This window comes from Populus trichocarpa, chromosome 5 (assembly GCF_000002775.5).
Source record: "Populus trichocarpa isolate Nisqually-1 chromosome 5, P.trichocarpa_v4.1, whole genome shotgun sequence".
Lineage (NCBI taxonomy): Eukaryota > Viridiplantae > Streptophyta > Magnoliopsida > Malpighiales > Salicaceae > Populus > Populus trichocarpa.
Genome location: NC_037289.2, coordinates 9,937,190 through 10,009,278, shown reverse-complemented (window position 1 = coordinate 10,009,278; position 72,089 = coordinate 9,937,190). Strand labels below are relative to the sequence as shown.

The following is a 72,089-nucleotide window of genomic DNA, read 5'->3' as shown; positions in this document are numbered from 1 at the left end:
TTTCACCATTAAACAATTAGCAGCATCAGGAAAACCAGAGAGCTTCAGTGGAGAGTTCCTTGTACCATCCTACCGAGGTTCATCTTTCTTGGACCCAAAGGGAAGAGGTGGCTCAACCGGTTATGACAATGCAGTTGCATTGCCTGCTGGAGGCAGAGGAGATGAGGAGGAACTACTCAAGGAAAACATCAAGAACACCGCATCATCAACAGGTAAAATCACCCTAAGTGTGACCAAGAGCAAGCCTGAGACTGGAGAGATCATAGGAGTGTTTGAGAGTCTTCAGCCATCTGATACTGATCTGGGAGCAAAGACTCCTAAGGACGTCAAGATCCAGGGGATCTGGTATGCTCAGCTTGATTAATAGAGCTCCTGTATACAATCTGTGTATTTATTCTTCGTTGAGATTTTGCTAAGTGTTTCAAGATGCTGCTAAACTTTTCTGTGACCCCAATGAGTTGCACTAAACTATTTTATTTTGTGCTGTAATTATCAAGCCTCTTTGTAATCATCTTTGGAAATTAAGGTCCATGGTTAGATAATTGGGTTAGATAATTGCAGGTTGTGGGACGGTAGGAGCTGAGGTCTCAACAGCTGCACTCTAGACAGAATCATATGCCTGTAGTATGCAAAATTTTAAGCCCACTGGGACCATAAAAATGGAGGAAAAATCACATTAAAAACCAAACAAAAACTAACAAGAGTTGAATCAAGAGGGGGCTAATTCCAAATCATTAGATTGCTTGCACCAAGATCACAAAAGAGCAGTTGTGCACAGGAAGAGATTAAAGAGAACTTACATAATTCATTAAGAAAAACTACAATGGTGTTCAAAGATTTTAGCAGGACCACTAAGTAAGTGATTCCCTGTGAATCTAACATTGGCCGAGGAGGAAGCTATAATGGGGAAGGATTGTATTTGCTACTTGTGACTAACAAGAAGCATTTGTGGCCAATGAAACTTTCCTTCCATGACATGCATGCTTGAGTGACCCATTCAATCCTAAAAGTGTATTTGTTTTGAACTCAATAACATCTACTATAAATAAGAATGAATCTTCATATTATATAAAAACACGCAATCAAGAATGATTTTCTCAATACAATTTCATATTTCTGTTAGTGTATGGTATATCATATATCACCACCCTGTATCTCTAATGGTTTGCTTTTCTTCAACATGAGTCATGCGTAGGGGTGAGTAAAAAAACCAAAAAAATGATTAAACCGAGAAAACCGGGAAAACAATAACCGAAAAAACCGAACCGTGAAAAAAAACCAATTAAAATTTTGAAAAAACCGACCGGTTCGGTTTCGGTTTTATAAGACTGAAACCGAAAAAACCGAACCGAACCCAAACAGAAAAAAAACCGAACCGAACCAAGCCAAACTGAAAAATCGAACCAAACCGAAAAAACCGAGCCAGACCGGTTTGAACCAGTTTTTTTCCTAAAAAACCGAACCGAACTTAAACCAGTCGATTTGAACCGGTTTCGGTATTTGTTTTTTAAAAAATTTCGGTTTGGTTACTTTGTTTTGATAAAAACCAAACCGAACCGAAAATTATCACCCCTAGTCATGCAGATTGGGGTTTGATTTCTTTTATAAAAAAAAAACTTTGCAATAAGGTAATTCTAAAAAAATATATAAACTTTGCCGATAAGAAAATCATAAAAGGATGTGACGCAAACAAAAACAACATAAAACGACAACAAATATAAAAATATAAAATCTTTAAAAGAATGGATCACACAAAAATCATAATTCATAATTTTATTGATAAATATTTCTTTTCATATAGCTTGCATTTCTAAGAGGGTTACAATCCTTATATAAACCCAAAAACCAACATAAACAAACTATAAAACCTATAAATAAATGAAAATAATAAAAATCTTAAACAAACTAAGAAAAATAAAATTATTAACCATATTATTTGATTTCCTAGACTAAATAGAAAAAATATTTTTTCTTAAAAATCTCTTGCATCAATCTTTCCATGTTAAAAAAAAATTTATCCTCAAATTTAAATTATTTTTACTTTAATCTTGTGAATGTCCAACTAATTATCTCTAATTTCTTTTCTTTCTTCGCTTTGGATATACAACAATTTTAGACATTAACTCTAGTCCCTTCACTTTAAAATTTGTATAAAACAAATGGTGAGGTTAAAGAAAACATCCAGATGTTGATTTTATCATTTTTCTCTAATGGAATCATGTTCTAGCAGGCCAAAATAAAGGTTATTGACAACAACAATAGGAGAGAAGGCTATGATTTGATAGGCTTAACAGTGTATTTAGTGAAAGAAACCCAATTAATTTGGGTAGATTTTGGAGGAAGGAATATAAAATGTGTAACTTGGTCAGGAATTTATAATGCAGCATCTGTTACTGCATGAGGAATTTTAGATAGATTAGGGTCTTTATAGACTGCGAGACCTAGTTTTTTCTTAGCACTTTTAGTAGAGTTGCTTAACAAGTGTTCTGATTCATGAACAACTGATACTGTGAATAATTGGCTCCATTATTAAGTTTCTTAGGGAATGCATGTACTGATTACATACTGGGAGAGATGAAGTTTTACTCGCTTATCTATAACTACAAAGTGCATTATCCAGAAAATAAAGTTTTCTCGAATCTCAAAATAAAAATATGTACTGAGGGATAGCGGAACTACCAGGAGGAACTTTCATGGTGATGACTATATTATAGGAAATAATAATAATAATAATAAAAACCTTTCTTAATTCCCAGCACTAGAAAACAACCATATTTTCTTTTTATAAGAAATATAATTTCATTAATATCAATGATGATACATCATCATTATTATTTTTATAAGATTTAAATAAAGATAAAATTAAATATAATCGGACTTGATAACAAAAATATTAACTACTGAAACTTCGAGTAGAATCTCTCTTCTCCAATTTAGAGATTTTCTAGTAAATTTTCAGGAAGTCCATAGTCAAACTTTTTTCTGGGTCTCAATTCCTTGAAATAAAGGAAAGGGTTTTGTTTTTCTTTAAGAAAAGTTAATGTTTTAGCTGTTAGAATTGGTAACCGCTACAGCTTCCTATATTGGAAAGCTATGACAAGTCTAGACTTTGTCTCCTAGTAAAATAGGAAGGAAAAAAAAAGAGGATTACTCCTATGGAGAATGATGGAGCAATATATGCCTAGAATACGTTTTAGGGTTTATAGCTAGCCTACTCCTCCAATTTGCTTTCGCAAAAGAAGGAAGAAATTGAGAAAAGAGGCAGTAAGCATAGCGACCATTAATTATGGGGGAGCATGCAACTTATCCTCAATGGCTACTGCACTTGATAGAAACAGAATTTTACGAGCTGTGTGAAAATCATAGCGATCCAAATAGAGCAAAACACTGCAACTTCTTCTGTGTGGATTGCACTAAATCACCACCGTTCTGTGACCACTGCAACAGCAACAATGTGCATAAAGGGCACCAAGTCATCCAAGTAAGTTATATATTTATAGTTCCTGCTTCGTAATTATATATAATAATTAGGAGAACGTATTTAATCATTGTTTGTTGGAATATTTTTCAGGTTTACAGATCTTCATACAGTCCAGGAATCAAAATACCTGTGATAAGAACACTGTTCGATATATCCGAGATTCAGCCATATTCCATAAATAGGAATTCTATTATTTATATTCAACAAAGAACTTCAAAAGAGAATAGTAATGGATCGGTAATAAATCAAAGTCAAAGACCTCTGAGCAATCACAACTACAGTGAAACAAATCATAAGAGAAAACGTAGGTGTGAATCATGTCAATGGGAGCTGACGACATTAGAAGATTCATCTCATAACTACAAGTTTTGCTCGGTGGAATGCAAAGTTGTAAGTTCTGATTAATGCTTCTGATTATTATTATTATAGCTTTTGTTTCTGTATTAATTTTCTTCAATTTTATGTTCATGCTGGGCGTCTTTTTCTTGTTGGATATTTGCAAACATGTATAGAATATAATAAAACAATTCTTTCAAATCATGGATTAATTAACAACTTATTATACAAGTTCAATTTTGGTTGCAGAAAGGATCAAAGCCTTCAAGACAAATAGAAGATGATATTGAGGTCTTTGGTTCCATCAATGGGTGTGACGAGCAGTATTGTTATGCTGGTAGAAAAAGAAGAAAAAGTATTCCCAGAAGGTCTCCTTTATCTTAGATTTTAAGCAAGAAAGTAATTGTGAAGGAGCTTCCCTGGTAATGTCAATGGCTAACTTCACAAGTGTAAGATCAACAGATCTAGTTGAAATTATTTAGATTAGCCTTTCTCAGATGCCTATGTAAACACTACAGCACATGTAAGATGTTTTTGCCGGTTGGTGTGTGTTTGCTATTGGCTTTGCCAACTAAGTTTGCCTCATAATCCTATCAATTCTATTAAGAGCATATTGTAACTGTAAAATGCCAGTTCAATCATTTAAGATGCTTGAAACATGAATTATTTTCTAGGATATGTTGTGGGATTCAGCCCGTTTTGTGTTTTGTTTTTAGTAGTAATTATTTTTTAAAATATTTTTTATTTAAAATTGCATGAGAGTAATGTTATTTAGGAAAAAAAAAAAAACAAGTTATTTTTGACAACAATGTCATGATTTTGAAGAGATGTATTTTTTGAAATTTTATTAAAATAATATTTTTTTATTTTTAAAATTTTATTTTTAATAACAATACCATAATATTTTTGAATGATTGGAGTGGTGCAGGGAAAAATCCTTGCAGTTTCATAGAAAGTCTTGGAGGTGGGATTATAGTTTTAAAACATGGCCCAGCCTGGTGGGTCAACTCGAGATCTGACCGATTTAGGGCTGGAACCAAGCCAGGTTGAAGAAAAAACAGGAGAAGAAAAAACCAAGTGTGACCCGGCAAGACCCGGTCAAAAACTCGGTTGCAACCCGTTGACTTTAGGTTTTTTTTTTTACTAAAATGACGTCGTTTTGATTTTTTTTTAAATTGACCAGGGTGACCTAGTGACCCGGTCAAAACCCGGAACCCAGGCCTAGGACCGGGCCAGCCACCGGCCGGATATAAAAACTATGGGTGGGACGCCTCATTCCCTCAATAATTAATCCAATTATGAAACAGCAAATCTAGCTAATAAATTACTCGAAAAGACAATAATAAATCTTTCTTATGAATCATGGGTTAAACGCACCAGAACATGCACACACACGCACGCACAGAATTGGCCTCTCCTGATACGAAATCTTGAGATAATGAAGTATGAAGCTAATTAAAATTTGAAGAAAAAAGCTAAGTCTAATTAATACATGTACCACTCTCTTACTCTGCCTTCAAGAATTTGCCACAATCCGTTGCATTAATAAGCATGTGCAACGAATATATAACTCTGAAATGTTGCAACAGCAAAAGGAAGTCATTTTCATAAAAAGTTGCTTTGTGAAGTTTAAATTCTTTTAAAAGTTGAGTGTTTTCATACAGAGAAGAAGGTTAAAATGATGATTGAAGAGGAATTTTTTTATTTTTTAATCATTAGAATTTAATTAAATCAAAACTAAGATCATAAGAAGAAAAATTCTTCTAAATTTCTTAATTTTAATTACAAAAACAAATTGAATAAATTACTCTGACCAACCTATAATTTAGTCATGTTTTCACTTTAAAACTAAATGTTTGAATATTATACTTTGCAATTTTTATCAAAGCATATTTTTAAAATCAATATAGAGACTATAATACCTTATATATATTAAAGCGTAGAAGGTGACCATAACCACACCACTCATTCTCTCCCTTCTCTCTCTAGGTCCAAACCCACCAACCAAAATACAAAACACAAAACAAAATGAAAATCTAGTAGATCAAGCAAGCTAGTAGATTCAAACCACCCAATAAATAAACAACTAGTTATCAAGCAAACCAATAAAACAACAAGAAAACCAATTAGATCCGGACTTTGATAATGAGTCCTCATCAATAACAAGATAACTCAATAGATCCAGACCATCCACAACTCCCAACAATTAAGATCCATAACCTTTCTTCCCACACAACTCTCACCCACTTGCCGCCATCCACCCCCACCATTTTTATTCGCTACAAGATCAATATGGTTGTTGACCTCTCTGACATATTTGCCTACACATGTACAAAACAAAAACAAAATTCTCTCTCTCTTTCTAAGAAATCAACAAATCAAATTTTCTCTGATCCTTAAAATTGTATTTTTAAATTCTCTATTGAGTACTGGACTAATGTCTCATTAACATCATCTATATGTTCTCTTTTTAACGATTTAGCTAGCCTTCAAATACCAAATGAGCTGGTGGAAAGTAAAATTCTCATTATATCTTATCTTTGTTTGAAAGGATCATAAAATCAAAACAAATTAACACTTTATAGAAGAAAAGCTAAAAAAACTGCATTTCTCACTTGTTCCTAATATGTTAAACATGAGGAGGTGGAAGCTAAGAAATTGATAAATTGGGGCAATATACAACAAAATCAAGGACAAATATATAAATAAAGTGAAATTAAAGCTGTTAAAAAACACTAAATAAACTTCAGGGACCATAGATGTTGAGATAATCAATGATCCTGTAATATGTGGATTGCTATAGGAAATAATTAAAAGAAGCTTAGCTTATATTTTCATATCTAATTTGAGGTTCATCACAAATTCATTAGTGGTGTCATTTACGGAAATTGAATATAAAGCTAGTTCATTCTAATCCATCACAAGAAATTCTTTTCATGGTTGATGAAACTCTAAAATATAGAAGAATAATTGATCTCCCTACTATAGAAACTCTAGCTCCTCTAGATCTTCACCAACATTTTTATCAAGTGTAAGTGTTCAACAATATTGTTCTAGCCATATAACAACATCTTCTTACTCTTCCGTTCCATCAATAAGAAATATAATATACAGCTCCATTACATGCACCACGTGCACGTAGATAACTCTAGATCTATAAAAAAAATGACAAAACAACATACAAAGTAAACACAATACTCCAACTCTCCAAATGAGTTGCTATGAAGAGCACTCCTCAATACGCCCTATGTTGGGTTTTCTGAAATACATATACATAGCGAAAATAGTAAATTTTAAATTTTTTTAGGAATCCCAAGGATCTCGTCAGATAGATTTAGGGTTGTTTAGGGTTTAATCAAAGATTACCAAAATATCAAATGTTCTTCTCGGCTTTGAATAATTACTTTAAGGTTGAGTCGTTGCAAATCACAAGTCGTTCAATTGTCCAGCTTCTAAGGGTAATCAACATGAACCACCAATAAGAAATCTCTTAATTGTTATGTCTTTAAGTGTTAACTCTTTTCTTTTGTGTTTTTTAAGTGTTCTGTAACTTGCGTAGTTTTTATCTCTGTACAGAAAATAAAAGGCATAACATTATATTTATAGAAAAACCTGAAAACCCTATAAATGATAAAATATCAATTTCCCCCTAGTTTAATTTCTTATCAATGGCTATTATATGTGTGATACATTAGGTTCTCTAATAAGTTAGTCTAAATATAAATCACAATCCTAAATAAAATAGAATTAAATAAATAAATTTATTATCAATTCAATAATTAATTGATTTATATTTGAAGATCAAGTATATATTAGTTAGATTGACTTTTATAATATTATTAGTTATATGATTTTGATAGAACACATGTCGCTATCATTGATAAATTTAAATGAGTCATGATGAACATATTAAAAGTTATGGGTTAATGGTATGGAGCTGACATCATTAGGGTTGCAAGAGTGTTGCAATACTAAGATAGGATTTGTCATGTGTTGTGATGTAAAAAGATTTGTGAAAGAGATTGATTTTAAAATAATAATTATATAATAAGCTCTAGAACTATAACATAATAATGAAACTAGATGGAATGTGAAAAGGTTAGCTTTTTTTAAAAAAATTATAAGCTTTATAGTTGTTATTATGTGTTCTTTTTAATAATATATTTATTATACAAAGTCCATTATAATTAACTAACTAGAGTTGGTTATATCTAACTAGCTTTTAATAATAAATATGAATATAATAAATATCATATTGATATTAACTAGATCTCAATCCTAAATTATGTTTGATTATATTACTTTACTATATAATTTAATCTTTTTTCTGTGTGAATATTCTATAATTCAGTGTATTGGAATTTAGAAAAGCAGACTTAATATGAATAAAAAAGAGACGAAAATATTAGGGGTAAATAAAAAAACTGAAAAACCAATTAAACTAAAAAAAATAAAAAAAAAATAACTGAAAAAACTGACCAGTTCGGTTCTAGTTTTATAAATTTAAAATCAAAAAAATCGAACCGAACCCAAACAAAAAAAACGAAAAACAAACCGAGCCAAACTGGAAAAAACTAAACCAAACCGGTTTGGCTCGGTTTTTGTTTCTTTTTCCAAAAAAACAAAAACTAATTTTTTTTTTTTTTTTATAAAAACCAAATCAAACAAAAAAAAATATCAACCCTGTAAAATATAATTAGCTAGACAAATTCAAAACACAAAAATCTGCAGTCCCTGTCTGTGTAATATGACCTAGAATCGAGGTTACTACCACATACATACAACCTGTCTCCCACAACTTACAGGCTGGCAACTCCTGCACAGTGATCACGTAAAATGACAAATCTGACGTGGCAACCAAATACAGATATCGAAGCAATCTCTCCTTAATTCAAATATACACACACACACACACACACTCACGCACGCACGCACCACCCTCTTCCTCTTCAGATTTCAGACCTCTCATCACCAGCCAAAAAGAAAGAAAAGTAATAATAATAAAAAAAACTCATGGGCATTTGCAGTTCTTGTGAATCAGCACATGTAGCAACGGCAAAGTTGATTTTACAAGATGGAAGGTTACAGGAATTCTCATACCCAGTCAAGGTTTCTTATGTTCTTGCCAAGAATCCTACCTGCTTCATTTGCAACGCTGATGAAATGGAATTTGATGATGTTGTTTCAGCTATAAATGATGATGAAGAACTCCAGCCGGGTCAGCTCTATTTTGCTTTGCCATTGGGCTGGTTGAAGCATCCATTGCAGCCTGAACAAATGGCTGCATTGGCTGTTAAAGCTAGCTCAGCTTTAATGAAAACTGGAGGGGCTGAAAAATGTAGGTGCCGCAAGAAATTGGTGTTTTCTGCAGACAATGATGGTCGCGGTGGTGGGCCGAGCAGAAATGGTGGCAGGGGTAAGCTTACGGCAATGTTGAGTGCAATTCCCGAGTAGGGATAGTCTGGGAATTTAGGGAGGGGGTATTGGTGTAAATATTGTAATGACGCGGGTTAAATGGTTGAGACTCTTGGGAGGTTGTGCTTGGTAAGCTGATTCGGTGGTACGATACTTCTGGCTGTCACCCATTTAAGGGTCGTAATACAATTTTACCCCTAGATGAGTTGATTAGCTATGTTCGAAAATAATAATTAATTTTTTCTTATTAGTAACAGGTGAGCATGAATGGCTCCGTGCGTTATTACTATTTGCATATGACATTAATCTAAAGGATATCTGTTTATTTTACGTTTTAAAAAATGTTTTTTATTTTTTTTAAATTTTTTTAATTTGTTAATATTAAAAATAAATTGAAAAAAATTATTTCAATGTAATTTTAAATAAAAAAATATTTTTAAAAATACTTATTATTATAATAACCCTAAAATACAAATAAAACACCTAGCGTTGAGTTTATTTAGTATTTGTTATTATAAAATCTTAAAACGAAAAGAGCCAAATTAATTAGTTTTACTTGGTTAGAATTTGTTATCGTAATAATAATTTTAAAATAAATATTGTTTATGTGAAAATATATTAAAATAATATTTTTTTAAAATTAAAAAAAATCAAAAACACTTTTTAATACAAAAATAAATAAAGGTCAAAAAGAGCTTGACTTGTGTGTAAAGATTTGAGGGAGGCTATTTAGTGGTTTATGCTTAAGAGTTAAATAATGTTTATAAATGACTCATACAAAATTAATTTTATTTGCCATAATATCAACTCACAACCGTAATAATCAAATTGAAAATGAACCGTATTGTATGATGTGTCGTTTTTTGGTTTCCTTAGTTACTGATTGGCTTCGGGGTCGCTATTAGCTGGCGAGGAAATTAGTTATAAGATAAGATTGATGTGCTTTGCCATAGTACTGATCTCACAGCTGTTGTAATTGATAATTTGGTGACTCTGCTCCGATTCGCATTTTATCTAGCACTTGACTCATAATCCACATTAACATAAATTAAAATTCTTTTTTTTTCTTTAAAAAAAAAAACAAAATTCAATCTTGTGATTGATTTGGGTACAATAATAACCTGTATCGAGATATTAAAACTATAAAAATCAAACTCTCACCCTATATCTATAAGAAAACATGAATGAAAAGAATGAAAGATACCGTGAAACTTTGTTAATAATTCTTCAAGAAGTCAGAGTAGTTTAATGAAAAATCAAATTAAAAATTTTTTCTCTATCACCAGCGATCGCCTTGTCGTCAGCAACCACTGCTCGATCCCTTCCTCTCCTCGCTTTCATTTCCCTCCTTCTCCTCTCTCCTGCTATTCCCCTGAGTCAGTCGTAACTTGCAGAGCTTGTTATTTAAGTTTTGTGTTTTGTTCCCGAGTTTGATTTAGATCTGTTAGTTTTTGCGGAACTTAAATGTTAGGTTGATTGGTGTTCATGGTGAAGGAGTCTTCTCGTGAACCATATTCTGGTTGTTAGAGTCTGTTAGAATAAATAACAAACTAGAAGGGAGAGTCCTAGTTTTACAGGGCATTGCAAATTACAGTTAGCAACCTCTCTGTTAGAGTTTGTTACTTTTCTGTTATTCTGGTATCATGTATTAAAGGCTATATAAAGCCAAGAGTTCTTGCTGAATAATACAATTTTCCATTCATCCCAGATCACGTATACTTCTTCAATCATCCATAATCCTAACAAATTGGTATTAGAGCCTCCACTAGGCCTAAAATTCAAAGCAGCAGACTTTGAAATCCTTTGCAGCAGCATAGCAAGATGACTACAGAGGGAAGCTTTGTCCAGCCAGCTATTCCAAGATTCAATGGTCATTATGACCATTGGAGCATGTTAATGGAAAATTTTCTTCGATCCAAGGAAATGTGGGAACTGGTGGAGATTGGATATACTGAGGCAAGTGGATCAATGCAAACTGATGGACAACAAAAGAAGAACGATGAGATGAAGCTGAAAGATTTGAAAGTAAAAAATTATCTCTTTCAGGCAATTGATCAAACAGTTCTTGATACTATTCTCAAGAAAGATACTGCCAAAAATATATGGGATGCAATGAAGAAGAAATTCGAAGGAAATGCAAGGGTTAAGAGATCTCACCTTCAAGCTCTCCGCAGAGAGTTTGAAACACTTGAAATGAGGTCTGGTGAAGGAGTGACAGAGTACTTCTTTAGAGTCATGATAGTGGCCAATAAAATGAGAATTTATGGAGAAGACATGCAGGATGTTAAAGTAGTGGAGAAGATTTTACGTTCGTTGACTGAAAAATTCAACTATGTTGTATGTTCTATTGAAGAGTCAAAGGACATTGATGCTCTCACTATTGATGAATTACAGAGTTCATTAATCGTCCATGAGCAGAAATTTATGAGACATAAGAGTGAGGAACAAGCTCTGAAGGTGACATATGAAGGAGGCAGAGGTCGTGGTCGAATTTCCTATCGAGGAAGAGGAAGAGGCAGAGGACGAACAGACTTCAATAAAGCAACAATTCAATGTTACAGATGTCATCGACTTGGACATTTCCAATATGAATGTCCCACTGTGAACAAAGAATCACTTTATGCAGAGCTTGATGAGGAGGAGGAAATGCTTTTGATGGCTTATGTGGAGAAACATCAAGCCAGAAGAGAAGATGCATGGTTTCTTGATTCAGGATGTTCTAACCACATGTGTGGTTATAAAGCCATGTTCAGTGATCTCAACTTAGAATTTCGACATTCTATGAAGTTGGGGAATAACACAAGGATGAATGTAATGGGTAAAGGAAGTGTGAAGATACTGCTGACTGGAATCAATCATGTTATTGCTGAAGTATATTATGTCCCCGATTTGAGAAATAACCTCCTGAGCATAGGCCAGTTGCAAGAAAGAGGGTTAGATATCTTATTCAAAGGTGGAACCTGCAAGATATTCCATCCAAAAAGGGGATTAATAATTCAAACCACCATAAGCATAAATCGGATGTTCATTTTGTTGCCTGATTCCCAATCTTCTTCTCAAGAACAAGCTGATCAATGCTTCCACACAGGAACACAAAATTTGTGCCATCTTTGGCATCGAAGGTATGGACATTTGAGTTACAAAGGCTTAAGAACTCTATCATACAGGAACATGGTGCGTGGTCTTCCTCAACTCTCAACCTCAAATGTCACCTGCACTGATTGCTTAAAAGGGAAGCAACACCGTGATCCCATTCCAAAGAAAAGCACCTGGAGAACATCTCAGAAACTGGAACTCATTCATGCTGACATTTGTGGGCCGATCACCCCTACATCCAACAGTAACAAGAGGTATATTCTGCTATTTACAGATGACTATAGTAGGAAAACCTGGGTATATTTTCTGGTAGAGAAGTCAGAGGCCTTCAGTTCATTTAAAAGCTTTAAGTCCATGGCTGAAAAACAAACAGGTTTGTTTGTTAAATGTCTTTGCACTGACAGAGGAGGAGAATTCATTTCCAATGAATTCAATGAATTTTGCAAACACAATGGGATTAAGACGCAGATGACAACTGCCTATACCCCGCAACAAAACGGTATAGCAGAGAGGAAGAACAGAACCGTAATGAACATGGTTCGATCCATGTTATCTGACAAAAACATTCCCAAAACCTTCTGGGCAGAGGCTATAAACTGGGCTGTTTATGTTCTTAACAGGTGCCCCACGTTGGCAGTAAGGGATGTTACACCAGAGGAAGCTTGGAGTGAGACGAAACCCTCGGTAGATCATTTTAGGGTTTTTGGTTGCATAGCACACGTTCATATTCCAGAAGAGAGAAGAACAAAGCTTGACAACAGAAGCATTACTTGCGTATTATTGGGGGTTAGTGAGGAGTCAAAAGGTTACAGACTCTTTGATCCTGTTGCAAAGAAAATTATCGTGAGTAGAGACGTAATTTTTTAAGAAGAAAAGTTGTGGAAATGGGGTGAGAGCTGTGACCAACAATCAGTGGAAAATTTAGACTGGGGTGATGAGGATGAAGAAAGGGTGAGGGAAAATAGAAACAGAGGAGATGGTATTGATGATGCAGAACAACGTGGTGGAAATAATTGCAGAGAAGGTTGCAGAGAGGGTGATGAAGAAGCCTGTGATACGGGAGTTGAAACAATTAATTGCAGAGAGGGTGACGAGAGAGTAAGAGATAGTGAAATTGAAGAGGGTGACAAAATAAATTCCAGAGAAGGTGACGAGAGAGTGAGGGACAGTGAAATCATGCAGCTTGAAGAAAGAAGCTCAAGACAATTACGTGGTAGACAGCCTCCCACGTGGATGGGAGATTATGTCAGTGGTGAAGGGCTGTATGAGGATGAAACAAATATGGCACTTGAGGTGTCAACAGATCCCTCGGTTTATGAAGAAGCTGTGAAGAGTACAGATTGGAGGATGGCTATGAACAATGGAATTGAATCTATTGAGAAAAATAAAACGTGGACACTCACTAAATTACCAGCGGGAACAAAACAAATAGGGGTGAAGTGGGTTTATAAAACCAAATACGATGAGAATGGGAAAATCGATAAATACAAGGCTCGGTTGGTGGCAAAAGGGTATTCTCAAAAATATGGTGTAGATTATACAGAAGTGTTTGCCCCAGTAGCAAGAATGGATACAGTACGAATGATTATCGCTTTGGCTGAGCATAAAAATTGGATGATTTCTCAGCTGGATGTCAAATCGGCTTTCCTTCATGACGAGTTAAGTGAAGATGTTTATGTAGAGCAACTAAGAGAATATGAAAAGAAAGGGAGCGAGCATCTGGTTTACAAACTGCACAAAGCACTGTATAGTTTGAAACAAGCTCCACGAGCTTGGTTTAGTCGAATTGAAGCACATTTCATTGGCGAAGGATTTCAGAGATGCGAAAGTGAGCAGACCTTATTTACAAGAAGAACCCAAGAAGGAAGAATCATCATTGTGAGTATCTATGTCGATGACTTAATCTTTACTGGAAATGATGAGGTAATGCTATCTGATTTTAAAAACTCTATGTTAAGGGAGTTTGATATGACTGACTTGGGAAAAATGAGGTTTTTCCTTGGAATTGAGGTGTTACAAAAGTCTGATGGCATTTATATATGTCAAAGGAAGTATGCTTTGGAGGTTTTGAGAAGATTTGGTATGATGGAAAGTAATTCGGTAGGAAGTCCAATAGTTCCAGGATTCAAGATAAGCAGAAATGAAGATGGAAATACTGTTGATGAAACCTACTACAAACAGTTAGTGGGTAGCTTAATGTATCTTACTGCTACAAGACTCGACATGATGTTCGTTATTTGCCTCATAAGTAGATACATGACGAGACCTATGGAGATTCATCTACAAGCAGCTAAGAGAGCTCTTCGATATCTAAAAGGAACTGTGAACTATGAGATTCATTATAAAAGGGGGGAGAAGGAGAGTTGTTAGCATTCACGGATAGTGATTATGCTGGCGATATGGAAAACAGGAAAAGCACATCTGGTTATGTTTTTCTAATGGGTTCAAGTGCTGTCTCATGGTGTTCGAAGAAACAGCCTATTGTGACTTTGTCAACAACGGAAGCTGAATTCGTGGTAGCTGCAGTATGTGCCTGTCAAGGAGTATGGATGAAGAGAATTTTAAAGGAACTGGGACACTCAGATGAAGGTTGTACAACCATAATGTGCGACAATAGTTCAACTATTAAGTTGTCTAAAAATCCCGTAATGCATGGTCGCAGTAAGCATATTGATGTGAGGTTTCATTTCTTAAGAAACCTTACTAAGGAGGGTACAGTTGAGTTAATTCATTGTGGGAGTCAGGATCAAATCGCAGATATAATAACCAAGCCATTAAAGCTCGAAGTGTTTCAAAAGCTTCGGAAGTTACTGGGAGTATGTGAAATACTACCATAATATAAACTAACTGCTTCATAAGCATTTAGTTTAAGGGATGGAATGAAGGAGTCTTCTCGTGAACCATATTCTGGTTGTTAGAGTCTGTTAGAATAAATAACAAACTAGAAGGGAGAGTCCTAGTTTTACAGGGCATTGCAAATTACAGTTAGCAACCTCTCTGTTAGAGTTTGTTACTTTTCTGTTATTCTGGTATCATGTATTAAAGGCTATATAAAGCCAAGAGTTCTTGCTGAATAATACAATTTTCCATTCATCCTAGTTCACGTATACTTCTTCAATCATCCATAATCCTAACACATGGATTGAGTTTTGATTTCGCAAATGGTAGTTTATGCATTACAAATGCCGGATCTCGTTCGGGTTTGCTTGGGTCGCCCGGGTCATGGGTCAACCTGTCGGGTCGACCGGGTCTTGTCGGTCTTTTGCATTTACCGATCTTTCTCTTAACTCGAACCGGTCCAACCACCCGGTCAACTGGTTCCCGGATCGACCCGCCGGGCCGGTCTGGATTTAATAACTATGACTCTAAGAATACAAGCCTTAAATGATGGAGTGCGGGTATCTAAATGATGTACGTTGTAGTCTGTATGAATACAAGGCCGAGCTGTAAATTCGAGTCAGGCTATTAGTAAAAGGAGCAGCGAAGAAAGCAGTAGAGAGTCCACTCTTTTAGAGGGTCAAATACATGCTTCATTCGTCTGTGAGACAGCCCAGCTCCCACGTATATTCCTATTTCCTACCATAGAGCTTCATGGTAAGTCCAACTCACAGCAATAAATGGAGCCATCCATTACTGCAACCTTGGGCAGCTAAACATGTCACACGCGAGCAAAAATAACGTTTCCACAGTTCAATAACTCATTCCAACCACTATTACAAGGAAGTTTGCAGCGTGAAGCCAAGCAGTAATCATGGAGATTGGCATGGTAATCAAGAGGTCCTGATATATAAATCATAGAAGATACTGTACGCCCAACCTTCTGCATCATCTTCTAGTTGGTAGCAGTTCTTTAGCCCGAGCATGCTCACATCCATCCTCTGAAACAAGAAATCTTGCCCAGGCGTGTTGAGAATCAAGCCTTCATCTCCCACTCATAAATGCACAGACCACATGGGAACACCAGATTTCACTGAGATTTGCACAGCATTTCAGATCAAAGTCAACAGTACTCTCACGTGTGCCATCCAATTTGATTGCTGTACACAAGTCAATAAACAATGTCAAGGGGTGGGCGGCACTGTCTGACCCTTCCCATGGTTTCAAGGCTCCTTGTCTCAGTCCCCAACAAATCACCTGGCCCGATGCATCGCGGATGATGCCTTCACCCCTTTCTGTCATATCAAAAATTATTTCATAGAATTATCTTGGGAACAACATGAATCTTCCAATTAATCAAAACGGTGGCAAATTGACAGTATAAACCTTAACTATGTGAAAGTGAGGGTGGCATTGTGAAGGACAACCTCGTCATACCACCTAAGCATAGCCAGACCACACGAGCAAATCTATTAAATAAACTGGACCCTCAGCTGAAAATCACTTGACCTTGTAAAAATCTAGCTAAAGAAATGGCTTGCTCCTCCTTGCTTCCCCTTCTGTTTCTAGCTTTATGCCACAGCTCAACCCATGGTGCAGCCCCTGCATCAGACCATAACCCCACCCAAGTCACAACAGCTCCAGTTCCACTGCCAAATGTGGCTAAAGAGTTCCTACAGTCTCACAACCAAGCAAGAGCAGCGGTTGGTGTTGGCCCTCTCAAGTGGAGCGAGATGCTAGCCAATGCCACAAGCAGACTAGTCAGGTACCAAAGGAACAAAATGGGTTGCCAGTTTGCAAACTTGAGCAACAGTAAGTACGGTGCAAATCAGTTATGGGCTAGTGGCATGGCTGTGACTCCACTCATGGCTGTTGATCACTGGGTACAAGAGAAGAATTACTATAACCACACTAACAATTCCTGTGCACCAAGCCATAGGTGTGGAGTTTACACACAGGTGGTGTGGAGGAAATCTTTGGAGTTGGGGTGTGCACAAGCTACATGCGTGAAGGACCAAGCTAGCTTAACTATTTGTTTTTATAATCCTCCTGGGAATATTATAGGCGAAAGCCCATATTAGACAAGTTATAGCTAGTTAAATCTCTGGTTAACTGTGTTTGTGCATCGTTGGAACTTGTTTAAGAGTTGTTTTTACCTTTTTTGAAGATTTCAGTGCTTATGTTTAGTGAGTAGGGGACATGCAGATTGCTGCTTCTTTTCTCTCTCTTTTAATTGCCAGAGATTAAATTTGCACGGATGTAAGTTCATAAGCACAATTGTCTCGATTTTAATGCAGACTCAAGAGCCATGCTACAAGATCTTAAGGCTTTACATCTAGTTTTCACCATGGATAAAATATGTGAAAAATGATCTTTCCAAAAGCATTGATCGAATGGAACAAGTCATTACACTGCTTCCAAATATTTGCTCTGTAGATGGTTTTCACTGACGAAGAATGTGAACATAGTTGTGGAGACAGAACCATCCTGCAATAACTATCTGCACTGATAGCCTGTAATAATTGAGCTCCGACAGACTGCCAATCACATGTTCACCCACCCCCTTCTTTATCCCAAAAATATCTATTGATCATAAAGCCATGAATCCTCATAGCACAAATAATTGATGTTACTTGGAAACTTACTTGAGACGAGCTTCTTTTTTTTTTTTTTATCAGAAGTTTCATTTTAAAGATTCTCTAGCTTTTTATCTATATTATCTATGACTTTAATATCAAAAGTTGTTTCAACCAAACAATTTTTGTTTCGAACAACGGCTAGAGTTGGTCACATGTACAACCCCAAAAGCTATACTTTATACCAACCTCTAGTTACTAACTTACTAGGATCTTTTTCAGTTTCACAAGGTGAGGGAGAATGGTCTTGCCAGGAATAGAACAATGCTCTACAAAGGTTCAGTTTCCGGTATAAACAAGTGTGGTAGGAATTCTTTGAACAAATGGCAGAGTCTAATATGAAGGAATTTCATTCAATGAGTCTAAACCATTGGCGAACATGTCTAGTTCTGAGAAATCCAACCTGTCGTGTGATATATTGTCGGCATGATCAGTACTGAGACAACTGATGATAGCCATCTTCTTCATAGGATTGGTCTGTGTCAAACACCTATGCAAAATTCTGCACTTATAATCAACCAAATAATATCTCAAGAAAACAACGCAGTAGGTATATTTTCGATGCACATTTTCATTTCATTTCGCAACATCACAGAAATCATGAATGCTTCCACGCTCGGAAAAGGCGGAATCGAGATTTCATTATACAAAACAAAATATCGCATTGTTCTATCCCACCATTTCAGACTTCATCTCCTAATATATACAAGGAAAAAATTTAAAATCTCAAAATATGAGAACCTTGAGAGCTATGTGAATGAATAGAGGAGGTCGAATACTATTAAACTTTTTGACACACGGAAGCAGTCACTTTACCAGCTCTTTAGATATCAGGTACCGAAAAGTAAAATTATGCGGAATCCATTCAATGGTCTTACGAGGTTTTCCTAGCTGACATTTCTTAAGACACTTCCTTACAGTAGCAGGCAAAGTTTTTTGGATCATTTCAAGAACAACCGCAGGACATAAACCTGAATCCTTGGTGTACGATTCCACAATCTTTGGAAGCAGGATTTTCTGGTCCTTGCGTACGCCATAGGTTGCTCGGATATACTCTTCCTTCGCAGCTTCAAGCTCATGAATTATTCCCTTTGGAGTGTAGACACGGACCTGGCAAAAGTACTTGTCTAAATTCCATTTGAAGAGGATAAACTAAACAGAAAATATGACCAAAATCCGCAAAATCTGTAAAACCCAAGTTCAGTTCTTTTTACTGAGCTGATATTTCATAATATACTTTAGAATTGTCAAAAGGAAATTACTTCTTTTGGAAACCAATGCATGGTATCACAAAAATGAGCTCTTTATGAAAGAGTGCTGTGAAAACGCAGCGCACACGTGCAGGCAACTAATCAGAAAAACTTACACTTAAAAAGGATATAGCATTTAATTTTGGTTGGGTTATTCTTAATCAGTATTGCGATTACATAATATATGCAAACAATGTTCATGCTGCACAGTATCTTACTTATGACTGCTACTCATCTACTAAAAATCTTGTAACAGATGAAGGAAAATGAAGTACCGCAGGATCAGAATGGCTTCCTGAACATAGTGCAAAGTGCAAAAGCGGTTCTGAATGGTCAGTTGCATATGCTTGCCGATCCTCTACTGTCTTGAATTTGGACTTTGATGAAAGTAATGTTCGAATCCACTGCAATTAGGGACAAGCTTTTTCAGGATCATATCAAATGAATTTACAACGTAACTGACAAGTGCATTATTGTATCCCACGAGAATTACTTTACAAATACAAATATGCTTATTGAACATACAAATATATATCATTGTCTTTTTTTGTGTGAGCATGGCTCTGTTCTTTTCATGACACAAAAAATAATGCCCTTGTTTATTTGAAAGATTTTTCACGATGGTGGCTCAACTCTACATGCCAAATCCTGCATTGGATCTCAACAAAAGGCAGGTAAAGTTGCAAGACCCTACACATCAAAGCCCTTTGACAAGATATTAACAATAATGACTTCTGAATTTTAGTTTCAAGAAAAACTCTAAAGATCCACCTGTCCAGGACGAGACATCCGGCATCCAAGGATAGAACTCTGTATCGTGTCTGCACTAAATGTATGACCCCCGACATTATATGCAGCCTGCACAGAGCAAGAGTGTAAGAACACGTATATTTGCACAAAATCTCTTCCTCTAAGGAAAAATGCGAAAGGGTTTCCCTTACTCTCAAAAGTAGAAAGAGCCTCTTAACATTGTTTTGGGGAATCCCATACACCAGAAATGCCTATTAGAGAATATTGAAGTTAGAAACTCATGTCAGAAAAAGAAAAAAATATGGAATTAGCTTGTTAACTAAATATTTCTATCGAAAAGTGCCATTACATGCATCACCAACGCATTGTGTATATTGATCCAGAAAGCTAGCTTCTCCTCATGTTTTAGCTTCCTAGGATCAACTTCCTCTAGTCGACAGATAAGTGATCTGCAGCAGAAGATCCCAAAAATCATAATAAGAATCTCAACATAACAGCAAAACACATGCTGTTTACTTGATACCTACATTATTAACACGTTTTCTGGAAATAATCAGATGGTAGATCAGCTCACCTGAAATTTTGTAGCAAGTTTTCAACATCTCCTAATTTTTTACTATCTCTATAGATCCATGGGACTTCAACCATTGTACTGTATGGTCCACTGAACTCTTTCAGACCTTCAACAAGGAAAGGGTTATCCAACCGTATGTCAAAGGATGAATTATTCCTAAATCCCGGACCCCACATATCACATTGTTCTCGTGGGGAAAATTCACTCATGGATGGTGAAGATGAACTGGGAGATGAAAGGCTATTATGTGTCAAAGGTGGATCTGAAAGCTTGCAGTATATAGCTGACATGCACTTTATCATATCCTCTGAAAGCTTGTTAGGTGTCTCTGGAACATGATCAGAAATGCGAGTACCAAGATGCTCAGCCAAACTAATAATGTTTGATGCACTCTGGGCGTACTGCAAAAAAACACAAAATTTATAATCCATTCAAGGCTGATAAAATTGTCATTTGATGAAATTATTCGCCCTATTTCTGTAATTGTTGAATTTGAAAATGAATAGCCAATGACAGTGTTCTTCCACATTGTTTTGGCAAACAATAGTAAAAAAGCACCTTGTGCTTAACATGCTCCATCGTCATTGGTAGTTGTTGCAAACAGCAAAACTAAAAACTGCAAAGATATAATTTATGTGTTAGCACTCAGTTACCTCCATCATGGACAATGGCTGCGTATGGCATGCACGCACAGCTCTACCAAAAGATTCTGATGGAGGAGAGGCTCTATTTGAAAATGTAGTGTTTTGGGACAATAAAGACTGACATCGATGAACTCCAGAATCTAATAGTTTCTCCTCTCCTCCTATTCTATTGGTTTCCTTCCATGTATTGTCAAGTGACTGACAAGCAGTTTCAGTAGCTGAAGTTTCCTTCTTTGATATATCAGGCCTGGAAACATCAAACAACCTTCGTCTCGGGGTTGTGACAGGGGTTTTTAAACTTTGATCCTGGTTAGATGGGGAAACCAAGGATGCTCGTTGATCAAATGCCTTCCGGTACAGGGAGAGAAGATATTGTTCCAGATATACAACTTCCAACTCTAATGCTGCAGTTTCTTTGATTAATTCTGTGGCTGGCTGGAGTTGCAGAAAACACAGGAACTAGCAAGTCAAAAACCTTGAGCCTAACAATGAACTCTGACATTTTAATTCCATTTTACATATTAAGTGACATAAATCAGAACAAGAAACTTAAATTACAAATTATCAGAAGATTTTCCCAAAGAAATGATAAGAATTCAGCAAGTAAGCTGTTGGCATGGTTACAAGTTTTGCTGAAAGGCCCCAGCTCTGTATAAATTCACTTTGAATGACAGTAATAAGCACAACTATTTCTATTCCCATAAAATTATTATGGCAAGGATTTACCTTAGGCATTGACAGCTCAGACATGCTCTCATGGGAAGAAGTCCTATAACCCAATGCCTTTTCAAGAGCCCAACGGACCTGAAACTGATCTTGTAATCTTTTCTCAAGCTGTAGAATCTGCATAAAAGAGTTCAGCTAATATTTAACTCAGAGCAAGAAAGAACAGGACGAGAATGAAGAAGTTCAGTTGCATACCTCTTGCTTCAAAGAATCTTGCATTTCGGTCTTAGGGGATTGTTTCTTCTCGGCTTTGGCAGAGTATTTCAAGAGCCCCATATTCTGTAATCAGATTGTATCCAAAAATCATATACTTAGTAATTGCTTCTTATGTTATGATCCAGGAGGATTCACCTAATGAATTAATGTGTTGGGAAAAGCTACCAAATCAGCTTAGCTTTTGAGTTAATTATATGAGTTATTCTTTATTTAAATCACAAGAATAATTTATTCCATTCAACTAAACCACCGCAGTGGGGACCATAACTAAAATTTGACTCAAATGTATTAAGCTAATTATTCATCCCATTCCCCCAACCTAAACAAATAGAATAATAATTCGAAGGCGAAGAAACAACCTTATGCAGATGAGGAGATTTAAAGAAGTCATTTTACAGTTGAGTTTTGGCTGGCCTTATGCTCGAGGTCTTTATAAACCATGGGGATGAAAGGTTGGATACTGTACAGAAGAAATAAGATACTGAGCTGGTTCTTTTTCTTTTCATTTTTTTTTATGCGAAAGGGCATAAAAAAAGGTGTAGTCTTACCAGCTTTATGCGGCTGGATGCTTCAAAGGAACTATCTAAGTCATCTTCCTCGACTCTTTTCTTATCTGGGAAGCTGCCACAGCACAAATAGCAAACATAAAAACGGAAGTGGATATATAATGAAGAAGGAAAAAAAAGATTAAAAGGCTTGGCTGCCTCTATATAATGAGCACAGCTACTGCAACACAATTACTGGATTTTCTTTTTAACTGGGAAGGAGGAGGTGGCTAGAGATGTTAACGGTTACCTCCTATCAAAGATCCACTTTGCAATAATTTTCCCATGACCCAACTTGAAACAGTTTTCAGTTTCATTCACCGCATCTATTACTCATTAATTGCTAGCTTTATCAGAGAAGGAACTTGGGAGAAATCAAAAGAAAAATCCCCAAATTCCAAGCTGGGAAACATACTCTAAAATCCCATCTTCAAGGAGTTCTTTATGATTTAGGAAAAGCTCTCCCACTGTTCCTCTCTAAAATTTCATCTGGACGACAAAAATTTCATAGTCTTTTCTGCTTGGAAAATAGCTCGGAGAATAAAACCAAAACTTTCATGGGGTTTTATATAACTGTAGTCTCGTTGTTTTTACTTATAAAACAACACTTTTTAGCAGGTGTGATGAATGCCCCAAGTTTCCATTTTACTCGTGAAGCCCACCACAGAAGCCATTCCAGTTAAAAAAAACCCATCAAGTAGAATAGCAATGAACAGAAATGAGCAATGAGAACAATAATTGCAAGCTTACAAAAGATTGAATTAATAGCTTACCTCTTTGAACGCTTGTGTCTAGTAGTCACTTTCAATCCATACATTTTACTATCTTCGCCACCTTCAAACTGAGAGAAAACGCACCCCAATCAACATTAGTAAAACAGACAACATTCCCAACAAACAAAAAAAAAATAAAAAAATCTGAAAACAAAGGTCAGATACCATTGAACTCCAGGAACAAAACAAGCAAGTACCCAAGATTGAATCTTTAAAGAAATGATGAATCAGAGAACCGGAGCCACTGAGGTCTAATTAGACTCCAAAAACTGGACTTGTCTTCATGTAATATAGCTAACCAGAACCCGTACCCACAAAGTGATCATTAGCAGCTGTTAACAGTGTCTGAACATAGTAGAGAGCCTGACATAGTTCAGAAGGATAAAACCTTTGTGCTTTTGACCAGTGAGCCTTCACCTTGAAGCGACTCACGTTGGTCTATAAATCAGTTCACTTTTACAAATTAAAAGTCTTTCTGCATTAAAAGATGTAAACCAGCTCGTGGGCCTTAATTGGAGAAGAAAGAAAGTTTGCTCAAGTCTATGCTACAGTATAGAGCAGACCCTTGCACCTTGAAATGTCAAAGGCGTCCAAAAGTTAACAATTTTCTTTGATTCTCTTCACCAGAGAGAGAGAGAGAGAGAGAGAGAACGCTAAAGAAACAAAGAAGGGGATGATAAATAGTTGCCGTGATGAGTGTTAACATAGAAATGTCCATACATTTATGGTCCAATTTCCACATTCTCTTCTCTTGTTGGTAAGCAAGTGAGACTTGTTGAGCACCCCCCCTCCAATTGTCCTATTTTGTTTATACGTATTTCAAGCTTTTTGGAATTCGATTCCAAAGTATATTTCTAAAACAATTATTTATACCGAATGATGTGTTAATATAATTATAAAATAAAAAAAATATTTTAATATAATTTCAAATAAAAATCACTTTAAAAACAACCACTTAACATTTTCGAACAACTTTTTAATATCCTATTCTGCTGTGTATGTGCTGGGTAATTTCTCTGCAACAAATATGTACTGTTTTTTAAGTTAACTGAGGTTTTAGATATACCAAGGACCAGTTTTATGTCCATCTTAAACAGACCATGCATCCAAATATATGCTGGATGGCATTTGGCCCTCATGCATTTATTTTTCAAGCTTATTTGGAGAAAAGGAATGGATAGAAGAATGCAGCAGTGGGATGCCTCATTCTGCAGTGGTGTCTCCTCCAGAACAAGGAGGTGGTATGATTTATTGAACTGCCTTAAATAGCTGGAAGTAGTAAATACAAGGAAAAAATAATTCACCATCAGCTGGGAAAGGAACCAATGTCACTTTTAGCTTGTATTACATGAAAAACCAAAAGTTTTTCAATGTACCAATCAGTTCTTTTCATGCTCGAGATACATAATTCTGCTGCAGAATAATATTCCAAAGCAACCCAAAAGTTGCTCAAGTGAGTCCATCCAAATATAACAGCTATATTGAGCATTTATCAAGAAAGGGGTTAAGTCCTTGTTAAAATAGTTTTAGCCCACAAAAGCAGGCTCGCTTCAAAGGGGATGAAGAGTTAGGGATAGAGGAGACAATGGATGCTTGAAAGTAATTGAGGTTTTGTGGGGGTTTTCTCTAATCTCTGCTGTAGAAATTAGGCTAAGGCCGATATCCCTTACTGTCCTTCAGTGTCCAGCAGACTAATTTTTGTCACAGAATCCTCAAATAAAATATAGCTATGGAGCCTGTCCTTTTCCAACATCGATACAAAAGAAAAGGCGACTGGGTGTGTGGGTGTGTGCGTGTGCTAAGGTGGTCAGTTCTCTCTTTTTGTCGTGATATTCACCTCTTGATTAAAAAAGAAGTTTCTTTTCTCACTGCAAATAGAAAGGGAAGGAGGGAGAAAGGCAGAGAGGGAGAGACTGATTCTTGAAAACTTCCTGTAAAGATTTGTTTAATTGAAGACTTTTCTCTTGAGATTGTAGAAATTCCAGAAGCTTAATTTAACCTATGAGTTTAGAACCATAGAGCCTATAAGATGGCTTAGAATACTGAAAATGTGAGCAATTGTGAATCAACTATGTGTTTTTTAAGGATCTGACAGACATCCTTCATGGATTTATGAAACTATTAGTTGCATTAATTACATTCTTTAATTGTGAATCACAAAAAACAACATCCCCTGTTGCAATCAATGATCTAACACAGAGTTCCATGGCACTCAAGTTTTTCTTGAAAACTTGACTGATTATAAGCAAGAGATGAGGTTAGATACCCCCATGTGTCTCTATGATTTTTAGATCAAGAAAGTATCTTTACTTTTATGTCCATTCTTCATTGCAGGAAAAGAAAAACACTAGCTGGATGGTTAAACAATGCTAAGATCCTTTAAGTTTCTGACATGTTTGTGATCTCTTGTGAAAAAATGAATTTGATTTGCAATGCAAGGCAGCAAGTCCGGTTAAGTTTTGAAAAAAAAAAAAACAGGTTCAGTAGGCAACAAAATGGAAGCAGGTTCCAATTTCATGCAAATTTCAGTTCTCAAGAAATCATGCACAAAGTCCAATTCAAATTATCAAAGAAGACAATTTAGAAGTTATTATAATAACCTGTATGGAGTTCTCAAAGAAGCCTGCAAAATCCCAAAACAGTGGATTTGAATTGTAACGTGATTCCACAACGGGTCCTTGTTCTTGACTTCCTGTGGAGTTTCACTGTCTATGTTCTGCTTCTTTGAAACATAAAGATTTGTCATAGCAATAAACCATTTGTACAGCGGAAAAGAAGAATCTAACATAAATTTTCATTAATTCTAGACCTTATACTATGAAGTGATACTCAGTAGCCAGAAAAGGTGGATTCTTTTGGTATTTCTTGTGCAAGCTTAAGAGCAATATTGTGTGCCTCAAGAACACAAATTTTATTCTATGTTTAATGTTTCAGTTTGAAATTATATATATATAGATATATATATATATATATATATAGATATATATATATATATATCACGAGTGGGGACTAATAACTAAAATATAAGAGATGTAGAGAGAAGGGAATGTAGTGATAGAGTAGTGGTGGGGAAATGGGAGAGGGTTGCATTTTGTTTTGTGCTATAGAGAAAGTATAGATTCCCACAGTTGGGACTGAAAAGCGAACTTTCTAAAGACATTTGGACAACGAGTCAATGCCAATCATAACATGCAAAAGGCATCAATCTTTTTCCTCTCTTTTTTTTGTCCCCACTTCACCACCTTCTCTGTGATAAAATGGTCCTCTCCAAACGGAGAAGGATCATTAGCTAGATGGTCCAAACCTAATTAATTACTATTCGTAGTAACTGTTATAGTGATTGTCTACTTTTTTATTTCAATGATTTGCTCGAGGGGGGCTCTATTTTACACCAAATACTTTGCAGGTTGCAGCCCATTTATCAGTCCTAGCTGCCTGACCACAAAGTAAATCTATATTATTGTTGTTATTATTATTACAGTTAATTACAAAAAAAACAAAAAGGCCTCAAAAAATTACTGTAGTCATTGAGGAAAAACATTGTGGAGAAGCAGTCCTTCTTGCAGTCTTCTCGTGCGACGTGATGGTTTCTAGAGATTTGCTTCCCTATTTTTTTGTTAGCGCGAGATGAGAGTTTCTTAGCGGTTACTTCTTCGTTGTGGGTGTTTTGGTGGCTACGTGTGCAGCGTCTACATCTTTGAGCTTTTTCCTCTATATGTTGGTGGCTCTACCCAGGAAGAACGTCATCTGGTTTTGTGGAGCTAGTGAGTTTGTTGAGTTTTGGCTTGGCTTAGGTTGCTAAGTTGTAGTTGGTTGATAGGTGTTTAGTAGGCCTCTTAGATTTTTTATTTGTTAAGTGTGGCATTTAATGCACGCCCTACCTGCAATGTACTCGGTTGCTTGGTGATTGTTGGGAGAGTGTTGGGCTGGTACTCTAGGATTAGATGTATGGTTAATTTAGAATGAAATTGGTTAAGGTTTATGTGTCTTATAAGCTTCGCAAGTAGTTGTTCCCATTTGGTTGCTGCGAGATAAGTTTTTTTTTCTATGTTCTAGCTTGATTCGTTCTCTAATTTCTTTTAGAATTGCTGAATTCTAGGCATTTTCATGGGAGTTTGAGCCTGTGATTGACTAGGACATTCATCCTTCTGTTTTCTTTTTTATATATAATTGTTTTCATCTCTCTCTTGGTGATGTACAAAGGGTGCATATATTTTCTTTCACAACCTTTGTTTAGTTTATTGAGACAATTTCAGAGCTCTCAGTATCTTGATTTGATTGGTCTATTTTCTTGCTCTGTGATTTAGGGTTTTTTGGGGTTGGCAAGTCCATGTTCTTTGATTGTCAAAGGTTGTTGATGTTTTTTTTTTATTTATCAATATCTGTTTTGCAGCTGGCTGTTGAGGATTTTGAGCTCTTTATTTGGTGATAGTTTATCACCTTGGTTGATGTTGTTATGCTTCAATTGGCAAGATTTTTTTTATTAAATTAAATCAGAGTTGGATTTTTTTTATATTTCTTTAGAGCTAGTTAGTCAACAAATAATCTAAGTTAGATTATAACTTTGACATTCATTGGTTAGGGAACTATACACTAAGATCATTTTTTTCTGTGTTTTTGTTAATTTTACCATACTGTTGCAATTTACACTTTTTTACTTTTCTATTTTATTCTATTTGTCTTATTCAATTTACTTTTAATTTTAACTATTATTCCAATCAATTTTGATCCTTAGTAGTTTTAAAACAATCTTACCATTTTGTTTGATAACGAGACATCATTATATGTCTCTTTTAATTTCATATATGACACATATTTTTTCTTCTTAAAAGAGTGTTTTTCTTGGTAACAAAAATGTATTTTCTAATCATACATAAATTCCTACATAAAAATCATATTAATGAATGGCTAGTGAACCTTTTTCTAGTGTATTGGTTAGGATTAATTTTAGGCTCCATTCTATTTTAAAAATAAGTGTAGGTAAGAACTTTCCCCCCTCTTTGTTGTGGTCTATTATTGTTTTTTTATTGTTTTTTTTTTCTTAACATTATTAGACTGTAATTTATAATTATCTAACTATGAACTTTACAGTTTCACCAAAAAACTAGTGATGTAGGGTTTAATTTAGTTTGAGTTTGCATTCAAACTATTCATGATGTTAATCTCTTCAAACCTAACTGATCCGATTAAAATTCAATCAACCTTGCTAAACTCAATTACATTCGAACTGATAAAAGAAAAGTTTTGAATTGAAAAATAAAATGTATATTGTGCAATTAGAACTTTAATTCATTATTCATTTTAAAAAGATATTCATCACTTTATTGCATGTATACTATGATGTTATTTTCAAATAGTGCATGATATATATAACTTCAATTTCAAAATATTTTTTATACTTGAAACTTAAAAAACATACAACTTGTAGATAATGAGCTTTAAACACCACACCCGAATCTTTTCCAGAATCTTTTCCATAAAGTTATGTTCTTAACAATACAGTTAAGATAATTTAACGTATTTATATTATTTAATGTTCATAGGTATCTATATGTATGAGTAAGATATGAATTAGGTACCTTATACTTATTGATATAATGTGTACGCATTTCTCTTACCCATACCAATCCCAAAACCTAATGTAATTTTAATTGGTATTTATTAGATCTGATTTGATGAGGATTTGCTTTATATTTAGTTTATTGTTATCTAATGGTACAAAAACAAAGGTCCAACTAAGCCTAGCTAGTAGCAAGTCATTAAGACTGCCAACCAGCAAGCCCAATCAAGCTTGTTTAACAATAAGTTTAACCAAGGTTGGCAGCCAGCGAGCCAAAACAAGGCTGGTTAGCTCAGCCCAACCTAACCTTTTTCTCATTGACCCAACCTAAGTCCCTCCCTCTCTTTACCTGTACTGAACCATAAATGGTTGTAGGGCTACCCTATCAGCCACACACCACAATACAAAGATCCCTCAACCTATTTTCTTTGTTAGAATGACATGCCTATAAATGCTACCATTTCATACCAATATACCATTTCTCAATCTCTTCTTAAAAGATACCTACTATTGCCAATGACTATTTTCTTCATACATACACCATAGTGTAAAATCCTTATATTTACTTGAAATGACCATCCTTGGCATGCTCAACTTGACTCTGTACCTACTCTCATAGTATGTAAAACACACCCTCTCACACTAATAATTATCTCCTCCAAATCTATCTCACTTCAAGGCCACCCTTTCCTACCAATAACAAGCATGACACAACAATGAGGTAAGTTCAAGTCATTGAGTGTATAAATACACTTAGTCACTAGGTAAGCAAATCAAGTCCTAAATATAAGATTTCATACACATGCTCATTCAAACTCACATCATATATAACTCTCCACTCCATATACTTGTCTTCACATAAACATTTTACCCTTCTTATATTTATTAACTTAAGCATAAGAGAGTTTTCTATTATAATATGAGACTTATTTTGCAAGCTAAACCTTTAGCCTAGGATATAATTATGAAAAGTCCAAATCTAGCCGGGAAATTTTCATGAATTCATCATTATCCCTAATGAAATTGCTTAGAATATTCATAGAAAAAAATTGTAAAAAAACAATTTTTAGTTATTTAGCTACATAACAACTAGTTCCATGCTATCATCCATAGTTAGACTAAAGAAGGATATAGAGTAAAAGTTAAAGTTGTTCTTTTTCTAATGAAAGTAGAAGTACAAATGTGGGTCTGTTTGGTATTGTGGTTGTTGTTGTGGTTTTAAAAAACAGTTTTAAAAAAGTATTTTTTATGAGGTTTGTTTTAATTTTGAGGTGTGTGATTAAAACTGCGGTTGAAATTATGATTGAAAAAAAAACAGTTTGTTGTGTTTGGTTAATATGCTTTTTATATGAGGTTTGATTATAAAATTACTAAGAAAGACATTATATATATATATATATATATATATATATTGGCAAAATATTGTTGTTTTATAATTATGATTACATAACAAAATGAATAATCCTTGTACATTAATAAAAGTTTTTCATTGTCCCATCAAACTATTTGCAATTTCATCTCGTACAAAATCCATACGTGAAGGCCTCTGTGATCCTTGAATAGCTGAGCGAGATACAATATTAGGTAAAAAGTCATCTGGAATGAAATTGGGATTGCAATCATACTCGGAGAAAACCTCATCATTTTGCGATCGCCTTCAATATAGTTATGTAGTGTCATTGATGCAACTACAATCTCAACTTGAGATTTTATATGGATAAGTAGACATGTTTTGCAAAATTCTCCACCTTTATTTCCATACCCCAAAAGAACGTTCGATCATGTTACGTAGTGATGAATGTGCACGGTTAAACACTTATTCACAGCCACTTGGTTGTCCACAACGCCTAAATTCTTGTAAGTGATACCTCTCACCTTTATAAAGACCTAAATACCCATACTCATTGGGATATCCAGCATCAACCAAATAGTATTTCCCTGCAAAGAATCACAACATGTTAATTTATTACAAAACTAAAAAAAAAATTGAACATTTTTCGACCAAGTCATCAATTTATTTTCAAATCACAACCTTCTAGTGGTTTTGGAAAATTTATACTGCTATTGTCAATAGCCTCAAGAAAAATACGCGTATCATGTGCACTGTCTTCCCATCCTGCCCACACAAACATGAATTGCATGTTGAAACTACAAACGGCCATGACATTTTGTGTTGGTATACTTTTTCTCCCAATAAATGGAATTTGATTATCAGCTGATATGCAGCCACGCACATGTGTGCCAGCAATTGCACCTACACAATTCTACAGGAAAATAAAAATAAAAAATGAAGTAATCATAAACTTTAATAAAATATTTCATATTAAAAAGAAATTTGTCTTACCTTGAAATGTGGCATATATCTTGGATTCATTGTGATTTCTCTTGGCGTGCTTGTAAATTGTGGATCTACTGGTTTTATGACTTCTACAACAAACAAACATAATGATTTAAGGACTTCTTTAAAACATCTACTAATAGTTTCACCTGAATGTTGAAATCTCTCCTGCACTTCCTTATTTGACGTCCCTACTACTATTGTAAATAGAAACATTGCCACCTTTTCAATAACGCTCATTCTTCTTGAAGGTTTTAAGCCATGATGCGTTTCTAAATCATTGCACAGACTCAACAAAGTGGTTGTGTCCATCCTAAACATGTTGACACATCGTTTCCAATGACCTCTTAAAACCTCATTCAACCAATGCATCCCTGTGTTGTATGAAACCATACATGGTTCTTTGTGCATATAATTAATATAATACATATTTATAGCTCCAGGTGTGTATATAATTAATTTTTTCATAGAAAAATTGAAATGATGTTTACAACTCTTTTGAAATATTGTGCTTTCAAAATAATTACGTTTTGACATATATGAGTTGTAATAAGTACATATATATGTTCTTTTGTAGGCAACATTTTCAAACTTTCACGTGATTCCAACAAAACTAATGTCCTCTCCTAGTTATTCAAGATGCTTTGGCCGCACTTTTTTGTTTCCATTATTCTATATTTTTTGTTCTTATATGTTTTTAATTTCTACACTTTGCAATCATTACATGCATCATTTTCATTTGCAGCTTTTATCTTTAACTGTTGTACCGTTTATTTTTTTGCTACCATAAATAGTTATACTGACAATTAATATTTCAGAATTACATTGACTTAAATTCAACAACTAATCTCTGGAATATTAATTCAAAAAAAAAATACACGCACCTCAATAGTCCGATAACCAACGTAAAAAATCTATAAATACACTGACTAATCTCTGAAATATTAATTTGAAAAAAAATACACGCACCTCAATAGTCTGATAACCAACGTAAAAAATCCATAAATACACCGACTAATCTCTGAAATATTAATTTGAAAAAAATACACGCACCTCAACAGTCCGATAACCAACGTACAAAGTTGATAAATACATCGACCAATGTCTGAAATATAAATTTTAAAAAAAAACCGCAACACAACAGTCTGCTACAATAATGACTCCAACAAACTTCTACAACTGCAAACTACTCTTTTCAAAACTGTTATCACATTATTCTGCAAAAATAAAATAAACATGTAGAAATAAATTATCAATCATGTCTAATAACATCACACATTACATTTAGCTAGCACTTGAATTTTGTTAATTAATTAACATTTAAGAAAAATAAAATCATACCATGTCAGTTATGCACGTTTACTTCGTGCATACATTTGTTGCAACCATTTGAACTTATGTTCAAGAGTACCCATACTGTACCACATTTCTCGTTTCCTTCTTAAACCAAGATAATCCGTAGCAAAGTCGTGAAAATCATCATCAACCAAAAATCCAAGAATTGAGTGGAGCTTAGCCATCACCTCGGGAATACTACAGCATACCCGATCCATATTCAAAGAAGTTGAATCACTCTTAGTCAACATACTCTCAAGTAGTTGATCCCACCTTGATAGCATCTGAACACCAATTCCAAACGTTTTCTTTTTTCTACCTCAACCCTCGAAAGGATCTCGTTCTTTTCTTTTGCCACTGCTCTTTGTGTTACTGATGCTTGACATATTCACCCCCACCATCCATTCGAGACATGTTAGTGTCCAAATTTGGAATCACATCCTCCTTTGAATCACCGCTACCTTCTTCGAAATCAACTCCATTAATGTTGGATTTGTTTGTGCCAGGATTGACATCATTGCCACAAAGTACTCCTGACGAAGGAGCCCATGTAAACTCTCTAGTTGCAATAATATTGGAAAACATTCTGTCAAATTTAATCTTCAAAGACGGTTCAATACCGTTTTGTCTAAATTTTTTTGGCTCCTCTTATTTCCTGCATATAATAAGTACAAGTAATGAAGAATCATGAATTGAACTTTTTTCTGAAATTTGACAACAAGAAATGAAATTGTTAGGATGATGAGGAATTTACCTGAATTTTTGCTTTCCACCACTCATCACTAACTGAAATTGTTCTTAATTCATTACTCTAACCGACACCAGTTTCAGAAACCAACTTTGACCATATCCTCCAATCCTTTTTGCATCCATCCTATTTGTTTTTCAGTTGTGTTTTAGTGAATTCATGATCAGTTTGTTCTTTGAATGATGTTATAAAAAATTTCCATCCCGTTTTATCGAAATGAGTATTCGATCTCATTCTCATATCTATGGCCTTAATGCATATATCACAAAATATATGCAACATTTTCTTTGTCCAAGCAGCCTTATCCAAAGATTTAAGACCTTCCATGATATCTTTTAAAACATTTAACAAAAGTTTAAAATCAATCAATAATATTAATTACTTTGTGGGACATATATAATCATGGATTCAACCAATACAAAAACAATCAATGTTCTGCATTTACAAAAGCTATGTGGTTAGCAACAAACATTGACCATGCATTTAATTTGAATGAGAATGTTCCCGTTAATTCCAAGTAAACCAGAAGGAGTTGCAATTTATCATGAAAACTAATTGAAACTCATTAATTCTATTTTAATTGTTCAGAAAACTTAGTTTCTGTTTACTTCTTTATAGAATCTTGAACTCAATTCAATGGGAATTTTTCTCTTTTTAAATCACTTTTATCATATCTTCACTGGACAACCCTTCAGAACATAACAGAATAGAAAATAACCTTAAAAGAAAATAACCAGGTGCAGAAACACAGGCTGTTTGGATTCTCAGAAATTAGAGGAAAAAAACAAAAAGTCAAGAATATATTTATAGATTCAAAGTAACACACCTTTCTTTCTCAGCATCTAAACACACAAATGCAAAATCAAAGTTCTAATTTCCTTCAAAAGTAGAAATCAAAGTAATAGACAGTAAGAATTTGGTCTAATCCTACACTAAGGACATGCTAACAGGTCATTCCTTAGGATTTTTTTATAAACAAACGCACAACAAAGAACTCTACCGTTTATCAAGCACATTCAACATATAATACACACAATAAACAGATCAACATGATGCATAACATTGTTTCTAGTAAACAAACGAAAATCAAACAGCAGCACTGTAAACTAGTAGACATCAACAACAAAACAGATTTCAACGAAGAACAACATATAATTACGCACAGTAAACAGATCATGAAGCAACACAGAAATGAAATTTTTAGCTCAATTAAAAAAATTAAAGATGGAGATAAGGCAAGAACTTACGGGTCTCTCTCTCGTGTGACTTTTTCCAGCACGGATCTACTGTGTTTTTCTACAAACCGAAACAATGGAGACCTAACACAAAAATGAAATTTTGAGTTAAATTAAGAAAAAAATTGAAGATGAAGATAAGGCAGGAACTTACGGGTCTATCGCTCGTGTGACTTTTCCCAACACGAATCTGTTGCGTTTTTCTGCAAACCGAAACAATTGAGGGACAAATCAGTGAAGGTAAAGGTGACAGATCTTCATTTGAAAGAAGAAGGGACATAGGGGAACAAGGATGCTCTCCGATCCGGTGTCTAACTTTGGCGTCCTGTATGGGTTGTTTTTGAAAAAAATTGATAAATTGTCTCGTTGTCTTTTGGCAAGAGACGAGAGAAGGGAACAGAGGGGAAGGATGAAATTAGAAAATGGGAGTCTAGATCAATGGCAGTAATTTGGGAACAAAGGGGAAGATGAGCTCTTGGCCGTTGGGAAAGTATCTTAATGTTTAATGCAATGTCGATGGTGAGAGAAAGGAGAACACGCATGAAAAGCAATTGTAAATTGTTTTTCACAAATTGAGGTCCAACCTCAGTTTTGGACTGGGATCCACGTCAAAAAAAAGTGTGGTTGATACTAACCAAACACTTTAAAATAACTTTTAATTCCAGCCGCAACAGCAGACCCAAACACCATCTTAAGGGTGTGTTTAAAATTGTAATAGCGTTGATGGTTTAAAGTGTTTTTCGTTTAGAAATGCATCAAAATAAAGTTTTTTATTTTTTAAAAATCATTTTTTATATCAGCACATCAAAATGATCCGAAAATATATATAAAAAATTATTTTAAGCAATTTTGTTTTTCAAAATTTAAGAGAATGCGATTTAGACTGCATTTCCAAACATATTCTAACATCAGGCTAAGAAAGGAAAGCTAGCTAAAAGATTTTGAAATTTATATTAGTACAGTGTATATTTGATCCTTGCCTTTTATGAAAAAAATAGTCAATTCTTTTAGTTTAAAAAACTCAATATTGAGTCTTATATTGTTATATGTTTTGTAACTCAATCCTTTTATTAGTTTTTCCTAACGTTTAATTTCTTTTTTTTGTCGTCTAAAATATCCTTTATTTTTTTGTTCTTACCCAGGTATTCTCACACTCTTTTAAAGGGTGACACTAATCCCGTTCGAGGTTTGTGACTACCCCTCCCAATAAAAGATCAAATTATCACCTACTACAATCAAAATTAGAAATGCATTTAAAAGAGTTCAATATGGGAATTTTAAAAAGAATTAACAGTCAACATGGGTCAAAGGACTAACTTATAATTTAAAAAACTAGAAAACTAATTTACAAAACCCATAAAAACTACAAAGACCGAATCGTAATTCACTCAACCTTTCAGTTTTTATTTTATAAATCTTGAACCAAAAAAAAAAAAAAAAAAGAGAGTACGAAAGGGATGCTACGACGCCGTTGTTGGAAGTTCGGCTACGGTCTTTAAACAGAACTCAATAAGATGTGCCCTAAATCTCGTATCTCGATGCCTAGTAATCTTGGAAACATAAAACCCTTTTCAACAGCATCGACATAAACCACTGAAAAAAAAACCTTAAAAGCTTTTGTTTTTGTGCTGTAAGAATATATTTTTTTTAAATTAATTTTTTAAAATTTTAAATTTTAAATTATTTTTTTGTGTTTTAAAATTAATGAAAAGATTTGATTTTTTTATTGTTTTATATGATAATATCAAAATTAAATTTTAAAAAATAAAAAAAATATTATTTCAGTATATTTTAAATAATTTATTTTTTAAAAATAAGCATAATCATAAAAATCAACCACTCTCTTGAAAACATAGCACAACAACAGCAAGTAATATTTTTCCTTTTAAAAAAAATCCCCACAAAACAGCCCTTTAGAATCGCACTTCTTTAGCCTAAGCCAGCTTTTACATCTCCTCGTAAACACACCACAGATCACGTCTTTTTGTTGCTCCCTCCCTCTCTCTCTCTCTCTCTAGATTTATTATATATTTCCCCTTCCTCTCTCTTTCTCTCTCTCTCTCTCTCTGTTTTTTTTTGGTCACGGGACCTATATCCCCCAGTTGCCCACAGAAACACATATCTCACTGGCCAATTTTGATAAAAACATGGGACATTCGCACCAAAAAGAACAAAAAAACCACCCTCAGCCCCGCTAACCTTAACCCTCAAGGCCATAACCTTCCAAAACAATTACACCACTACTGGGAAAAAAAGGTGATCTCATCTCTCCTTGCAAGCTCACTCTCATATTCTTTAAAGCTACATTTACAGCGCCTAACTATCTCTCTCTCTTTTGTTTTGTCCATTGACTTATTATTATTTTTATGCATGTGTGTCACATTTTATTTTCTTGCAATCAATTGGAAGACCTAGCTATTGCTGCTGCTGGTATGCATGTATGTCTGGTATATAGCAGCAGCTGCTGCGGCTGGTGTCCCAACAAATATATATATATACAAGTACAAAAACACCTTAATACCCCCGAGAAAAAATAGAAGACATGCAATTAAAACAAACCCTTTTGGCACAAGGACTTTTATTTAGGGATTTTAGGTCTATCTGGTTAATTAAATAGGGGGTTTTTATTTAATTTTGGATCATCTTCTAGGTCATGCATGTTTCACATGATGTTGATCATGTACAAAAAAATCTGGTTGTGGGTTTTGGATGGTGTGAATCCATTGTTGTTTTCTTACAGTTACTGCAACGATTAATGGTGAAATGATGCTAATGTACGGTTCCATGGCACGTTTTGTATCTGGGTTTGGTGGGTTAGGGTTTTAACTGATAATCTCTGCAAAAAGATTGAGTCTTTGAGGTGGGTTTTTGGTTTTTAAGGATCTGGGCCTTATTTAATTTTTGTTGTCGATTAATTTATAATGTTTGTTTTGTTTCATGTGTTATTTAGTCGTGCTACTTTGTCTTGTACCGTAGCAGAAGCTATGTTTTACAAGTTTGTAAGAGAAGATAGAGAAACAAAATTTAATTTTTTGCTTTCGGAAGCCTCTGTAATGTACATGGGTTCTGCACGCCTGCATGTTGATTTGAATTTTGCTAGGTGCGGAAACCCCCTAGATTTTGATGACAGCTGCATTTGTTTTTATCTGCATTGTATTAATTTGATAAATTAAAATTCAATCATTTTTTAATTAATTGGCTTTTTTGGGATTCTTAATTGAATGTAATGGGAGTAGATTTTGCTCCTCTTTTTATATTAAAATATCAACATCTCCTTTTTTTAATCAATTACATATGAACACATTATGTTCATTTAATGAGGTCAGTTTTAGGGGAAAAATGATAATACTTTGCAAATTTATTACAAATAAGCAACCACGGTAAGTTATGCACATAAGGTGACCTGGATGAGATACAGAGGGAAGTGACTTCATTCAGACTGACTTTTTTTTTATGCAGTGATAGAACTTTACTGTACTAATATAGAAAAAGATTAAGATGTAGAAATTGCAAATAACCAGGTTGGGCTTTGGAATCATTAGGCAACTCAGTATCTTTGAGTTTTTATTAACTGAAGAGAGGAATGATAACTTCAGTTTTCAACTGTTGAAGGATGTTCACTTAATATCAAATGACTAGCAAAAGCGAAAACTAGGGAAATTTTGTTTATTCAGAATAATGGGTCACAATCTTTTTTGAAAACTGATGAAAACATGACCTTTTTTACAGTTAGATTGTTGTGGGTTTCTGTGGAAATTCAATGATAAGATGAGTTGTTCATTATTTTAGAGATGGTTACAATCATTCTATCTTCCTTTCTTGTAGTGGTCTTGTGAAACATTAGAAGTCATTAACTGAATGAGGTCATGATATGCAAACCTTGAGTCAGTACTGTCCCTGCAATAGTAATGGATATTTTGGTGTTTCCTTTCCCCACCTCAAGAATGATTAGAATTCACAACCCCCCCTTTCAAGGTGCTTCTTTTGAATGATATCGCTCGTACAAGCGTTGACCCTTTGCACCTGTATCGCCTTCCTTTTCTAATATGGTCTCCAATTACCTCATCACAAGAGAGCTTCCCTATGGTGGAGTGATTGAAAAAACAAATCCCAAGTACAGTTCTGAATTTTATTTGGCCCTAGCACCTTAGGAATTCATACTTGATGAAAGCAATAGGCCCTGCTCCCAAGTTGTATTGAATCGGAGCTCTTCTTGCTAACGTCCCCTGGTACATGGAAAGCTGTAGAACATTTTTTTTTAATATATAAATATAACAGTGAAAGTAATAAAAGCTTTTGCCTGCTTGCTTTCCTTGTTGGATTTGTAAGTGTTGTTTGAAAATCTCAATTGAAAGGGACATGGTATTCTGTGTTTACATGTTAAAGGGGGGATTTTTAAGTCTGATTTTGTAATGTCAAATTATTTATGATTAAAGATTCTTCAATCTCTTTGTCAAGCCTTCTAGCCATTAGGCTATTATGTATGCTTGTATTTGCAAGTCGCTTTTTCCCACAGCGTAGTACTCTATATTTATTCTGTGGAAAAAGTGCTGATTTTTATGTGTTTGAAAACTTTTCTGCACTATCTTTTTCTGTTGCTATAGAGAAGAAGGCTTGAATTGATGCATGCTTACTATAGTTAGATAAAGCATTACCATGGTTGGTGGGAGGTTCCTTTTTATTTGATGTGCTTAAACCTGGAAATTTGGCATGCATATTGATTATCTGCCATGTGGTTTTCCCTCCATGCCTGAGAATTTGTTGGGCCAATAGTTGGCTTGATTAGCTAGCAAGAAAACACACTATGTTGAATTACTGGACTACAGATTGTTTGGAAGTTTACTTATCAAGGACGCCTTTAATTACCACCATTTATGACTGGCAGCTTTTTTTTTTTCTGAACATTTCTCTCTGACTGTTTGATTTATTGACCTGCACTTGAACAGGGAAATGAGTTTGGAATGACCAATACATGTTTTGTGGGACTTCAGATTTCAGTTTAAATTATGGACGTGCTTCCTTGTAATGGTGTTCAGTATGTTGGAGAATCTGATTGTGAATGACAGCGTTCAGAGACAGATTTTACTTATGATGGAGAATCTAATGGTTTTAAACGTGTAGAACAAGTTGCAATGGATGATGGCAGAGTGAATGACTTATTGCTAAATGTAGAAGAGTCTCGTATAGAAAGACAATGTGAGGGACTAGGGACAGTAGACAAATTGCATATTTCTGAAGGTGGAACTTCATATTCTGATTGTAAGGTAGAGAGCCAAAGGTTATCCTGTGATTCTCAGGATTTTGGAGAAGATGACATAAACGTACAGAATTATTACACAGAACCCAATGCAGCCTCTGAAAACTCTAATTTAATTGTTGACACCATTGAAAGCGAACCAAACAGCTGTAGGTATGGAGAGCCATCTCTTTTGGAGCCTAACTGGCTAGAACACGATGAATCTGTGGCACTATGGGTCAAGGTAATTTTTTTTTTGTTTTTTTAAATTTCTCTATTCTTGCTTCCAAGAAATAACAGTTGGTCTCTAGCAAATGCTGTACAGAAAATGTTGATTATAAGATGTCACATGCAATGTTAATCTTTTGAGGGTTGGATTGTGCTGTTGGTGCACTACCCTTTTTTTGGGGCTCCCCTGGCATTGTCTTTCACATGTTAGTTTTTACTAGGAAAAGTTTTTTTAATCCAGGAATTTTAAAATTTCTGTATATTACTGGGGATTTTTCCCAAGTTTGATTTTCATGCTGATACTCCTATGATTTTCTAAGTATAGTGGAGAGGCAAGTGGCAGGCTGGAATCAGATGTGCACGGGCAGACTGGCCATTGTCAACTTTGAGAGCCAAACCAACTCATGATCGAAAGCAGTATTTTGTGATATTTTTTCCTCACACCAGAAATTATTCCTGGGCAGATATGCTGCTTGTCCAACCAATCAATGGATTTCCAGAGCCTATTGCATATAAGACTCACAAAATTGGGCTAAAAATGGTTAAAGATATGAGTGTTGCACGGCGGTTTATAATGAAAAAGCTGGCTGTTGCCATGGTGAATATTGTCGATCAGTTTCATTCTGAGGTATGATTTTTAATCTTTTGTTGTTTTTTTTTTCAAATACTTATTGATACTCATGCCTTTGTTACTGTTTCCTTGCAATTTCTCTCTTTGTTCTTTTAAACTTGTCATAGGCTTTAGTAGACCCAGCTCGTGATGTGATGGTCTGGAAGGAATTTGCCATGGAGGCTTCACGATGTAGTGCTTATTCTGATCTTGGAAGAATGCTTCTGAAACTTCAAAATGTAAACTCCTTTCCCTGTTGATGGTGTAGGTTCTAGGTCTTTTTTCCTCCTTTTCTTTTTACAATGCAGCAATTAGAACTTATGATCTATAAAAGCCAAACCCCCCTACTGATTTCTTAAAGCTATGCATGTGTTCCTTTCTTTTTTATGCATTGAAACATGTGTTCATTAAACGTGGGAGAAAGCAGTCATGAATAAACTTTACTGTTTGGAAATTAAGTCATTTGCTGTTGCATTTCTTTGTTTTTTGTTTATAAATTTAGTCTTTTTTCATCGCGTGTCAAGTTGCCATGCTCTGGTGTTTTTCTTTGTATACTATAATTTAGGTGCATTGGGCCATTTGAAGACTTCTTTTTTCCCTACACGTTAAAACCTGGACTTTTTTATTCCGCATTTATTCACCATTTCTTTTTTCCCTTGCATTAATTTAAACACCAAACAATCTCCCTCCCACCCCTCCCCCCTCTTGGTAAATGATGATGTAATGGCACTTGTCCTTTCTCTGCAGATGATTTTGCAACAGTACATAAGTTCTGATTGGCTGCAGAATTCTTTTCAATCCTGGGTACAGCAGTGTCAAGTTGCATGTAGTGCTGAATCCATTGAATTGCTTAGGGAGGTATGTTTTAACTTGGCTGCTGACACATTAATTTGACTGCAGGTTGTTCTGACATGTAAAAGGCATGCTGGAGTTAACATTTCTGTCATGTCAAAATTATAATAGAATAAATTTCGTTCCTTGATATGGTATGTGATATATTCATCTACCGCATGGGACTTTCTAGAAAATTGACAAAAAAGGGCATGCGAATGTCTACTTACCTAAATCAATTAAAATTTATTTATTATGCAAAAACATCCACATTCAATTCATGTTTTTGCTTCTTGTGATTAACTTCGAAATGTTTATTCAATAACCAGTTGATGCATATCTAATGTATTGTTGTAAGAGCTGTGCTATGTGATTTCCTCAATTGTATCTGATTGACATAGAAAGCAAATGCCACACAACCTGTGGCCATATGAACTTTCGATACAGTAAGCCTGTCCCTATTTTAGGTTAACCCTGTCTCGTGGGTTGTTTCATTCGTGCAAGGATACATGGTTGTTTGCTGGGCCATTAGGCTTCAGCTTGCACCTGCGATGCCCACCTCCCTTTTCGTGCTAAGTTGTATAATCTTATATCTTTGTCTTCAAACATTTGTTGATTGTGGCTTTCTGTGATTCAAGGAATTGTACAATTCTATTCTATGGAATGAAGTCGATTCTCTCCATGATGCACCAGTGCAATCGACATTGGGATCCGAGTGGAAAACCTGGAAGCATGAAGCTATGAAGTGGTTCTCAACCTCCCAACCTGTGACAAGTGGTGGAGATATGGAGCAGCAGAACTGTGACAATCTCTCCCCCTCAACCATCAGTCTTCAAGCTACCAGAAAGAGGCCAAAGCTTGAAGTTCGCCGTGCAGAGACACATGCTTCCCAGGTTGAGTCCAGCAGTCCACTTCAAACTACGAATGTCGAAATTGACTCTGAGTTTTTCAGTAATCGAGACACTGTCAATGCTCATACTTTAGAATCAGAGCTTTCTAAGGAGGATGGTTTTGGCGAGGTAGCTGCACCTTTAGAGTCACCTTGTAGCATGGCTGATAGATGGGATGGGATTGTAGTTGAAGCAGGAAATCCTGAGCTTGTACAGAACAAAGGTGTAGAAATGACACCTGTTAATGAAGTTTTGGCTAAGGAAAGCATAGAACCTGGGAGTAAGAATCGCCAGTGTACAGCTTTTATTGAATCTAAGGGAAGGCAGTGTGTGAGGTGGGCTAATGATGGTGATGTTTATTGTTGTGTGCATCTGGCCTCTCGTTTTGCTGGCAGCTCCACTAGAGGAGAGGCAAGTCCTGTTCATAGTCCTATGTGTGAAGGTACCACTGTTCTTGGTACTCGATGCAAGCATCGGTCTCTACCAGGTACCACATTCTGCAAGAAACACAGACCCTGGCCTGATGCAGAGAAGACCTCAAATTTGCCAGAGAATCCCCTTAAGAGAAAACATGAAGAGATCTTTCCCAGTTCAGACACCACATATTGCAAAGAGATGGTATTGTCTGGACAAGTTGAAAATCCCCTTCGAGTGCAACCTGTCTCAGCCATGGATGGTGATGCCTTTCATGGAAGGAAAAGCTTACCCGAGAAACTTGAGCATCCTGGCCATGATTGCAATAGCTCCAAGATGCTGCACTGTATTGGCTCAAGCTCCCTTGATAGTAGTATCCTGTGTCCTGAGAGTCCAAAGCGCTATTCGTTGTACTGTGACAAACACATTCCTAGTTGGCTCAAGCGTGCTAGAAATGGTAGAAGTAGGATAATATCAAAAGAAGTGTTTATAGATCTTTTGAAGGATTGTCGCTCACCGCAGCAGAAATTGCATTTACATCAAGCATGTGAGCTTTTCTACAAGCTTTTCAAAAGCATTTTCTCTCTAAGAAACCCAGTTCCTATGGAGGTTCAACTTCAGTGGGCTCTCTCTGAAGCTTCTAAAGATTTTAATGTTGGGGAACTCTTGTTGAAGTTAGTTTTCACTGAAAAGGAGAGACTCAAAAAGTTATGGGGCTTTGCTGTGGAGGAAGATTTACAAGTTTCCTCTGTCATGGAAGAACCAGCAATTTTTCCATTGGCTGTCAACTGTAGCCATGATGATGAAAATTCTATTAGGTGCAAAATATGCTCAAAGGAGTTTCTCGATGATAAAGAGCTTGGAAACCACTGGATGGACAACCATAAAAAGGAAGCACAGTGGCATTTCAGAGGTCATGCTTGTGCCATATGCCTGGATTCTTTTACTGACAGAAAAAGTTTGGAAACCCATGTGCAGGAGAGACATCATGTGGAATTTGTTGAACAGTGCATGCTGTTCCAGTGCATTCCTTGTGCCAGCCACTTTGGGAACACTGACCAGTTATGGTTGCATGTCCTCTCTGTTCACCCTGCTGATTTCAGACTGCCAAAAGGTGCTCAACAACTTAATCCGTCTATGGGTGAAGAGAAGGAGGATTCCTTGCAAAAACTTGAGCTGCAAAATGCAGCATCAATGGAAAATCACACTGAGAATTTAGGTGGTGTAAGAAAGTACATTTGCAAGTTCTGTGGCCTGAAGTTTGATTTACTACCTGATCTTGGTCGCCACCATCAAGCTGCTCATATGGGACCAAATCTATTCAGCTCTCGCCCCCCAAAGAGAGGTGTTCGATATTATGCTTATAGATTAAAATCTGGAAGACTTAGCCGCCCGAAATTTAAGAAAGGTCTGGGGGCAGCAACATATAGCAGCATCAGGAACAGGATGACTTCTGGTCTGAAGAAACGTATCCAGGCTTCAAAATCACTTAGCAGCCAGGGACTAAGCATACAGTCTAATTTGACTGAGGCAGGGGCTTTAGGTAGATTAGCAGAATCTCAATGCTCAGCGGTTGCAAAGATATTGTTTTCTGAGGTTCAGAAAACAAAACCTCGGCCTAATAACCTTGATATCTTAGCTATTGCACGCTCTGCTTGCTGCAAGGTGAGCCTAAAAGCATCACTGGAGGGGAAATATGGAGTGTTGCCAGAACGCTTTTATTTGAAGGCAGCCAAGCTCTGCAGTGAGCATAATATTCAAGTACAATGGCACCAGGAGGAGTTTAGTTGTTCCAGAGGATGTAAGAGTTTCAAGGATCCAGGATTATTCTCGCCCTTGATGGCTCTTCCAAATGGTTTTAAGGGGAAACAAATGATACATTCATCTGATCATACAAACAGTGAGTGTGAAGTGGATGAGTGCCACTATATTATAGATGTGCATGATGTTACAGAGGGGCCTAAGCAAAAGGCTACTGTCTTGTGTACTGACATAAGCTTTGGGAAGGAGACAATACCAGTGGCATGTGTTGTAGATGAAGATCTCCTGGATTCCCTCCATGTCTTGGCAGATGGTTACGATGGTCAAATTAGTAAATTCCCCAAGCCCTGGGATACTTTTACCTATGTAACAGGGCCAGTTCATGATCAATGTGATAGTCTGGACATTGAGGTATCTTTTGGTTGGGTTTCTAATTTTGTTTTTTAGATTTGATTTGATTTCGATTATGACCAATTGTATCGATGTGGAATGCACTTGTTGGTTGTCATCCTACATTGGAGATGATTGAACCCTGATTGGCTGCTGAGGACACTGCAATTCGAAATATAAAACACATATACACAGACACACATATGCATAGAGATAGACAGAAAGAAAGACAAACACCAAACAAATATGCTCATTCATGCCATCTGCATATCCATATAATTTTAGAAATGCATTAAACACTGCTTTTTTCTCCTCCCACATCCCTTTTTATGTAGGGTTTGCAATTGAGGTGTTCTTGCCAATATTCAATGTGCTGTCCTGAAACATGTGATCATGTTTATCTCTTTGATAACGACTATGAAGATGCAAAGGACATATATGGGAAATCCATGCTTGGCAGATTTCCGTATGACTATAAAGGGCGGCTTGTTCTGGAGGTAATTTCATTATCTTTTTACCAGTGCAAATAGTTACTGATTACACTCCAAAGTTGATGTTCTTTTGATGGCTGAGTATCTATGATTGACTGCATATGGAGTAGCTTCCTCATTCCCTGAACTTTCTATTCTCTGCAAATTTTTTATTGGCCTGCTGCTTTAAGAGTGTCTGGTGGGGTGACTGATACATGCTATTGTTTCTCTCTTCTATATTACTTGCCAATTTGATTCCATAAACTGTATATGTGGGAATCCTGTAATAGAAAATAGCGTAAAAAATTAGCTTCCATTCATATCACCACCTTGCTCGATTCCCCCTTCATAAGTAGTTTTTACTTGATCTGATGAAGGGAGATGGCATGAAAGCTAGTTGAATTTCAAGAAAGTTGAAAAGAGCACAAATTTTTCTTGTTATGAAACATCATGCTAATAATACCAATGCTCTTTTTTTTGTGAGGGATGAAAGAAGAACTGTATTGGAACGGGACGGATATATGGTTTATAGAAGAAATGTCCTCCCATAAAACAATAGAAGAAACAAAATGGAACACGAGAGCATTAGAATTCTATTCAATGTCAGCTAAGTAAACATTCCCAAAGGTTCCTAAAGCATCACACTATAAAGAAGTGAGGAATGCTACCCTGTACCACTAGAGTTTCCTTAAAGTTAAGGATGTTACTACTTTAATGATTCTACAGTATGCCGAACAAAACACATATCTTTTAACTGCTCACACCTCTGATTAAGCCTTCAAGTATAAATATGATAAGTGAAAGGTATTGGTTCAAGATGCTTGCAAGTATCTAGTATCAGTCCTTTAGATTTGATCTGATCAATTAATAAAAACCAGGATTCTGTTGGCCCATGAGATCACTAGGTCTTAATTTTCCCCTGATGGAGTTAAATAGTTCTTAAACATGTAAAAATTTGTACTCCATTTCTCATTTCTATGCCCAAGCTCTATTTGACAAGCAGATATAGCCTTTGTTTTGGTTCTCTCCCTGCCTGTTTGTGAGAGGTTGGTGGGGATTTGGTGGCATGCACCCTTGTTTTGCTGATGAGACTTGCATTTGAAACATTTCTTGCTAAATTGTGCAGGAAGGTTACCTTGTTTACGAGTGCAATAGCATGTGCAACTGCAATAAAACATGCCCAAATAGAGTTTTGCAGAATGGAATACGAGTGAAACTGGAAGTCTTCAATACAGATAATAAAGTAACAATACTTCTCAATTAGAGTTTTGCTTTCAGTTGTTCACTGTCTCTATAGTACCATATTAATTTGTCTCGCTGAAGTACAGGGTTGGGCTGTCAGGGCAGGTGAACCAATCCTACGTGGTACATTTATATGTGAGTACACTGGAGAGATTTTAAATGAACAGGAGGCAAGCAATAGGCGTGACAGGTTATAAACTTTGAAAAATGCAATTTTTGTTCATTTTGGTTTTTTTGCTATGTTTTGAATGTGCCTTGTTTGATTTTTAGGTATGGCAAAGAAGTTTGCAGCTATATGTATAAAATTGATGCTCATACCAATGATATGAGCAGAATGGTTGAAGGACAGGCCCATTATTTTATTGATGCTACAAAGTATGGGAATGTTTCACGGTTCATCAATCACAGGTAGGGAATGCTGTTAGGTATTATTCCTTGCCGTAGTCTTCTCTATAGTTTGAGAATTTTGCTTCTTGGAGACAAATGTATCAATGTGAACCAATTAAAATTTCCTCATACTCGATTGAACCATTTGATTTTCTGTAAGGTGAAGATGTTATCTAGGTTTGATGATGCCTATCTTTAGATATGCCAAGCATTAGCATGATGCCTTTATGAAGATGGATTTGTGAGATAAATGTGTCTGCAAAGCTCAGTTGCCATTTTCATATGAAAAAAAGCAAAACGATGCCTGTCTGATATGATCATATGCAGCTTAATGTGACATTATCAGATGAAATGTTGATAGCAAAGTAGATTGCCAGTTATACAGGAGAAGTATAAGAATTGCTAAGATCTAACATAAAAGAAACATCAAGCAACTCCAGAGAGTTCTTCAAAAACCTGACTTTCTCCAATCAGGTTACTGGGTTCATGGAACCAGTCCCTTCATGACCTTTAACCCATGCAGTAGCTGTCTGGCCAGAACTGGAAACCGTGGAAACCGATAACCTCATTGATTTTTCCAAGGAAGATTTCTATTGAACTAGAAAACAAAATATTAAAAAGAATTTTTGTTAGAGGACTCTCTAGATGTATGCGAGGTTCTTGCTTTGAAGTACAGGTAGACATTTTGTTATATAGTTATATTTATGTTTAAATGATGGTTAACAACATCCATATGATTGCACAAGGACATCTCTGTAGCCTTTATTTTCTTGTTTGATGGCTGGTTAGTTTAAGACATTGGTAGGGGAAAAAGGACATGACAATTTAGTAATGCCATAAATCACTCTACCATCCACCTGCTTCTCCTGCCTAAGGAGTGGGGTCGATTCACAACATGCTCTTCAAAATTAGAAGCTTTAGCTTTTGGCATGTAATTTTAACATATAAACTTTCAAATGCATCAACACATGAAGAGACTGATTGCCCATATTTTAAGGGAAGAAAAGCCTCGAGTGGGGTAGATGATGGAATAGGGTTCGGTAGTTGATTAGTTGTCTTAAGTCTTTTCTGGCATGTTATTTTGTCTGCTTTAGGCTGTGCTTGTTGATTCACACTTGACATATGTTCATGTTGGAAGCTGCATGCCAAATCTTGTGAACCACCAAGTTCTGGTTGACAGCATGGATTCTCAGCGTGCTCATATCGGTCTTTATGCAAGTCAGGATGTAAGTAATCACCTCATTCCATCTTGAATATCAATTTTCGTATGCATGGAACTAGGGATGTAGAGATACACATGTTTTCTTGAATCTTATATGTAACTTTAAGAATATTGATATTCATAATAGTTCAAAGGAAGTTTTGTGGGATACTTTTGTGGGCTCTTTGCTTATTCATGGTGCATGATGTATGAGGGGTTCATCTTTACTTTATTGCAGTTCATAGCATACTGCATCTATTTGTTAATAGAACTTATTGTCTCAGTACTGTGTTTGTATTGATTACTTGCACATTTCATTTATTTGGTTAACCATATCTTGTGCAGATAGCTTTTGGTGAAGAACTGACATACAACTATCGGTATGAGCTGCTGCCTGGAGAAGGATATCCTTGCCATTGTGGAGCTTCAAAGTGCCGGGGCCGCCTGTATTAAATCTTAAAATTTATCGTTCTCTCTCCTTCGTGAAATAATGGGATGTGGAGAACCTGACACAAGAATCAGATTCGGATGTGCTCAAGGGTATTATGGTTGTTATTCGTTGGCTGATCAAATTGTAAGTAGCTGCCCCAGTGGATTTGGTATCAAGCTGACAAGATATTGGCCAAGTCCCAAGCAATGGAGCCGGAGGCCTGTGTTCCTTAAGCTACAATCATCTTCTCAATGTCCCGGCAAGTAGCCTGTGTTTATTCTCATTTGTTGATACATTTTCATCCATGAAAGAGGACATCCATAATTTTATCTTGGCTTCTTTTTGTATGGAATGGCGAAAATTGGTGCCTCCCGAGCTTAATGGGAAGTGTAGGTTTTATTTTTCCTCCTCTTTTTTTTTTTTTTTTTTTTTCAGATTGTAGGTATATGTGCTCTCCTGTTATGTATATTCTTTTCATGAAAATGCATAAATTGCTAGTTTTTAATAGTCATGCATGCCAAATTTGAGCATGATCAAGGTGTAAATGTTACAAGAAAAACCAAGCTACTGGAGGGCAAGCCGACAAGCCCAACGTTGATTTCATTTTGGTTTGCACGTGTTTCGGTGGGCATGGCATTGAAGTTGAGTGCAAAGAAAAGTCTTAGCAGCTCGTGGAAGGCGAAATTCTGGGTTTCTTTGTTAGCCTTACGAATTAAAGGGGCTCAAGTAAAAGAAATATTATAAAGTCTAGATTAAAAAGATTGAAGGAGTACAGAGACCAATCATGGGTTTAGCCTTCAAGTTATTGACGCAATACATTAATATTATTCCCACAATTTTCTGGATAATTTAGCTTGAGTACTAACCTCTTAATAAATTTTTGTGGGTTAAGGTTTTTTCAACGTGTTTTTGAACATAACAAAATTCTCAATTATAAATAAAAAAGCATATGCTTGCAATTAAATAAATCGATAATTACTCGTGCTAATAAACGATAAAAAAAAAATCATTAATGTTAACTAAAAACTAAACTGGAAAAATCAAGAAAAAAATATAGATCAAGATATTTAATTTTACAATATTGACCATGTACATAGTTGTTTTTAATAACTTTGTTTTTAAGAATAATTTCTTTTATTTAATCAAAAAATTATTCACCCCAATAAAACATAAAAAATTGTTAACTAAACTAAAGACTATACTAGAAAAATCAAGAAATAAAAGTAGATTAAAATATTTAATCTTGTAACACGGATCATATACCTAGTTATGTTCAATAACTATGTTACTTGGAATAATTTTTTTTATTCTATCAAACGATGATAGAAACAGACACACACATGAAAACGATTGAATAAAATCAAAGAAAAAAAAGATCATGAAAGTTTGCACAAATTTGAAAAAATATCATAAGTTTATATGAAAATCAAGTAAAAACTAAACGATATTTAATCAAAAACTAAATTAAAAAGTTGAGAGATAAATGTGGCTATGGATATCTGATCTTAAAACACGAGCAAGAAATTTGATTATATTCAATAATTGTTTCTTAGAATAAATATTTTATTTAATAAAATGACAATTAAAAAAACACGCATAGTAAAGCAAGTGAAAAAAATTAAAGTGAAAAAAACTTAAACAATGTTACACAGAAAGAATACCCCCTATCATAAGAAAAAAAACACTACAATCTTATTCATAAACTAGGTAAAAATTAAATCATGTTTTATTAAAAAAAATCATAAAAGTTTGTTAAAAAAATATTAAAATTGAAAAAAAAACCCAATAAAAGACAAAATTGCAAGAAAAAACACAAGGGCCAAAAAACAAATGATAAAATAAAAGCCCAGGAACTCGAGCCTATATGATTTTTTTTTTATTAAGGGATCAATGACTTGTTGTCTTGCCCTTATTTTTTTGAAAAAAAAATAAACATGTGACGCGTTGTTTGCTGTGGTAAACGACATGTCGCATGCTAGTCCAACTTCAGGCGATCGAAAAGTCACTGAAAAATCAAGCTTGTTTTTCCTTAAAAAAACTTGATTTTCAACTCTTTTTTTTTTTTTTACCAAAAACACTTTACATACCTTGACAAACCTATTAATGACTTTAAATAACCCTAAAAAATAAATCAAAAAACCAAAATCAACCCAAAAACAAGAAATTTCTCAAGGTTTGATCTACAATCTCAGGCAAAATGAAAGGAAAAGAAGACCTAAGATAAAATCTTCTCGTCGAATGAAACCCATTAACACCAAAATTGATATTTTTCATGGCTAGAATCGGTGTCAAACGAGACTCTCTCATCCACCAGATTCTAGCCGCTTTCTCTCTCCTCTCTCAAATCAGGAACTGAAAAATAAATTTTTGTACCCCAATTAAAATTTTGAAATATTGAGGGACCAAAATGCTATCATTTATAAAGTAAGAGGACCAAAGCGAACATTTTGACCCATTTTTTTAAACCGCCACTGAATTTTTTTTTTCACACTTTGATCCCCTTTGTTTCAATTATGACCCTCCTTAACACTTTTTTTTGATAATTTGGTAATTAATTTGGAAATAAAAGGATGCAATTGAAGAGAAACAAAGTTTAAGGACTAAATTATAAAAAAGAAAAATTTCATTGTGGATTCCTACAGTGAAAAACTCATGCATTCTTGTTTTTTTTTCTCTAATAATTTATCAACATGATAAGGAAAACAATTGAGATACACATAATTACAATTTTTAAGATTTTTCTTTTAAATTTTCATAAGAAAATTTTACCCAATCTATACTTCATTTCACTTGCATCTATAATTATTCATACTTAATACATAATAGATCAAACTTATCAACCCTGATGGATGTGCGGAAGTTGCACATCATTTACTCTTTTGTTTTTTTGTTTTTATTTCCTTTGTCTTGCTATAGTTTAGTAATTTAGACACTGAGATTTATAACTAAGGTTTTTTTCCTCTGAATTTTAGATTACAATTCTCTAGATTTTTTTTTAGCTTATAGTTATTTTTAGGTTGCTCATTTTAACAAATGTTGCAAGTTTTCAGGAAAATGGACTAGTTTATCCTTATAATGGGGTGAATTTTTAACCTATCTTTATATTTTTAATTGCATCAATTTAATCTCTAAATAAAAGATCTTCCATCTATTTTTTTCATCCAAACTAATGAAAAAGACACATGATTTGCACATGATGTATTTTTATGAAAATGCCCTTTACTGAATATGATAAGTAATTCTTATGAACTTGTATTTTAAATATCTTGTCTAATATATCTTTAAATATATAATTGTACCAATTATTTCCTTAAATTTTAGTTAAGAGTAGCTGGATGGACTGCACATGCAGGGATCAACCTCTAAAATGGTCATAGTAAAAAATATTGTTCCATTCAATAGGTAATTTGGATATAGCGAACTCTAGACATGGATTCCCACACTATGCCACATGTCTATATTTTTTTATGTAAAATATAATATTTAGTTGATGTAAGCACGTTTAAAAAAAAAAAACAACTCGGGTTATAGCATTGACGGGATTTAATAAGTTGGTTTTATTTTAATCAAATGATAAGGATAATTGGCAACGATAATAAACAAACAAACTTTCGTTTTCTTTTCTTTAAAAAAGACCATGATAACATGAAAAAAACCTTTGGAAGTACGTAACTGGATAAAAAAGAGATAAACAAATCAGCTCGAGTCAAACCGAGACAGTATGATAAACATGTAACATGGGTCATAAGGGGTGAGCTAACACGGGTTAACCTAAAAATCTCGTGGCCTAGATTATGAGATCGAGATAACCCAATAAAGAGAAAATTAAAGAAAATCACAAAGCTATTTTAAAAAAAAACTAATGTCGAACGATGAAATTAGAAAAAAAAAATAAGCAAAAAAAAGAGAGGATGTTGACCGACATTAACATTTCAAACCCGTGACCCGGGTCATTAGACCAAAAGCACCATATATGAAAATACCACGAAGCCTAATTCCTAGCAAATCAACCAGAGGATGAAATCGAGATAAGAGATCAATTACATAAATGAATCTAAAATAAAAAAATAGCAATTAAAAGAATGAGAATGCAAAAAAAAAATTAGAGTGCAACAATGTTTTTTTTTTTGGAGGGTTAAATTGAAAAGAAAAATAAATCTAATAAAAGAACAAAAAAAAGAAAAGAAATGAGGATCAAATTAGAAAAAATAATACACCATGAACTTGGAATGAAGGATAAAATTGAAAACATCAAAACTTTTACAAAAGGGCCAAAAAGAAAAAATAGAAATCAAAAGAGGGACCAAATTGGAAAAACTTATACATGACGAATTCGAATTGAAGGATTAAATTGAAAACAAATAAAACTTTAAAAAAAGGACCAAGGATAAAAAAATAGAAATCAATAGAATAAGGAGTGAAGTTGAAATATGAACAACAAAGAGGATCAATCTGTATTTTTTGCTGTAGTAAAGAGAAAAAAAAGAAGAAAAAACTAACAACAAAACCCCCCAAATCATCGACATACGTGCACTAGGAGGAATAGAATGTGGCAGTGCATCTAACGACATAATGATATGGTATATTATGCCACCGAGAGACGCCACACACGTCGTCCAAAGAGTGAGAACGCCTCCCATATGATGGTGCTTGCACTGCATGAGTCAACAACTTTTTAGAATTAATAATATTTAGCCGATGTTAGAAGATAAAAATTCCTCTGACTGCCCCGATTATTATATATAAAAAAACATAAAGGAAAAGATCAAAAGGCCCTTGAACCTACGATTTTGTTTTGAATCCAAGGGTATACTTATCAATTTACTATACATAAATATATGAAAAACGACAATTATGCCCTTTTTCATCAGTTTTATAAATTTTTATTTTAGGGGTAATTAAGTCTTTTTATTGTGCTTAAAAAATTAAAAATACAATTATATCCCCAGACAATCTTTTAATGACTAATATGCCATGTGGAAAGACAAAAATATCCACATAACATAGAAAAATTATTTATTTTGGAAAGGCAAAACCATCATTTTACTATTGTATTGAATAGTAAATTGAGTCTTTATACATGGTGTTTTTGCCTTTAGCTTTATTATTATTATTATTATTATTATTATTATTATTATTATTATTTATTTTCATCCTAAGAAAGGTAGTTTATATAAATACTAAATTTACAAGTCACGCGAAGTTCACTTGAAAAACTTTAGTTAATTTAGATGATGTATCACTATTCCGATTAACTTTTTTTTTTATATATATAAAAAAAGGGTTCATATGATATTTTGAAAATATGAGACAAATATGTATTATTAAGATTTAAGGTCTATTTAATTTTTTTTTCATATATTAATTAATTAAACAAATAAAAAACAACAAACTATGTTTTTGTCTGGCATTTATGAGTTAATTTATGATTTATGAAGAGAAGAATCATTTGGTTTTAGAAATTAAACTTAAAGTATAGTTCACATGCATAAAATTGTAAATTTGAATAGTACATTATGATAGAAGAAGGACATATTTGAGATCTAACTAAAAATTAGAAACATAATGAATATAATTATACATATAATAACTAGTTATTTGACACATCATTTATAGTCTAAGGATAGATGAGCTTCTTATTTTATTTAGAGCAAGTGATTTTTTTAATATTAAAATGCATCATGTACAAGTCATGCGATTATTCTATTAGTTTTGATGAAAAAAAAATACATGGAAGGATATATTGTAAAAAAACCCTATATTTAGGGATTAAATTGGCATAATTAATGATACAAAGACATATCAAAAAATTACCCCATTATTTAAGGACAAACTAAGCTCTTTTCCTTAAATTTTTGAACATCATTTAAAATTTTAAAATGAAATTAAATTTATATAAACTATATAAACAAAGGAGAGGCTAGGAAAAAAAAAATAGAAATTGATGGGGCTGGATTATGACCTAAAGACCCAAACCTCAATGGATGGGTGTTGGCTCCATGAGATCAAATAAAAGAATAAATTATAACTCAATCACTCAACTAATAGGCCTAAAACCCACAAAATTAGCCCTACCCAATCACTCAACTAATAGGCCTAAAACCCACAAAACTAGCCCTGCCCAGGACAACAACACTCCTAACTAGATGGCCAATCTCTAATCTAGAGTACGATTGATCCATAAATAACAAGGGTATCTTATGCATCTTGTGGGACCCATATTGGATGAGGTATCCATACACAAAGCTGAGTTAAACTTTTATTAACCAAGAAGATAAAAAAAAAAATACATGCAATAAATCAGACATCTTGGTTATGTGTCATTTAAGGAATTAGTCTAGAGTCCATCATCAATGATACACAACCCATACAATCAAGAACACGAACAAATTTTATAAATGCCCCTTTGTTGTTTTGGTTTTTTATCCCTAAGTAATCTAAAACTACAAGTGATAAGTACTTAGACCATCCTACTTAGAAATACTCACACAAGTTCAAGTATATATAAACAATATTGAACCCCAAGGTAAATCATTTCCATCTTCATCATAAAACTTTGTCGTTGTCTCTTGATCATAATATTTTTTACAACTTTACTACCCTTATTCTGATTAATAAAAATTAAGCACACTTTAACTTTGAAAAACACATTTTTATTGAGTTGAAATGGTTCTTTGATATGGTATCAGAGTCTTGTTAACCAATTGGTCATGAGTTCAAATCTTATTACCCTTTCTTATTAATAAAAATTAAGTATAAGGTAGTGTGAGCCCGTGCAAGTTTCAAGACCAAAGAACTTTCACTTGAGGAAGCATGTTAGAGCGTAATATAAAACTATTCTTGGAACCTCACCTAACAGATACCATGTCAAATAACCATATCAACCTAATAGTTTAAGTTGTTAGGGGAGTTCTAAGAATAATTTTATATTATTCTCTAATATATTTAAGTAAAATTATTATAAGTTCTCTAATTTAAGTGTGTGTGTGTATATATATATATAACTAGAGTAGATAGGTGTATTTTTTCTTGTTTTTTATTTATTACATGAGTTGATTTACTTTCTAATTTATGAAAGTTGGCTAGATATTGTTGGATTTCCCGAAACACATCAACGCAATAAGAATGCTTTTTTTTTTTGGAGCTCCAAGATCCCTTTAGACAAATTTAAAGCTGTTTAGAGTTTATCCAAAAATTACTGAAGATTAAATATTCTTTTTGGTTTTGAATAATTACTTCAAAGCTAGGTTGTCGCAAACCATAAGTCATCCAAGTGTCCGATCTCTAATGGTAATTTACACAAACCACTAGTGAGAATCTCTTAAACCTTTTTAGAAGAGAGGAATCGTTATACCTTTGAGTGCTAACTTTTCTCTTTTGTGTTTTAGGTATTTTTGTACCGAACTCTACTCCTAAAAAATAAGAGAGATATAGTATTCTATTTATAGGGAAACCTAAAAATTCTATAAATAACAAAATATCAATTTTTCCCTTAAATAATATCACATATATTATTTTAGGCTAATTTTAGAAATTTTTTCAATTAAGCCCTTACTTTATTGTTTCAAAGTCTAGAATTGTAATCCATTGTATTAAATACATTATAGTTTTTAATTTCTAAAACTTATAATCAAGTCACACTTGATTAATCATCCCGTTGTAATTTCTAACCAATAGTTCTTGTGTGTGTGACCTATTAGACTCTCTAATAATTTGGTCCAAATATAAATCATAATCCTAAATAAAATAGGATTAAATAAATTAAACAATTTAATTTATTATCAATTCAATAATTGATTGATTTATATTTAAAGATCAAGTGCAATGTCTAACAACTTGTCATGATCATCTAAATATTAGAAAAGTCATAAATGATTTGATTTAACCTTTCAGTGACCAGTTTCTTAGTGTAATTATTATCTCTTCATCAACAATATTATGATTTAGATATTATAGCATGAAGTGTGTTTACTCTGTTAAATCATGTTTGCTCTCAACACGTGATTATTTGAATTAATACTATTTGAATATGATTGGAATAATTATTATCCCTTCATCAACAATAGTTATTGATTATTTGAATAAGATTGTAAATGTTTTTCAAATCTCATTACAACCTGCATAAGGATTTACAATCAATACTATTTGAGAACAAATGAAACATCTTCCCTAATTCACCTAAGGTGACGAGTTCTTTTTTGATTATTCAAATAACTTCATATAATTTACATTATACCTAATATCTTCTTATTTGTTACCCTTGATTAGGACAATGTATAGCAAGATCAAAACATAATACTCCATATATAAGATAACTTAGTGATTTCAAGTCTAAAGATCACTTATATAACCGCCATGTGAGACTTTCCATAGACATATTTGATCTCTCCACATGAAATTCTCATGCGGGTCAGTTCAATGTACATGTCATCTGACAAGCACCTACATATTAGTTTTAGGTATCTCTCATATCTCAATTTATGAGAACAACCGCTTCTTTTTATAAAATAAAAAACATAATATATATCAATCTCAACACCTCTAATTAATATTCAGTCTTAATAGAGTATTGACCATGAACATTTAGAAACAATGCGTTGATACAATAAGAATCCTATAGTTATAATAACTTTATAATTTTATTTGCAAATCATTTTTGTCTTAAGAACTTTATCTTTATTCTAAACTCATTAATCAAATATTAGATTCATTAATAAAATATTTGATGAATATTAAAGATAAATAAGCCTTATTAATAAATTAAATATATATACATGAACAAAGTCAATGCCATGTGTAATCAATCGATTTTCTATAGGGCATATATACTACAATCTCCCTTTTGCATTAAAGTCAATCACTCACGTATTAAATACTTTTAATAGAAGATCACCTATATGAGTAAGAAATGTGATCATTTCTTTGAGAATTTACAAAAAAAACTGAATTTTCTAAAACACTCATGAAACTTCGAGTTGTTCAAGATTAAAATAAACACAACCGTGAGAATCAGAGAAAATATTTAGGTAGATAACTATGTGAGTACTGTTGTTTTGATTTACATAAAAGGTTGAATAGTTCAAGACAAAATGTTCTTCAAGACATAATGTTCACTATTTAGGCATTAAATATAATACAATGACAAACTTGTAAATAATATATTTTTTGTTGATTTTTTTTTCACCAAAGCTTGAGAATGTAAAGTATTATAAAGTTATTAAGTTAATAATATAAAGTGTAATTTATGAAACAAGGGAGATAAAGGGGAAAAACGATTAAACTATAGGAGGCACAATGTAGTTTTTTTGCATTTGAGTTGGGCAAACTCGAGCCACCTCGCTTAAATAAAATCTATTTCATATATAGCCTATAGTTGCACCACTCAAACTAAATTCCCTTATATATACAAAACCAAAAGAAACAAGACTATTTTTTCTTATTAGCATAATGTTTTTTTTTTAAAAATTGTTAAAATGATACAATATGAGATATAATTGGCAAAATAACATAATTTATACATGTCGCGATTGAAAAATGCAACATTCAATGCGACAATTAAAAAAATATATGAAATGAGCTGTATAAATTACAATTAGAAGATAAGAGAGAGGATAGAGAAAAAAATAAAAAAAAGTGAGACTACAAAGGTGTGTCAAAGCTTCAATTATGACACAACTAGTACCATTAGAACAATCTTGACGAGATGAATCCAACAATATAAAAGAAGGTCACTAATGGTCACAAGACCACACTAGCTTTTCGAAGATGGAGGTTGACTCACTTTCCTTTAGCGGCAACTGTGGCTTACTCCGGTCACCATTTACGATCTTCATTTGTGTTATTAGATTCGTCTCGTCGATATATTTTAGATGCTACTGGTGATGTCATAATAAAATATTCGGTGTGCCTTCAAGTTCTCTTTATTTATTTATTTCTTCTCTCTTCTCTCTCCTCATAAATTACAATAAGAAGAGATGAGAGAGAGAAAAAGAAAGAAAAATCTTGACGAGATAAATTTAATTATATCAAGAAGGTCACTCATAAAGACCAAATGAGCTATAATTGCTATTAAATTAAAGGGAGTCATCCACTATTTTTAAACAATAAATTAATTCATTTCTCACTGTTAATGATATTGTTTTTATATTATAAGATTTTTTTTATTGTTACTAATGATGTGAGAAAAGCCTATTTTGGTCGCCAACGAGAAAGTGCTTTTTTAGATAGAGAAAGAAAGAGAATATGTTTTTTAGAGAGAGGGAAGGAAAGCCATGCACAGGCTGAGTGTCTTCTGAGACCCGCATCACATACAATCATCAAAAGCATGAGATAGACACAAAGCTATGAGCCCATAACTACTTTGTTTTGCTTTTTATTAGACTGGGAGTGGGGGTGTGTTTTGTGGGGTTTTTTTCGTTTCTGTTTTTAAGACAGTTAAAAGAGACATAACACTCATTATTCCACCCTGCAACTCTCTGTTCATGGTTCCCTTGATGCTTGACACCAGAGCTATCTTTCAACCATTTTAAGCACTTGCGGCCTTAAAAAATAAGAGATAAGAGATGGGTTTTCAAGTAACTCTTTAAATTTTTAAATTTTGGCAAGTTTCTATTGTTTTGGGCTTCCAGAGTTACTAAATTTCATGCTTGTTTATGGTTCTTTTATGAGCGTTTCTTATGAATTTCTGTCTAGAATCTGTTCTAGTTTAGAGTTTGAGTAGAAAGGAGAACCTGTATATATTTTTTTTCTTTTGCTTTTTTGGCAGTGCAGATTTCTGCATGCATAAGTTTTTTTGCAAGTATAGTCCTCTCCGGAACTGTTTTCTTATCTTTTTACTAACTTTAAACTATAATTCTTGTGTTTAGTTTTCTTGAAGTTGTAATTTGGGGTATATTGAATTTTAGGTGATTCATTTTCCTTGAAAATCTTATCAATTGCTTCTAGCATTTTTGTAGTGCTGTTTTGCTCTAGAGAAATTTCTTTTTTTGACTTTCGGATTCCCAGGATTGACTTGAATTACAGCGTTTCAGTTTCAATATGTATATATATTTATATTTTCTCTCGAGTCTTTTTGAAGGAAAACCAGCTTGTTGTTGTCATCTTGTTATCATTGAAAATTTAATCCTATTTTGATTTGAATAAAAGCTGTAAGTTGTTCTTAAACATGGCTGAAATTAGACTTACAAGTGTAGGACAAGGTCAAACCAAGATTAGAAATGTTCCAACTGCTTTAACTCAAGAGGGTTTTTGGTGTTGTCCCTCTCCTGTTGTCTTTCAAAACACCATTAAAGCTCAAAATCCTTTAAACAAAACCAAACCCTCTTCACCAACACCTAAGACTACTGTCCAAAAGAAACAGACCCCTTTTAATGAGAGAAAGCCACCACCAACTCCATTAAGATCAGCAGTTGTTTCCGATGATCAACGAAATCGTTGCTCAGATACACCTGGTGTTAGTGTTTCTATTGTTAACGAGAGAACTCCAAGGCTTAAGATAGAAAGTTTGCCAAGGAAGGTGGCGATTGAATTTGGGGAACCTGGAACCAGTGATATGAAGGTAGTCTTACTTGGAAAGCAAGGTTTTTGTGTGAAGTTGAGTGTCCACAAAAAAGTTCTAGAGGAGAATAGCAGATTTTTTGCCAACAAGCTTTCTGAAGAGGAGTCCAATCTGTCCTGTCTAGAGATTGATGATTGTGAGGATATAGAGATATATGTTGAAACTATGGGACTGATGTATTGCAAGGAGATGAAGCAGAGGTTGATCAAGCAAAGTGTCTCACGCGTGCTTCGAATCCTCAAGGTATTTAACTGGCAACAAATTCCTTCTTTTCACTACGTTTTATTGCAATTTTTCGGTTTACATCTCGTTTTCTTTTATGTAGCTTATGTCCAACCTGTAATGATGTTTGATTGTGAAGTTGCTCTGGAAAAATCCTATTCTAGATAAAGGTAGGTCAGGAGAAAGCTTTTTTGTGGGATTATAGTGTAGCATGTAATAAAAAACATACCTGTCTCCATTGGAAGATCTGGCTAGACCACCCCGCCCCCTTCCTCTGACAGATCTAGCAGCATCCATTATCTAGGTCCTTTCACTGAAGCTGTTGAAAGATGGGGTCAGTGAGGAAGGGTTTGGGATAAGCCTAGGATTCAACTTGTTCTGGTTTTACTCATTGAAGAAACAACTTTTACTGTTTATTTATTAGTTGAAAAGGTTATACAAAGTGTCTCATTGCTCTTGCCTATGTTTTACTTCTCTAGAGATAGTGTATCTTATTGTTTAGCTGCTAGGGGGTTTTCTGACAAAAAGCGATTAGAATGGTCAAGATGGTTAATTGAATGGCTATGCATGTATCTTATCTAATTAACTCAAGGTTTACTTGGAGTATCTACAGAGAAATAAGGCGTATTAAAGATGCAATGCTCTTCCTGGATTTGTCTAGAAAGAGACAGTGGTTATGGATGTTACCATGAAGAAGCAAGATTGCTAAATATTAGGAAATCTAGATACCTAGAGATGTGATGGAATTCTGAAGCAGTCTGGCTACCAAATTGTTAACGTTGTGCTGGATAAACATGGACGAAATTATTTAGATTATTAATCGTAAGTGTGAATTAGAAAAATGCCAGAATGTCCATGTCAGTTAGAAATTAGAACGGTCTAAAGATAGGCAAGGGTGGTTTAGCCAGAACGAAACTAGGAGCAATATTCTGGATACTTTGCACAAGCAATCAATATTTTCCCTTCATTTCCCATGTCTAATATTTTTTTTCTGTGCCTTCATGCATGGTCACCTATGCAGCACCAAGTGTAAGGCCACAACTCTTTTCAGCTCTATAAGCTTCCAACCTACTAGTTTATCTTAAGCACCATGATACCACTGTTAGTTCTCAGTTAAAGGATGCCTTAGGGATATATATTTATCGTAATTGTTGATTAGTGCATATGATTAAAAATTGTAAGACAAGAAATCACATAGAATATACATGGTGATTAAAAATGTTTTGGATATGCCATGAAGCGCGGTTTGTAAGGAGCTTGCCTACAACTACTCACCAATAGCCTTTTCTCATGTTTCACTGCAAATACGAAGTTTTCTTCTTTCTCCCGCATTGCAGCTTTGCTCCGACAAGAAACTATTTTCTTCTACTAGACTGTTCACTATTTTCAACTACTACCGTTATCTATTCTTCACATTGAACATAAGTCCTGCATTCCTCGAATCAGTGGCATTATTTTCTGCAGGACACTGTGCCGCACTCACTATGCAGGGAATAGTGGCAGTAACATCTAGCTTGTGTTTTATATATTTATTTCTTAACTATGTTCTTATATTAGATATAAAAGGCTAAGTTAATTAATTTGGTATCGAAAATCTATGCTGCTCTGAGCTAGCTGCAATCTATATGTTCTTCTTTGTCGTTGTTTCAGTTTGACTGGAACATTATTGTTATTAGGACTGTATATCTGTATCTTGCTAGCTAACTCCCTCCTTTTTGGAGTTAAAGCTTCATGTCCTATGTTGAACATAAGCATTTACCATACCAGGCTTTGATTTCTTGATGTGTATAGCTAAACGTTGTGGTTTGACTATTCTCTCATCTTTTCAATTCTTCTGCTCTCTTGTAATTGCTTTCATTTCTTAAGCTATGCTGTAACAAAACGCTTCCAGCAGCACTCTCATTATATCATGTTTCTTATAATTTGGCATGTGTCGAAGAAACCAAAATTTTTTGGGGCAACTTTTAAATTGAGAAGTCATTACATGTCTCCATTATGCAACTAAACAGAATTTTGGCTGATAATTTGTAAAATTTATGAATGATTCTCAAATGCTAAAGATGGAAAACTTGAGTTTTCAAATTGATTTTAGTTTGGGATTGAGAAAGATGAAAGGTGAAGGGATTTTATAAAGAAAAGAGGTAGATATGTTGTCAACATTAACAAATATACTATGCATTAGGCTGCCCTTTTCTTCTCTTTACAAATTCAAGTTGAATAATACCATTTCATGCCATGGCCACTGTGTTCAAGATCATATCTATGGCTAGAACCAAGCCTTGAAGGCACAAAGTTGTGATTTGGTAGTGGTTATGTGATATTCTCTTGCCTTTTCACTACGGACCACTTTAGCTCATTCACATGTATATTTTCTCTCCTCTCTCTGCTTTTGTATTCATTCTCACCGTGCATTTGTCGCTAGATCCAGGAACAACATATTGATTAGACTCTGATTTGATATCCATGTGTTAGTTCCTTTCTTTTCTAATATAGGGCTTATACTGGATAGTATGGCCTTATTTTCACGTATTGAATCAGCCTTTGTCAATGCTCGCCCTTGCTGCCTTTAGAAATTAATATGTCTGGAATTTTGTGATACTGTTTTACATCCATTAACGCCCATCATCAAACGAAACTTTTTTGCAGTTTGCTGAACTTCTTAGGTTCAACACATGCATCCAGTCATGCTTGGAATATTTGGAAGCAGTTCCATGGGTTGGGGAAGAAGAAGAAGAGAAAGTGATCTCCTTGGTTACACGGCTCCAGAATGAAGGTATCGGGGTCACACCAGTTTTGAAACGAGTCTTTTCTACTGTTGCTAATCCATCTAAAGATACAATTTCCCACATAATGGAACTTGTTCTCAAAAGCAACGAGGAAAAAGGCCGGCGTGAAATGAAATCCATAGTACAGAAACTCCTTCGTGAAAATAGCAGCCTTCCAAGTTATGCAGGTTCATCTGATATCTGCAACGAAACTATTTATAGCTCCTGCAGAATTTGCTTGAATTCACTACTATCTCTGTTTAAGAAAGCAGCTGAACCCGAGTTTACTGACACGCCTGTAAACAGTAAGCAAACTGTAGTAAAGCAAATAGCTCTTGAGGCTGATAATCTCTCATGGTTGCTTGAGATTTTAGCTGACAGACAAGCAGCGGATGAATTTGCTCTAATGTGGTCTAGCCAACAAGAGTTGACAGCCCTGCATTCAAAGCTACCAATAGTGTCTCGTTACCATGTTAGCTGCATTACATCAAGGCTATTTGTTGGAATTGGAAGAGGGGAGCTGCTACCTTCAAAAGACACTCGTCACTTGTTGTTACAAACCTGGTTGCAGCCATTGATCAGTGACTACAGTTGGTTGCAACATGGATGCAGGTCATTTGATAGGAAGGTAGTGGAGGAAGGGATTGGGAGGACGATTCTCACATTACCCCTGGAGAACCAACAGACCATTTTGCTTTCTTGGTTGGGAACTTTTTTGAAGTCCGGTGATAATTGTCCTAATCTTCAGAGAGCCTTTGAGGTCTGGTGGCGAAGGACTTTCATTAGACCTTACATGGAATGATGGAAAGACAAAGTAATCGACAAGAGTCTGATAGCTCAATGACATCAAAACAGGAGACTCAAAAGAATGCCCACATGATCAGTGAGAGCAACTTTTAAATGATATGCTATTATGCAGAGTACTTGCATCAAATCAAAATATAAAAGAAAAGCTCACACAGCAAATCCTTCTGCGAAGGAAAACATTTTACTGAAACTTAATGGAATGCCATTCAATCGAATTGAATCTTGTTCAAACTACATGCACTGATGAGTTCTTTATGCTTGAAGACATTTTACTGAAACTAGTGTTTGCTCATTTTAATGCCACGGTGGTCACCCTTGAGCTTGTTTTTCTTCTGTCTTAGTATCAGGTTGTGGTACACAGTCAAGTAGAATCTTTCTTTTATGGCCATCCCATGTTGCATGCGTTGTTATTTCCTTCCGTGTCAGTATGCATCTTTTACTCGATTCTTTGCTTTTGTTTTGCTTGAGTGCTTCGCTTATGGCGTGGGAGCACTCACGAGTAGATTCCCTTGGTATTATGAAGGCAAGATATTGTTTAAACCAAATTTATTATTTCTTTTATTATTGTAGTTTTAGCTTAATTTCAGATTAATTTTATATTTGTTTTTTTTCATTTTGACTTAGAATTATGATTTTTCTACCTTGTAAAGTTAATTTGGTTCATAGCCTATTTAATTAAAGAGTTATATACATCTTAAAAAGATAAACCAAAATAGGGAAAAAAATTAGTAATAAAACATCTAATATAAATTTTATATTTGATACTTTATTTCAACAGATTTTAGTATTTTTGTAGTATTATTTACATTTGTATCACATATCCATTACGTAGATTATGGTTTTCTTTTAATCAAGGTTGGAGGCCTAGGATTATCCTCCCTTGATATTTTATTTGGTGATACACCATCTCCAAGTAGGGTTGTTCATCAGCTTGAACCCATACCGAGCCACATCAATAAGTACTGTATTTAGCAATTTAACATAGTTTACTGACTCGTTTTCTCTATTACTCTTCCCTTGGAAGCTGTTTATTGTCCATTAATAATTTTGCGAATATTGTAAACATCTTATTGGCCAACGATTATTGATCTGCGTAATTTTAAAGTTTTGGTCTTGTAGAATATTTGATGGAATTAATTTAAATATTTATGCTCCTTTTGTTTTGTTATCTCTTTGATGAGAGGTTCAAAAAAATCTATATATAACTTATAAACAAGAATTATATGATAGATAATAGGTTAATTTTTTTGTTTTAACAATTTGATTTATTCTCTATAATTAAAGTGTCTGGTAGTTTATGTTGGCGTGAGCTGTACAAATCTATACACAACAGGAAATTATAGCTGTCATATTCTAGTATATCTTCTATTTATGTAAATTTTGATTGTTATGGGATGGTAATTGATTTCTTTCCAAAGACAACTAGTAAGGTTGTAAACTGCTATGTATATATATATTCAGTCTCAGAAAAAAAGAGTAAGAAAGAATTCTTGCAAGAAATCTCTTTAGGTTTAGAGTTTATATCTGGTAACTTGTAGGCCAAGATGGTGACTGATCATACCTACAAAAGGTTTCGATCTTTTGTAGAATTGAGAACTCTCAAGTGTTTAAGTAAGTATTTTTTTTAGAGAGAGAATGTGCAATGATATTGAGAAAAATAAACTCTGAAAATATATATATATAATAGAGAATATAGATTGTGAACTTGAAGTTTAAAGGATTTATATGATATTTATAGCCCATAAGTCTTGTTCTTTTATGGAGAAGAGGGGTTGAATGATCATTTCCTTTCTATGTTATTTTGAGTTGTATTTCACTCAAAATAATATATATTAAATCAATATAAAATATTGAAGGACCTGTATGGAGGTTTTAAAAAATTACCAAAATAGAGTTGGACTCAGATAAGTTGCTTAAGCTTTTTAGAGGTGAAAAATGAGCTCAAATGCTCTGCCCCGATCCATTGTGGTCGGATCCAAGCACTGTCTAGACTAATTTTCTAGGCCATTTTGAGCCCATTAAATTTGGATTCATTACTCTTATTCTTGAAAATCATTCTTTTTATTCTCTTTCGGTTTCCATGCATAAATTATATATTTTAATTGGTTTATGTTTATTAAAACACGGTTATGATAAAAAATTTTGACTTGGAAAAAAAAGTCATAATATGTATTTTCTTAATTACCATGCTATAGTTGGAAACAATACTATTTTTTTTTATCGGATTGGAAATGATATTCTTCAATTAAATTATATGTTAATTGTGACTAAATCGAAAAAAAGAAAAATACAAATTATTCGAAGTTGTTGTCTTGAAATTTCCCAAGACCACCACCAAGTAAACCCTTTAAAATGAACACCACATGTATTTTGATAGTTTGTTCTGAAGCTAAAACGATTTTTTTTCTTCAGTTTTAAAGAACTTTCACGTCCTTATTTTGTGGATTGGTTTGCAAAATTTCTTAAACAGCACTGTGAACACTCTAAATGCATAGCCTATTTGTTCCCGTGATTGCTTCTATTTTTAAAACAAACCACGAGAAACAAATGTTTAGTAATTGATAAAATTCAATTTACTGTTCATGACCCCATTAATATCTGCATTGAAAACGCAAGATCATTGAAAGCAGCACAATGCTGTTTTCAGCCGTGAAGAATGAATTATAATTCACTTTTCACTGTTCACTTAAGTAAAGAGTGGAGCATGTTTCTATTGTTCCAGTCGGACCACGTCCGGTCCAAAGCTAAATGCATTGAAATGCATTGGACCGGGTCCAATCCAGTAAAAAAAATTAAATTAAATTTTTTATTTTTAATTGTGTTTTATTCGAAAAACTAGTGTTTAACATTATTCAATGACACTACATAAATTAGACGAAAATCGCTTGATGATGTAACATTTGCAGAATTTGATCGCAATCCCAATTTTGTTCCTGATTATGTTTTACCTGATGTTGTTGCGCGCTTAAGAAACCAAGAAAAATATAGTCCTTGTCAAATGCATTTTATACGTGATGGAATTGTAGATAGTTTAATTGAACAATAAAAAATATTTTATATAAAATATTATTTATTTCATGATGTAATAGCAATAATTAAATCTACAATATTTAAATTAAAAACCATTAATATTAATATATATTTTTTAAAATTATTTTATAACCTCAATTTCAAAAGCATTCTTAACCAAACACATTAAATTACTTTTTGTTCAACCTCAATTTCAACCACAGTTTTTACCAAATATACATAAATACCAAATCAACCTAAACCAAAAATACTTTTTATAAAACAACTTTTTTCAAACCACAACCACAAAAGTTATCACAATACCAAACACAAATAGAAATGAGGTAAAATTTGATTTTTTTATTTAAAATTATTTTTTTTATTTTTAGATAGTTTTGATGTCTCAGATATGCCATAAGGACAGAAACAGCTGAAACATCATAATATAATTTTTAAAATATAAAAAAATATTATTTTAATATTTTTTTAAATAAAAAATATTTTAAAAAATAACTTTTATATTATCTGCCATAGTTATTAGTGTACTTACCATATAAATCCTCATATAGCCCATTGTCTGCCCTAAATGGGCCTCTCTTAATTTTTTCATTTTTCTACTCTTATTTGCGTCATTTTAGCTCATACTCGGTTGCGCAGACTCAGTTGTTGCCTTTTTCACATAAACAAACACTGTTGTTGTTAACTGACAAAACAGTAACCACCTGAACTTGATTCCAATTTCTGTGGAAATTGAACGCAACATGATTTGTCAAAATAAGGTGCTCATTATATAATTTAATATGATAAATGAGAATACCTAACAATCCCCCCTGAAAAGAATGTCAATAATTTATGATTCCTACATCATCATGTAATATTTACTAGCAATAGGAAATAGGAACTTGTGTTGCGTTACATGTATTCATAAATATTTAAGAGTATAATAATGATTATTTTTAAAAAAAATTTCATTTAGAAATATATGAAATTTTTTTAATTTTTTAAAAATTATTTTTGATATCAGCATATTAAAATGATTCAAAAATACTATTTTTTTTTAATTTCAAGCAAAAATAAATTCAAAAAATCACAAAAATCAGTTTCAACCATAAAAACAAATAATTCCAAAGTTTTTTTTTAGTATTCATCATTTAGGTCACAGAAGTTATGTTCAAAGAGAAGTTATGCTATGATGGTTTTTGTACTATTCTAACACAATTTAATCAGAGTTTTGAGAAAATAAAACAATTTTAACATAATCATTCGGTTCTGTACATAACCTCCATTGAATTGTTTCAAAATCTATATCTCATTCAATTTAATTAATATGAATAAAAATTAAACCAAAATTTTATGAATATTTAACGACCAAGAAAAAAAAAGGATAATTATGTTTAAATTTTGCTATTTTCAAAATACATTTTTAATTTATGTTATTTTTTTGAAAACTTTCACCGCACTGTGTCATTAATTTTTTATTATAAAGAATTCCTGCAATGATGTGTGACTGGGTGTCCTTGGTCTCCTCTTCCATGTCTAGGAGTCATTTTCATCAGCAGAAATGTCAAATGCTAGTCGTTTAGCGGAAGATAACAAGCCCGATAGAGAGTTGTATTATGCCCATGCTATAGTAGCTTGATGCTATTAGGTGATGATGGTGCAATTGATAATAATAATAATAATAATAATAATAATAATAATGCATGGGAATACGGGTACTTCTTTAAATGTGACAGTGGTTTTTAATACACAAACAGTTGACAGCATCCCAAATTGCAATAAAAATTTGAAAGCATCAGTCATACAATTAGGGCAATGATCTATCAACTTGAGAAGAAAAATTTAATGAAAACATAGAAGAGTGAATGACGCATGGTAGATCCAAATACTATTATTGTTTCAACATATCTAGTTTCCTGTAATATCATAAAAATGTTTTGTCCTTGTTCTTCTGGCCTCGGAGGACATTACAATGCAGTTCTGCATACTGAGCCTGCAACCCCACCAGCACGTGCATACAAATGATGAGTACACAGATATGCTTTGCCTGCGATGTTTTTTTTTTTTTTTGTCTAGGTGAGGTGCAACTGACATTGCTAGCAAGCTTTGCCAGTTTGTCTTTTGCTGTGTTTCTTTGTTGATGCTACTGTTTGTTTTGGTGTGTTCTTCATAGCTACAAAGAATTAAGAACTCACCTTTTGGCGATGACAGCCGATTGCAGAAATGTGCAGAGGTTCTTAAATGTAAAATGCATCATAAGGACATGGTCACAAGTGGTACTAAATATTTTTATTATTTCTTGTGGTGTAACCCCATGGCCACTACTTTGCCCTGTCAAGGAAATGAAGTTCCAAGTTAAATTATACTTTAAAAAACAAATCGGTGCTACCTTATCCCAGCAAGAAAAAAAAGGAATGTACATCTTCAGTACAAGCGGTTGATGATAACATTATTTCATGGATTAACAGAACAAAAGTTGGACCTCTAGGAGTACTCTCAGTCTTCCAATGTGCTTAAAGGAAAAGAAAATAAAAGAGAGCGCAAGCAGTAAAATTAACCATTATGAGAAACCACACACTACCACTTGCTGAATTTTGCTTACAGCGTTGGGTTTTCTTTCCTCTTCCTCTTCCTCTTCTTCTTCTTCCTCTGTCAATTTAGGGGGAAAGGCCATAAATAAGAAGGAATACGACAGTGGGGGAGGGCAGCTAGCTAGGTTATGAATATGATTGAACAATTTAATTTGTTGCTGCTCCATGTGAGATATATAAAGGAAGAAACTTTCAATTTAGTGGTCCTTAAATTTGTAGTTCAAAGAGATGTACATGAATGTGCTCTTAGTTAATCCACATAACTTGCTGCTGGCCTCTGTCGGGGATGTGGGGCATCGGAGCCTCCCTCCCTTGTCATTAAAATTACATTAACTGGCCCTCATTGTACTAACTAAAATCCTTAGCAAGACCAGAAGCAGTTAACAAACGAATTCGATTGAATTATGTTGAGATAACTTTTACATGATTTATTTTTAAACTGAAGATAGGTAAAAAATACTTGGGATGAAATACTTTTTTTTTTTCTATTAATTTCATTATTTTTTTTTAATTTTGTCTTAAAATATTTTTACTGGTCATATGGATTACCTTTAAACTAATAAAGTCAATTAAGTTATGTTGGGGTAGTTTTCACTTTTTTTTTTAACCTTGGCTAGATGAGGAATTGAGTCAGAAAATTTTAAGATTGACCCTCTATGTTGAGTTTAATAATAATATTAAATAATTTTTTATAATTTAAATATTTTTTGTTATATTAAAAAAAATAACCACAACATACTCGAGTGTATATACTAGTCAATAAAATTGCTTATTGTATTAAATCGATATTGTTGTCAACTTATGAAACCATCCATTATTGATGTCGTCACAGGAATAATTTCCAATTATTTTAGCAGAAGTAATTAGTAAACAAGGCTCCTTTTGGCACCCAAGGTCCATATCTTATCTGCAGGAAACCCTAACCTACCTGCGCATTCAACCAGTTCAATTTATTTGTCACTGAAGTCTGTAAAACTGTCATCAGCTCTGAGAAGAATGGGGCCAGGCCATGCGATGCCATGACCACGAAGAAAGAAAGAAAAAAAAGAAAGAAACTCCTCCTCCTCCTCATCATCATCATCATGTGTGTTCCTATCAGTGGACCCCATGTTACAGGTATCTGGTTGGTGGACAGGCCCTTGGATTGGATCTGAGGGGTAGCTTTCAATCTAGCAATTTTTTTGAGATAGGGGCCCAGTCCAAGTTGTTATATTTTGGTGGGGATCCTTCTTTTCTCTTTACCTTGTTTTAATTCAATTTTTTTATTAAAAAAAACACAAAAAACACTATAATATATCATTTTATATATTTTCAGTTTCTTCACATATTGAATTTGTAATTTTTGAGTCGAAATAAGACAAAGAAACCATCCTGGGGTACTTGTCAACTCTGGTATATTGATGACTGGCAGTGAGGGTTTTTGAGCCTATCCTAGCTTAGCCCAGATGTTCACGAACTCTGCTCAGACCCACTTGAAAGCAATATTTATAACACATTTAATGAAACAACTATCAAAAGAATAGCAAGAGGATATCTCTCTCACTCTCTCATTCAATTTCTTTTAAAATATATTAAAATAATATTTTTTTTAAAAAAAAATTATTTTTAATATTAATACATCAAAATAATTTAAAAATATATATAAAAAATTAAATTTTAAAAAAACACTTTTCAATCGCCATCTCGGACACTGTTTTTAGTCTACAATTCACATCTACCTTTCAGCACTCAGTCGCTGCTAGCTCGAGAGGTTTCTGGCCGTGTTCCCATAGGCTTTTACAAAAATTACAGTACTATGATATTTAAATTCTTGGTCGTATAATTTATTCCTTGAGATATTTGTTAGACTTGGCATGCAGCTGCATACATACATACATACATACATAGTGATCAGTTAACCCATTAATCTATTTATATTAAATAGGTACTAATTTTTTTTAAAAAAGAAATTTTCTCGAAATCACTCTGTTTCTACATATATGCACTCATACATCTCAGAATTTGAGTGTAAAACACACAAAATAAGAAATCTAACCCTTAATTTTAGTTTATGTTTTAGCTTAGCGACTGTTTGACTGTCTGAATAGTAGGAAAAATTGAAACAAAATGGTCCATTTAATTAAATATTTTGAAGAGTATTTTTTTTAAAATTTCCTTTATAAGCAACTTTGACGATCAAAGAACGTTATACAGAAGACTGCTTTGATATTTACTCCCATGAGTGAAACATTGAGCTGCTAACATATTGTTTGTACTTTTCCTATCAAGATAGCGATTTAACCGCTGCTACATCACATCATACAATTGCCCCAAAATATGTTTTATTTCTCATAGAATCTTCTCCCATGAAAATAGATACCTTAATTCAAAAGGAACATATTGATCGTCGCAGCAAAACACCTTTGCAAATTCAAATGTAAGACATATATGTTGTTTAAGGTTGTGGTGTTCCTAAAAAGAAAAGCAACATATTAGGTAAAGGGTTCTTGTTGCTTTACACATTATTGTTGTGG

The 72,089-nt window shown here is 34.1% G+C and overlaps 6 protein-coding genes across 12 annotated transcripts in view; 5 read left to right on the top strand and 1 right to left on the bottom strand.

Moving 5' to 3' along the window:
* LOC7480481 (oxygen-evolving enhancer protein 1, chloroplastic) overlaps positions 1-489 on the top strand; it is a 1,743-nt gene extending 1,254 nt beyond the window's left edge. Inside the window, exon 2 of the mRNA XM_002307198.4 lies at positions 1-489. This exon is cut by the window's left edge and continues 392 nt beyond it. Within this exon, the coding sequence (XP_002307234.1) occupies positions 1-364 (364 nt within the window). The 3' untranslated portion in view covers positions 365-489.
* An 8,231-nt stretch (positions 490-8,720) lies between these two features.
* Positions 8,721-9,527, top strand: LOC7480479 (uncharacterized). Its single transcript, XM_002307196.4, has one exon. It carries the CDS (start codon positions 8,831-8,833, stop codon positions 9,269-9,271), a length of 441 nt encoding a protein of 146 aa, XP_002307232.3. The 5' UTR covers positions 8,721-8,830; the 3' UTR covers positions 9,272-9,527.
* A 7,169-nt stretch (positions 9,528-16,696) lies between these two features.
* LOC7492142 (STS14 protein) lies at positions 16,697-17,522 on the top strand. The gene has a single exon (XM_002307195.4). It carries the CDS (start codon positions 16,738-16,740, stop codon positions 17,284-17,286), a length of 549 nt encoding a protein of 182 aa, XP_002307231.3. The 5' UTR covers positions 16,697-16,737; the 3' UTR covers positions 17,287-17,522.
* Positions 17,523-18,464: 942 nt separating this feature from the next.
* On the bottom strand, positions 18,465-24,083 carry LOC7480478 (uncharacterized). Of its 4 annotated transcripts, none has more exons than XM_002306408.4 (12): positions 23,485-24,083; positions 23,320-23,387; positions 22,550-22,622; positions 21,981-22,064; positions 21,786-21,902; positions 21,069-21,494; positions 20,416-20,816; positions 20,191-20,290; positions 20,033-20,092; positions 19,863-19,949; positions 19,367-19,495; positions 18,465-18,951 (listed from the first exon to the last, which is right to left on the bottom strand). In XM_002306408.4, the coding sequence occupies exons 1-12, from the start codon at positions 23,485-23,487 to the stop codon at positions 18,649-18,651; spliced, it is 1,851 nt and encodes a 616-aa protein (XP_002306444.4). In that variant the 5' UTR covers positions 23,488-24,083; the 3' UTR covers positions 18,465-18,648. The 4 variants fall into 4 exon arrangements, with proteins under 4 accessions (XP_002306444.4, XP_024456764.2, XP_024456765.2 ...); XM_024600996.2 differs by lacking the exon at positions 23,485-24,083 and adding an exon at positions 22,361-22,461 and having other exon boundaries at positions 23,320-23,385; XM_024600997.2 differs by lacking the exons at positions 23,320-23,387; positions 23,485-24,083 and adding exons at positions 22,361-22,461; positions 22,797-23,296.
* A 12,411-nt stretch (positions 24,084-36,494) lies between these two features.
* LOC7480475 (histone-lysine N-methyltransferase SUVR5) lies at positions 36,495-49,029 on the top strand. Of its 4 annotated transcripts, none has more exons than XM_024601456.2 (12): positions 36,495-36,791; positions 39,527-40,015; positions 40,325-40,627; positions 40,738-40,848; positions 41,357-41,467; positions 42,079-44,916; positions 45,231-45,392; positions 46,492-46,608; positions 46,694-46,797; positions 46,878-47,015; positions 48,133-48,220; positions 48,541-49,029. In XM_024601456.2, exons 2-12 carry the CDS (start codon positions 39,668-39,670, stop codon positions 48,646-48,648), a joined length of 4,428 nt encoding a protein of 1,475 aa, XP_024457224.2. In that variant the 5' UTR covers positions 36,495-36,791; positions 39,527-39,667; the 3' UTR covers positions 48,649-49,029. The 4 variants fall into 4 exon arrangements, with proteins under 4 accessions (XP_024457224.2, XP_024457223.2, XP_052309004.1 ...); XM_024601455.2 differs by having other exon boundaries at positions 39,482-40,015; XM_052453044.1 differs by lacking the exon at positions 36,495-36,791 and adding an exon at positions 37,441-38,764.
* A 9,792-nt stretch (positions 49,030-58,821) lies between these two features.
* Positions 58,822-64,545, top strand: LOC7492141 (BTB/POZ domain-containing protein At3g50780). Its single transcript, XM_002307190.4, has 2 exons — positions 58,822-60,425; positions 63,051-64,545. Exons 1-2 carry the CDS (start codon positions 59,790-59,792, stop codon positions 63,969-63,971), a joined length of 1,557 nt encoding a protein of 518 aa, XP_002307226.2. The 5' UTR covers positions 58,822-59,789; the 3' UTR covers positions 63,972-64,545.
* The last annotated feature ends 7,544 nt before the right edge of the window (positions 64,546-72,089 follow it).

What these genes read in the sequence shown, in the direction of transcription:
- LOC7480479 (XM_002307196.4), top strand. Translation starts at nt 8,831, where the DNA reads ATGGGCATTTGCAGTTCTTGTGAATCAGCACATGTAGCAACGGCAAAG.
- LOC7492142 (XM_002307195.4), top strand. Translation starts at nt 16,738, where the DNA reads ATGGCTTGCTCCTCCTTGCTTCCCCTTCTGTTTCTAGCTTTATGCCAC.
- LOC7480478 (XM_002306408.4), bottom strand. An exon ending in AAGATTCTTTGAAGCAAGAG is followed by an intron (nt 21,903 to 21,980) that starts GTATGCAACTGA and finishes TCTTTTATGCAG; the next exon opens with ATTCTACAGCTTGAGAAAAG. An exon ending in GGCTCTTTCTACTTTTGAGA is followed by an intron (nt 19,950 to 20,032) that starts GTAAGGGAAACC and finishes TGCTCTGTGCAG; the next exon opens with GCTGCATATAATGTCGGGGG.
- LOC7480475 (XM_024601456.2), top strand. Translation starts at nt 39,668, where the DNA reads ATGGATGATGGCAGAGTGAATGACTTATTGCTAAATGTAGAAGAGTCT. An exon ending in GCAAGCAATAGGCGTGACAG is followed by an intron (nt 46,798 to 46,877) that starts GTTATAAACTTT and finishes TTTGATTTTTAG; the next exon opens with GTATGGCAAAGAAGTTTGCA. An exon ending in TCACGGTTCATCAATCACAG is followed by an intron (nt 47,016 to 48,132) that starts GTAGGGAATGCT and finishes TCATGTTGGAAG; the next exon opens with CTGCATGCCAAATCTTGTGA.
- LOC7492141 (XM_002307190.4), top strand. Translation starts at nt 59,790, where the DNA reads ATGGCTGAAATTAGACTTACAAGTGTAGGACAAGGTCAAACCAAGATT. An exon ending in GCGTGCTTCGAATCCTCAAG is followed by an intron (nt 60,426 to 63,050) that starts GTATTTAACTGG and finishes ACTTTTTTGCAG; the next exon opens with TTTGCTGAACTTCTTAGGTT.